This window comes from Zingiber officinale, chromosome 8B (genome assembly GCF_018446385.1).
Source record: "Zingiber officinale cultivar Zhangliang chromosome 8B, Zo_v1.1, whole genome shotgun sequence".
In the NCBI taxonomy this organism is placed as follows: domain Eukaryota; kingdom Viridiplantae; phylum Streptophyta; class Magnoliopsida; order Zingiberales; family Zingiberaceae; genus Zingiber; species Zingiber officinale.
Genome location: NC_056001.1, coordinates 3016271 through 3086548, shown reverse-complemented (window position 1 = coordinate 3086548; position 70278 = coordinate 3016271). Strand labels below are relative to the sequence as shown.

The 70278-nt window shown below is 37.2% G+C and overlaps 8 protein-coding genes across 15 annotated transcripts in view; 4 read left to right on the top strand and 4 right to left on the bottom strand.

Annotated features, from left to right (window-relative positions):
• The window catches only part of LOC122017169, a 35236-nt gene extending 25817 nt beyond the window's left edge, over positions 1 to 9419 (top strand). Inside the window, exons 11-18 of the mRNA XM_042574706.1 lie at positions 59 to 170; positions 311 to 767; positions 849 to 1196; positions 6138 to 6921; positions 7005 to 7063; positions 7849 to 8322; positions 8490 to 8528; positions 8958 to 9419. Of these exons, the coding sequence (XP_042430640.1) occupies positions 59 to 170; positions 311 to 767; positions 849 to 1196; positions 6138 to 6921; positions 7005 to 7063; positions 7849 to 8322; positions 8490 to 8528; positions 8958 to 9143 (2459 nt within the window). The 3' untranslated portion in view covers positions 9144 to 9419. The remainder of the gene's footprint in view (positions 1 to 58; positions 171 to 310; positions 768 to 848; positions 1197 to 6137; positions 6922 to 7004; positions 7064 to 7848; positions 8323 to 8489; positions 8529 to 8957) is intronic.
• A 2379-nt stretch (positions 9420 to 11798) lies between these two features.
• On the top strand, positions 11799 to 12773 carry LOC122015650. Its single transcript, XM_042572648.1, has 2 exons — positions 11799 to 12115; positions 12371 to 12773. The coding sequence occupies exons 1-2, from the start codon at positions 12045 to 12047 to the stop codon at positions 12771 to 12773; spliced, it is 474 nt and encodes a 157-aa protein (XP_042428582.1). The 5' UTR covers positions 11799 to 12044.
• On the top strand, positions 12717 to 15896 carry LOC122015192. Its single transcript, XM_042571951.1, has 8 exons — positions 12717 to 12789; positions 13146 to 13248; positions 13997 to 14047; positions 14377 to 14494; positions 14829 to 14917; positions 15143 to 15204; positions 15305 to 15401; positions 15555 to 15896. The coding sequence occupies exons 2-8, from the start codon at positions 13171 to 13173 to the stop codon at positions 15561 to 15563; spliced, it is 504 nt and encodes a 167-aa protein (XP_042427885.1). The 5' UTR covers positions 12717 to 12789; positions 13146 to 13170; the 3' UTR covers positions 15564 to 15896.
• Positions 15897 to 15936: 40 nt separating this feature from the next.
• On the bottom strand, positions 15937 to 17472 carry LOC122015193 (photosynthetic NDH subunit of lumenal location 3, chloroplastic-like). Of its 4 annotated transcripts, none has more exons than XM_042571955.1 (3): positions 17344 to 17472; positions 16298 to 16564; positions 15937 to 16199 (listed from the first exon to the last, which is right to left on the bottom strand). In XM_042571955.1, the coding sequence occupies exons 2-3, from the start codon at positions 16544 to 16546 to the stop codon at positions 16098 to 16100; spliced, it is 351 nt and encodes a 116-aa protein (XP_042427889.1). In that variant the 5' UTR covers positions 16547 to 16564; positions 17344 to 17472; the 3' UTR covers positions 15937 to 16097. The 4 variants fall into 4 exon arrangements, with proteins under 4 accessions (XP_042427889.1, XP_042427887.1, XP_042427886.1 ...); XM_042571953.1 differs by lacking the exon at positions 17344 to 17472 and adding an exon at positions 17070 to 17286; XM_042571952.1 differs by lacking the exon at positions 17344 to 17472 and adding an exon at positions 17127 to 17284.
• A 1275-nt stretch (positions 17473 to 18747) lies between these two features.
• LOC122015191 (calcium-dependent protein kinase 26-like) lies at positions 18748 to 24671 on the bottom strand. Its single transcript, XM_042571950.1, has 7 exons — positions 23747 to 24671; positions 22360 to 22503; positions 22132 to 22284; positions 21162 to 21277; positions 20753 to 20920; positions 19588 to 19812; positions 18748 to 19121 (listed from the first exon to the last, which is right to left on the bottom strand). Exons 1-7 carry the CDS (start codon positions 24462 to 24464, stop codon positions 19005 to 19007), a joined length of 1641 nt encoding a protein of 546 aa, XP_042427884.1. The 5' UTR covers positions 24465 to 24671; the 3' UTR covers positions 18748 to 19004.
• Positions 24672 to 38481: 13810 nt separating this feature from the next.
• Positions 38482 to 40594, top strand: LOC122014229. The gene has a single exon (XM_042570403.1). It carries the CDS (start codon positions 38752 to 38754, stop codon positions 39829 to 39831), a length of 1080 nt encoding a protein of 359 aa, XP_042426337.1. The 5' UTR covers positions 38482 to 38751; the 3' UTR covers positions 39832 to 40594.
• Positions 40595 to 41756: 1162 nt separating this feature from the next.
• On the bottom strand, positions 41757 to 60081 carry LOC122015055 (polycomb group protein EMBRYONIC FLOWER 2-like). Of its 5 annotated transcripts, XM_042571703.1 has the most exons (23): positions 59909 to 60079; positions 59332 to 59532; positions 56493 to 56700; positions 56157 to 56322; positions 55950 to 56005; positions 54214 to 54328; positions 53977 to 54136; positions 53775 to 53843; positions 52124 to 52260; positions 51452 to 51511; positions 51251 to 51369; positions 49678 to 49742; positions 46805 to 46857; positions 46677 to 46730; positions 46520 to 46579; positions 45894 to 45940; positions 45584 to 45786; positions 45238 to 45493; positions 45054 to 45102; positions 43697 to 43780; positions 43483 to 43562; positions 42742 to 42831; positions 41757 to 42173 (listed from the first exon to the last, which is right to left on the bottom strand). In XM_042571703.1, exons 3-23 carry the CDS (start codon positions 56525 to 56527, stop codon positions 42050 to 42052), a joined length of 2082 nt encoding a protein of 693 aa, XP_042427637.1. In that variant the 5' UTR covers positions 56528 to 56700; positions 59332 to 59532; positions 59909 to 60079; the 3' UTR covers positions 41757 to 42049. The 5 variants fall into 5 exon arrangements, with proteins under 5 accessions (XP_042427637.1, XP_042427636.1, XP_042427638.1 ...); XM_042571702.1 differs by lacking the exon at positions 59332 to 59532; XM_042571704.1 differs by lacking the exons at positions 46677 to 46730; positions 59332 to 59532 and having other exon boundaries at positions 59909 to 60080.
• A 1994-nt stretch (positions 60082 to 62075) lies between these two features.
• Positions 62076 to 63688, bottom strand: LOC122016206 (transcription factor BHLH3-like). The gene is made up of 4 exons (XM_042573436.1): positions 62971 to 63688; positions 62701 to 62892; positions 62448 to 62618; positions 62076 to 62315 (listed from the first exon to the last, which is right to left on the bottom strand). Exons 1-4 carry the CDS (start codon positions 63667 to 63669, stop codon positions 62232 to 62234), a joined length of 1146 nt encoding a protein of 381 aa, XP_042429370.1. The 5' UTR covers positions 63670 to 63688; the 3' UTR covers positions 62076 to 62231.
• Between the last annotated feature and the right edge of the window lie 6590 nt (positions 63689 to 70278).

The following is a 70278-nucleotide window of genomic DNA, read 5'->3' as shown; positions in this document are numbered from 1 at the left end:
AAGTACATATTACCCCTGGGATTGGCAGCCAAAACATTTTTTTTTTTTGATTTTCCAGATGCAAATGAAAATCACCTTTCAGATTCTAGAGATCATGAAAATGGTAGAAATCTTGCTGTTCTCAGTATTGTTCATGCTAAAAGATTCTTCTGGAATGATAGATTGGACAGGTATGAACATGGAATAACAGAGGTTGCTAAAGTATAATTTTCTGATCCCATTCATTTCTATATAATTCTCCTAAATCCTTGACAAGGTTGCTTTATTTTAATGTTTTATGTTTTCTTTTATGGGGCTGTGATTCTTCTAGTCAGCTAGTGATACAATATGCAAGACAGAGGGCAATCCTTGGAACTAGATTTTATCGAGTTGAGTGGAGGTCTCTTTCTGACCTTCCAGCTCTCCCTCTCACCTGTGGTAGAAGAATGGCGTTGTTGAATAGTAATAGCAATGTCAGAAGAGCAGTAATGAGATTATGCAACCTCCTAGGCGAACGCTATGTTAGGTATCTGGAGAAAGCACGCATGGAGAAGGAACCTCTCTCTCAAAACTTTTCACGTAATCATGACAGTGGTTCACAACAGAGTTTACCTCAATACTTCTGGGATAACTCTGAAGATCCTGATGTGAGGACTGCTGTTGATGAAGTTCTTCAATACAAAAGGTTAGCAAAGTTTCAGAATGTTAAGAGACTTGAACACAAGCATCGAAAAGAATGGCCAGACATTTCTCCAACTGATGCCACAAGTTCATGCATCCAAAAATTGGTATGCAGTGTGTTGTTTCTCTGTTTCATTGTGATTTTTAATCAAAGCTCTAAACTGGTTGTTCAACTTATTCTGTCTCAGCCTGCATCCACTGAACACGAAACTGTTTCCGAATGTGATGGAAATAAATCTCTGAATCATATCTCTAGGCACCAAAAAGTAAATGTTGTATCTACTAGTCCAAACAGGTCAAGCTCCCGACATTCTCATGGAAACATTGCAAAGATTCTGAATAGCAGGTATATCATGATGAAGAGGAAAGTATGTGAGTCATTGGCAGTTTCAAATGCTGTTGAACTTCTTAAGCTTGTCTTCCTTAATACGTCGGCATCACCTGAAGCACAAAGCTCTTTAAGAGTAACTCTACAGCTTTACTCCGAGCATGAAATATTTGCTGCATTTAACTTTCTGAAAGAAAAGAACTTCCTTGTAAGTATTAGATCCTTCCCAGGAATTATGCTGATTTCTAATATTTGCCTGATTTACTACATGAAATAGTGCCATGAATAGTTCCTTGCTTGAATCAAACTTTCTAACTTTGTCACTTCAAATTTGAAACCTTTACCTACTTTTTTTTTATATAAACTCAGCATTAAAAAGATGAACACCTGTGTGGTAGTTATTTATTCTCATCTTATTCAATAGTCTTGAGAGGGCTGTCTGTGGAATGGAATTGGAGTGAAAGTGATTAATTTCATGTTACTTTTTAGTCACAGATGCAATATTGATACATTCATTGTACATATTTCCCAACTAATGCAATCAGATTTATGGTCATATATGACAAATAATGTTTTCATGTCTTGAAGTCATATGGACCAGTTAAACATGGAAATGCTCAGATAGGATCCCTGTTCCATTACTGAATAAAGCCGATATAAGAATTCTAACTTGATTGTAGCTAGAAGCCTTGAATTATTACGTATGAAAACTATAATTGCAAGAGACTTCTAATTGCATGGATCCACACTGTCACTGAGATACAAAAAACCTAAAGTATCTGTTATATCAGATCATTATGATTGATGACATTGGAATCAGTAAAAAGTTTTAAAAAGAATGGAGAAAATAAAATGGCGTCTTTACTTTTAACATATGATGTTCAAAAATTTAAGAAAGATGTATAAAATGCTCATGAAATACTAGTTATTAGGAATATATAGATCTCGTGGATTTATTAAAACGAAAGAACATATTGATGTAGATATCTTTGGTAGGATAAAGAGATAATGGTTTATATGAAAAATAAGCTTCTACAGTCTTGTGGTTCTTCGGTTCAAATCTAGGAAAAAAAGTTTTAAGATGCTTGTTCAAGTAACCAAATTTCATGGATCTTAATGTTGGGCCACAAGAAAGCAATGCCTATGAAATGCTATTGTAGCAGATATGAGAATGATGTTAAAATAGATGTGAGGTTATTACAAAGTAGAATCTAAAATACCAACATAAATGCAAATTGGTTAAGGATTAAGATGATATCAACATATTCAAAGATACAAGAGATCTAATAGGGAGACAAACTGAATCAATTAGAATCAAAAGTGATAGGGATAGAGAGAAAAAATGTTATTTAATGGAATTAAAAAGTGATTTTAAAAAGCTAAATATTACTAGCAGAATAGTCTTAAATATCTGTAGGGACTGAAGAAGCTCTATGTAGCTGACCTCAAATGACTATGAGTCAGAATGTTTCTATACTTATGCTTTCATTTTTGTCTTTAGGATGGCATTCTCTCTTTTGACCTGTTATTTAGCCTATCCTTGATAAGATTTGAGTGATTCTGGAGCTCAGAATGACTGAAACTGAATATGTGCGTAATGTATTTGTTAATTGAGATAAAAAAGAATACACCAACTTTATTGAAGAGTGAGGCATATTTATATACAAACTAGGAATTTAACTTAGGAAACTATAATTAGGCTAATTGACAATTTACTTAATTGGTTGATATAGTAAGTAATATATACAAATAATATGATAACTGTTAAAGCATAGATATTCAGCATACCCAACTTGTTACAAAGATAATCAACCTGAGCCTCATTTAAAGCTTTTGTGAAGATGTTCCCGAGTTATTATTCAATCTTCATATATCCGGTAAAAATCAAGCTTTGTTGAATTTTTCTCACGAATAAAATGACAATCAATTTCAATATGCTTAGTTTGCTCGTGAAACATATGATTCGATGCAATATGAAGAGCAACTTGGTTATCACACCACAATTTTGCTGGTATTGAAATTTTAAGTTATACTTCAGTCAAGAGTTGATATATTCACATTATCTCACACACATAGAGTGTCGACTCTGGATCGTGACACAACATTTTACTTCTTACTCTTCCATGAAATTAAGTTTCCTCCAACAAAGATATAATAATCTGAAGTAGATCTTCTATCCATTTTAGAACCTACCCAATCTGTAATATGAAAAACATTCAATATGAGTGTGTCTATGATTTTCATATACGATATCCCATTCGGGTTCTCCCTTTAAATAATACAAAATTTACCCTAACATTGTCCAATGACGAACGATTGGAGATGACATAAAATGACTGACAACACTAATCGAATATGCAATATCTAGACGAGTTATGGTAAGGTAATTCAACTTCTCAACTGACCTTCAATATCTCTCAGGATGTTCAAATAGTTCTCCATCTCCTGTGAGGTGTATGTTTTGAGTCATTGAAACACTACAAGGCTTTGCCCCCAGTTAATAAGTCTATGACATATTTTCTCTAAGATAGAAATATACCTTTTTTACTCTTCGTAACCTCAACACCAAAATAAAACTTTAACACCCCCAAGTCTTTCGTATGAAATTGAATATGAATGAAAGATTTAACAGATGAGATCCCCATAGTATCACTTCAGTGATAATAATATCATCTACATATACAACTAATAGAATGATACCAGCTATTGACTCCTTGTAGAACACAGAATGGTCAAACTTGCTTTTCATCATACCAAATTTGTCAACTTGAATAAATTTTCCAAACCAAGCACGAGAACTTTGTATCAAACTATACAAAGCTTTTCGAAGGCGACAAACTCACCCTGACTCCCTCGAGCAACAAAACTAGGAGATAGGCCAGCGAGGAAGCTCATGATAGCCATCTGCTCTCGTTGACATTGTTAAACCTTCACATCAAGGATAAAGGGTGACAACATATTAAACTCCTCATGTATCTTCTTGAATGCCATCAAATAATTGATCAGAGGCTCATCTTATTTTTCAACACGGTAAAATATTTTGCAAACCTCATGCATGCGAGATAGATTCCCATTTCCATAGTACAGAAATTCCAAGTAATCCATTAGTTCTTTAACAAATTCATAGTAATTAATTAAACTAATTACCTCACTATCAATATAATTCTGAATTGATCAAGAGAGCATCCTCTCTAAGCCATGTCTACTTCAAATCATCTTGAGGAGGGTCATTACTTCGTAGATAAAAACAGATAGTCTTACTCCAATCCAAATAGTTCGAACAATTTAGTTCATAGTTTGTGATTTTAGGCATCGCAATCATCACATTTGTTACAATAGAAGGCTTATTTTCAACCATAAGATTTTATCCCAAGGTACGTCAAATAAGAGACGAAGCAAGGAAGACTTCTCTATGTTTTTGCCAAAGGAAGAACAAGATGCAGCGGCTGCTCAGAGAGGAGAGTAGTGACGACGGATGCTTGGCGCACGCAGTGACAAAGGAAGGAAGACTTCTTTGTTTTCTGCCGAAGGAAGAACAAGATGCTGTGGCTGCTAGGATAGGAGAGCAGTGACGGCGGATGCTCGACGCACGGGGTGACGAAGGAAGGAAGACTAATTTGTTTTATGCCGTAGGAAGAACAAGATGTTGTAGGTGCTAGGAGAGGAGAGCAGTGACAACGGATGCTTGGCGCATTAGGTGATGTGACTTGCAGTCACACATAGGTGCTACTCACGTTGAGGTAATGATCACAATCCCAAGGAAGGAAGGGCAGCAACTGGCGAGAGGCGACAAGACGAGCGCGGGGCCGTGAGCTTGTTGGGTCAGTGCGCAGGCATCTAGGGCGAACGTGAGGGGTTCATGGAATGTGCCGACGAACAAGGAGCGGTGGTGGCTGGCTTTGTCGCGATTAAGGCTGGCAGTGGCGGCGGAGAGGAACCCTAATTTCGACAGTGGCGGAGATGAACTCTAATTTTGGCGGCAAAGATGAAATAAAAAAAAATGAGAGGGTAGCAATGATGGATATGAACCCTAATTGTAAATCTCTAAGGCTCTGATACCATGTTAATTGAGATAAAAAAGAATACACCAATTTTATTGAAGAGTGAGACATATTTATATTCAAATTAGGAATTTATCTTTGGAAATTATAATTAGGCTAATTGATAGTTTGCCTAATTGACCGATATATATATATATATATATATATATATATATAGTAGAAAGTTAGGATACTCACCCACGGTGAGTGACACCGTGGGCGACCATGCATTTCACATTTTTTTATTATTATAATTTTGGCTTATGGGTTAAGATTTTGTGAGTTTAGGAGTTGGGTTATATATATAATAGTATTCTAGCTTCTGCTTGAACAATTGATCAAAGAGCAGTGCCCCTGTTCCTTTTGTCCCTACTTCATACTGTGCACTAATTCATCACATGTCAGGAAATAACATCTATACTCTTGATGGCAACTTAGATTTACTCAACTTCTCCGTCTTGAGAATTTCCATGATAAATTTCCCAAAAAGCTTTTCCAGGTTTGGATTTTCCCCAAACCAAGCCACATTTTGTTTTGCCTAAATCATGCACCTTCTCACCCCACACCCCAAAACCCCCTAGCTTAATGAACAAACAAGCTTCCTCTTTTTCTAATTATTTGGCCATCAAGGAGTGTTTAAGCAATACTCCTTGAAGGAGCGTTTCAATTAAAAAACACTTGGAACACTCCATTAAAAGCTTCCCATGAAATCTCTGGTATAATTTTCTAGCATTTGAGCCATCAAGGAGTTTGTATAAGACATGGTTTTGGAAAAAAACAAACTAGACATGCCCTTTTGGGAAATTGCCAATTTCCATCTTGCATAATTTTTAAAAGTTTTGACTGATGCAATGCTATCCTGGCCAGAGTTGTATTCACCAGGCCTCTTATTCTGAGTCACTTTTTTCTCAATGCACTAATGTTAGGTTTGCGACAACTTTTTTTTTGCGTATCCTATGAATTTAAGCTAAGTGGTTGCAATTAAAACTAGTGTTTGTAGAAAACAATGCTAGATTTTAAATTGACTTATCTAAGTGAATTCCTTCATCGTAACTTTGAATATTGCATTATTTCCTTTTCAAACACAATCTATTTTATTCCATCAACAGGTTGTTGGTCACGGAACACAACCGTTTGTCCTTTCCAAGAAGTTCTGGCATCATGCTTCTTCTTCTCCTTTCCCTGTCGATTCAGGTAAGAGGTCTGATGAATTTTCCGGTTGGCTTGACAAGCACGATAAAGATTTAATGGAGGATGGAGTTAGTCTGGGTAGGGATTTACAATGTGGGGAATTTTATCATCTATTTGCTCTTGTTTCATCTGGAGAATTTTCTGTTTCACCTTGCTTGCCAAAAAAAGGGATTGGAGAAGTTGATGAAACAGTGGAACAAGAAATACTTGATGATTTAGGTAACCTAAAACGAAAAAATGATGAAGTTGATTTAAGTGATTTCAAAATAGTTAAAAAGCCCAGGTTAGAAATGATGATTGATAATGATTATAACTCTCGTCGAGAAAAAGGTTTTCCAGGAATTAAGGTTGTTATCACACGTAAAATTATTTCTCAAGCTGGTACATTTATGGTCCCTGAAGAACACAAAAACCATGAATACTCTGTATCATATGACATGAACAATCAGGGATTGCCATGTGGAACCAGTGACATTGCCTTGTCAAACAGTTGTCAGAGCTTAGAAAGTAAAGAAACAGTCCCGGACAAATTACCATGGGATGCCCTAATCAGTTATGCTGAATGTTTATCTGGACCTTATGTAACCAATGACTTGACTAAGTTCTCAGCTGAGATATTTGAAGCTGTGCATTCTGCTGTTTGCAAAGCTGGTGAAGAGGGATTGAACATGGAGGAAATTTCTGAAGCCATGAATGTAGAAGGTACCTTTTCCTACTTTGAACATTCACCTAAATGTGATCAGATTGTATGGCGTATAGTAATGCAATCTTGTGTATTCTTCCAGTCAGACAATATACAGAAATCATTGTGGATACACTTGAAGCGTTTCAACTGGTCATCAAGGTATATTTGTTTTTGCCTTTCAAAATTATCTCACATCAACTAGTAGAATACTGAAGTATCTGTTTTGCAATGTTTTAGTTTTCAACATGTTTTAGAATTTAGATACTACGACAAGGAGTTTATATTTAAAACCTTTTTGAACTTTACAAATTTGACTTTTAATCTCTCTGGTTTTCCAACATAGATAATTAGTTATTACATTGTGAACCACAGATATGATGTCATAATTCAAACAGCACTAAATTTTTGTCACCTACATAGATTGACATTTAAAGTTTGAACAGCCATCCCTTAGCTAGGTATGACATATCAGGTGCCTTTATGAAGGTTCATGGGTTCTTGTCTTTTATAGTTTCAGCAGTTTCTTCTTGAACTTAATTCTCATATTGCTTATCTCCTAGTTTGATGGGTCTGCTCGTGTCACCATAAAGATAACATACTATGCAAGGGTATATCATTAGGGAACTTCAAATTAATTAAATAATTTTTATTGCATTAACTAAATTTTTGGAGTTATTTGTGAACATTGTGATTCCATCTCAACTTTCTTTTTTTCATTCTTCTGTTCGAACTATACCGAATTGTTCTCAAATATTAGTATTTCTTTGTTATGCAGTACCTAAATAACTTGGATATCAAGGTTTACATTTACTCAAAACTACTAATATTATATGTAGTTTGTGCATGTTGGCAGCTTTTCACTGTTGCAATCAATTTGATGGGCATCATTTCACTTGGTAATGTCTCATACTATCCAAAGTTCTTATCGTCGAAATCTTGTTCAGGTTAATTCATATGACAATGTTCGAGTTCTTGATTCTTCATACAAATGCAAGTACTTTCTACAGTCTCCTGGAGTCCAGCATGCATATAAAAAAATTCCATGTTGCAAGGATCCTGTAGAAACACATGAAGCATCTAGGGACAATTTTCCACGGAGACCAGATATTAATAATCACGAGCCAAGTGAATATCTATCTGATGGGCATGAAGTGTCTTTTGTTGATTTGCCTAGTGAGACCATTGTGCTGGATGTGGAAAAGGAGTATGTTAAATCTGGCCTCACTCTTCCTGAAGAAAATACACAGGTCTCTGATTCTAAGCCAAAGAAAGATATTGAGGATGGGAATTGTTCTACTGCTTCCTGTCGTCCGATATTACCATGGATAAATGGTGATGGAAGTATAAATACCATAGTTCTCAAGGGTCTTACACGTCGTCTTCTGGGAACCATAATGCAAAATCCCGGCATCTTGGAGGTATTGCTTTCACAATTTGCATTTTATCCATCATATAAATTCAAATTCCAGTTTGTGATTTTTCCAAATGGAATTTTGGTCTTCATCCATATCTGTTTTTTCATAAATTTATGAGCAAAACTATCAGCTAAAATTTGGCTGATTAAAGCTTGTTGGTTTGATGGCAGGAGGAGATCATTCAGCGAATGGATGTATTAAACCCTCAGGTATCACTGTGATCTGAGTTATAATAATCTTGTACAAAGTATAGTCCAACCTAGATGATGATATTTGAAACTTTAGAAAATAAAACTGAGTATACTGTAAATCATGGCTGACTTTCATGACTTGATCAAATCTTTTAGTTCTATTTGAACTTTAATTATCTTATTGGATAAAATTAACTTCTTATCAGACTAATCTGGTTTGGTGCTTAACTAGTTTACATGTGTGCATGAATCAGAGTAGGTTGTGGGAGGTTTCCCATAGAAAACAGAACGTTAGGTGCATTGATAATTTCCAATCCTACATTGACCTTGTGTTTTTATTTAAGTCTGATGATATTATAGATAACTTGGATTTGTTGTTTATGACCTTGTTTGTATCTCTACACAACTGGAACTTTTATCTGATGACTTGTTTTGGATACTATACAGAGTTGCAGAAAACTTCTGGAATTGATGATTCTAGATAATCATCTTACTATGCGGAGGTTGCCACAGACATCATCCTCAACGCCGCCCACTCTATTGCGAAAGTTATTGGGACCCAATTTAACCAAAGTGCAGCCAGTTTTTAGAAAACATTTCTTTGCAAATCCTTTGAGTTCCTCCCTCTTTTAAGTTGGCAACATTTTATCCTTGCCGTGAAGTTGTGACATGTCAGGTTAGTTTTACGCATCCTGCGAAATGTAAATATATTTTGCTCCCCTGCAACAGTGGAGAAAGATTAATCTATTCGTCGGGCAAATTACTTATGTTTTCTTAGTAGCTACTTTGTGATAGTTTTTTTTTTTTTTTGGTCTTATTCCTGCCCGAATGTGATTGTATATGTATTCAAATACTCTGGAATCTTATGTTAATGTTTTCTTCCAGAAGAATCAGCTTCGAAATTAAATTAGTCGAGTTTGTACTTCATGTTGGCTCAAATAATGGCCACCTCTTGTTTTGACTCTTCTAATAAATAGTGAGCCCTCTGTGTTATGGTATAGTGGTAAGATATTCAGGTTATCACTCAGATATCCGTGATTCGAGCTTTAACTATGACGTGTTTGTAGGAATTTTTTTCTAAATAAGACACGTAATTAAAGGGTGTTGGGTTCTTGGGTTGTTTACTGTGAGCGTTTTTCGATTTATTCCGATGATCATAAAAAAATTTTATGAGGTCGGATCGGTCATTCAATGATTCAATGTTATCTGATTAATTATTATTTTTTTCTTCTAATAAATAATGCTTCGAAATTCGCTAATGTCATTCTATTGGTCATTTGGTGTCATGCCCATGAAATAATCGTCCCAACTACCCTTTAAATTCTAATTTCTTCATTATATATAGTTCGTTGAATGCCGATTTCAACTATTAAAAATTCTACTTTTTCGCTATATGTTTTTGCTGAAATATTAAATTGTCCCTCAATCATAAGATATGAACCAGCCACTGATTAAATTGTGGATTAACATGAAGACTTTGGAGGTGGACAACCACATGGCGAGCTCCAGCAGTATCATGCATTTGCTTTTCAATTATTGCCAAAATGTAGTGCGCGAGCGACTAAAGCACCTGCGACTTTGTAAAAGCATGCCTTGTTTCATAATTATTGTTGGCTCCTTTTTTTTTCTGTTTTTTTTTTGTGGTGACTCATCACCAGTTTCAGAATTGCTTTCGGACTTGCACAGAACCATCACGTAGCTTGAATTAATTCTTCCATGCATGGTTGTCGATAATATAGTGATCACTGTTCTTTTAATTGTGATATAAGATAATATAATTTTTTATCACGTGCGTCTCGGGGAAGAAGAGTTTCTTATAAACTAGCTAGGGTTCTGTTGTCGCAGCAAGATCATCATAAACACTGTACAAAATCTTCTATTAATAAAACAATATTGCAACACTTAAATTAACGTAAAAGTTGCAGTTAGGCAAAGATACATATATTCATCAACTAAAGCAGGCTGTTTAATCTAGCATCAATAAATTAAGGCAGCAGCTAGTCATCAGCCCAATGCATGATCATGCATTCAGTGAAAGTGAAAGCAAAGCTTGATATTTAACACACTGGTAGTCAAGAAGCATGATTATCGAACACACACACAGAGTGGAGCACTGATTGAATTGTAGTGGCGACGATTCTTTCTTTCTTTCTTTGTTTCTTGAAGTGGTGGTCCTCAGGAATCCATGGTCGATAGTGAGTGTAGAGCCCTATATTTTTAGCTCCACATCATGGTCACTTGCGACTATACATCGGCATACATAATTCTTATTGTTTATTGAGTTAATTATTCAGCAAGTATATATATTAGATGGAACCTCATCAGGCTAGCTAAATGCAATTGATCAAAATATCCCCTCGACAATATTCTCCAAGGTCAGTGACACAGCCGCTGCAAAACAAAATTAACCCACGTGTTCTTCTGCACTAGCCGCCGCCATCCACCAATTCCCAGCAGAATTGTGGTTTGCGCCAACGCCTGCTGGGCCTCCCCGCCGGATCCATCTCCGCCCCTACGTCGTTTACCTTTAAATTTTTTAGTGATGATTCTTCAAGATTAGTATTTGCGTGATGTAACTCTACAAAAATCAGAATCTACTGTGGAGTGAGTCAGGGAGTGAGTGAGTGGCCTTAGCTCGTGAGATAACGCCAACCTTTTTAAATCAATGAGCTGCTTTAATTTTGTGTTTAGCGCAGAGAGTAGCTCCATTAATTCCGCCGTCGCTATCTGTGATGGACTAATCATCGAGCGTTGACAAGTTGACGACAGCCGTCATATATAGAGAGGTTGGATAGAGTTGTACGAATCTTCAATGCAATATAATCTCTGAGTTGTGTACTAGATTGCAATTTTTAATATATATTTTTCTTCTTCTTTTCTTTTACTTGTATATATATATGATTAGTGTGCATGATTTGTCGAGAAATTAAGTGTGACTTCTCGAAATGATCTTGATAGGACATTAATTTGTAGATTGATTAGTTGGAAAAAGAAAGTCACTTTCTTTTGTCGATGAAAGCAGTTCAATAAGTGCAGTATTATTGAAACATGTCAAATCGGCATCGCGTTAATGCCTACTTTCTTTCATTCATAGTTTTAATCTCTCAGGAGCTTTGCAATCACAGCACATGGAATGCAGAGGCGAAATCATTTGGACAAGACGTTTGCCTTCTTTTCAACAGATTATGGGATTAGGATGCAGAGTTATGGAGAACTAGATAATTGATGATTCTTAGGAGTTGATATTCTTTTCCCGTAACACAATTATGGTGGGGAATTCCTCCTACACTAAACTAATCATGCCAAACAGAATGTCAGAACAGGAAGGGAGTAAAGAAATCGGTTTGGGAAGGAGCACCAAAGTAACCATGTCGTTGTGGCAGTAAGACCTGAAGCCAAAAAAGGAAACCAAAAGTAGAGAGGCAGGCGTATTAAAATCGAAGAGTGGTATGGACGGAAAGGAGCGAGGGAGGAGTCGGGAGAGCGGTGCGGTTGAGAGGGCGACCAAAGGCTTCGCGCGAAGTGGCAATTTATATGCCTCCACTACTCGAATGGCTGCGTCGCTTTGCTGATTACTCCTTGTCCCCAATTTCAACCTTCGCGAGGTTTATTAATTTCTCCAAAAATTGAAACCTTTTTGGCTTCCAGTTCTTTTGTCGTATGACGCGCCGCGCCCAAGTTTTCTGCTCGAAAAGTAAACGTGTTTTGGCGAAGAATTAGGTCAGTCTTTGTGGTTTCGCTGCTCCGTTTCTTCCGCCCGTTTATTCTCTTTCTCGTCAAAAATCGAACTTTTATTCCGCAGATGCCATTGTTAGGGCATGAAACTTGAATTGATGGTTGCTTTTTCTTGTCATTAATAGGGAGAAGAAGCGTTCTTCGCAGGAGATAGTTTGTTCTTGGTCTCTGATTTCCTTTGGGAAAAAAGTTACTTTTGGGATGAGAACGTCGGCTGATCATAATTGGAATTTTAGTTATGGTGGAGTTTTTCCTCCATCTTTTAGCAATCAAATCGTAGTTCCTCTTCAGCCAGCAACGTTGAGCAATGTGACAGACTTGATATCCGAGGGAATGCGTGATTCAGTTGACGTTCGTAGCATGGCAGGATTGATCTTGCCTGGCAACCTTGTCACTCAGAGTAATTCTTCACCTATAATGCCACTGCCTGGTAATCTTTCAGGAAACATCGTTCTTGACCCAGTGCCCCTCTCAAGCTCAGTCCAGCAGCAGCTGCTAGTTGGTCTTTGGAGGAATTGTATGTGCTGAGGCAAGGCCTTGTAGAGTAAGTTTATTTTGCTTAGTTTTGATATTGTTTCTTTGCTCCTCTAGTACATGTCGATCAATTATGACAGTCTACAATTAAATAGAGCTCAATGGTGGTATAAGATCAAGAGCAATGTAGAAAAGACCAAATAGTTGAGAAGCACAGATTATTGTGCGAAAAAACTCAATTGAACTACATTGTGGGGAAGACTCGAAGTTTTGAAGATGTTTCACTCAGATTTTTTATTCCGACATCTCTGTTCTCTAACATGAAGTAGTTGATGTTTTAACAAAATGTTTTTCTCTGGCATGTTAGAGAATTTACATCCTTTGACATGTGAATTTTATTCATATTGGTGCATGTCATATACTCAGATATGCTACTGAACCAACTAGTATAATGAAGTATATCAAGATAGCAGCTAAGCTTCCTGAGAAGACAGTGAGGGATGTCGCCATGAGGTGCCAGTGGATAGCTGTGAGTAGATACTTTTACACTTTTAGTATTTCACATTTTTACAAACATGTTTAAAAAGAAATTCAAAGTATGCCCCTCACATGCTTCATACTGCTTACCAACCAGTTGGAAATATTATTGGTAGGCAAATGCTTAATATCTATTTGAAGTACTGAAAGTTCTATTTTCTCTATTTCTTTGGTGATTTCATTATCAAATTTAAATATCCATTTGTTTCCTTATATTTTCCTAATGCTGTTTAAGGTGACAGAAAAATGAGGAGGATCCTCCAAGAAAGTATTTCATAAGAGATGAAATGAACAGGGTGCCCCCCGTGCTGTTCATCCAATAACAAAACACACAACTGGATTTAGACAAAGTAATGAATATATATATATATATATATATATATATATATATAGAATGCAAATCAGCTTCTCGAGAAAGTAGTATTGCCTCACATGAAAGACTCTCAGGAAAATCATTAGCAACAACATATGTTGGTCCTCATCCTCCATATGCACCTTGGCTGACTTATGTCACAACAGAAGTATTTGTAACTAGATATTCTCCTGAATTTCCTGTCATACTGATTACTAATACTAGTAGGTCTACCATTATCATGTTTTAATATTCATTCTACTTTATTCTGTGTTATTTGAGAATAATCATACTTGTGTCCGTCCTGGTCTGAAGCAGTAGAAAAAGTAAGATTTTTATGAATATTCCCTTCAGATATTTTTGACTGATATTTTGGTTTTCCTTGTAGAAGGAGAGTGGGAAAAGACGCAAGTTAGGAAGTTACTATGCTGAAAAGAAGGTAAAAGATGGCAACTCTCAACGTAATACAATTTTCAGTATTGCTGATTGCGGATCACCTTCTTTTCTGCTTGTATAACGTCTTGATAGATTCTAGAGTTTGTACTTCTTTGTCTCTTCAACTAGCTTTTTCCTGTTATTCGATCACTTATTGCTCATTAGATTTATCTATTTCCCTTATTTGTATCATTCATAGTTTGACAGTCCTTAGCAGAAAGAAACAAGTTGTGTATTTGGCGCTCTCTTGTTGTATGGAAACACAATGAGTTTGGGAGTTTCTATGATTTTTGCACACAAGTAGCTAAGATGCTGATGTTGAATTTTATTCAGGAAAAGGTGGTGTATTCTTCCTCACTGAGTACTGTAACTTCTGTTCAACCAAAGGGCACCACCTACTCTTCTTTGAGGATATATGATGTGCCCAGCAATAAACAGCCCAGTCAAGGAGGTTAGGCTATTGAAATAGTTATCTTTACCATAATGTAAATATGCTGCTTATCGCATCTCTTCATAATTTATATTGTAACAGCACTATAATTGAATCATTAAGGCAAGGGTCTACTTTCACTTTTACTATTGTAGTAACCAATATGTAAAGTTCTGATTACAAGATTTTTAGGCAGGCAATCACATAGTTTATTGTAGACCTTTAGTTCTTTTTGTGAATTCTCACAGATGACGAGTAATTTGTCCCAATTTCTTTTTCTTTTTTAACTTTCTTATTTGTTTTTCTCCTTTTCTGAATTATCTCATTGCAATAACAACTTTTTGTTTCTCAACAGCTTCTCCAGTGAACACTGAGACACAATGCCTTCTAATGGAGAATTGTAACCTTCTCAATCAGATTGGGTCAAACCTCGAATTGAGTAAGGTTGATAGCATATGTCCTCTACCTTCTATTTTCTTCCTTTTGTTGCCTTCAAGTCTTACATTATCGTCGCTACTTGATACAAAGCCAATCAAGCTCGTCTTTCTTGCCAAAATAGTTGGACTAACATGACTTGCTGATGATGAAGAGTCTTTGAATTATACTTTATCAACCTTTTGCAATGAATTATTTGTTACTGTCGCTTCAATTCTCTATGATATATTCCAGCTAGAAGATAATATCAACCTATTCTACCGAACAAGAGTGAACATAGCAACCGTTTTAAATAGGTAACTCAAATTTCAACTATTTCAATTATAGCAGTCTTTTAGGGTGATAAATGCTCCAACTTCTTTTATAAGAGAGTTTTCCTTTTTTTTCTTCGATCAGGATGAGTGACAAACTAGGAATGATGAGTCAGATGCCTCCATTGCCGGTGCTAATTGATGATAACCTTTTCCAGCCCATTCTTCCCCTAGCTAGACAGGTAAGCTTCCAGTGTTTTATTTTTCCTTCAACTATGTGTGATCGTCATTGGACATCAAATCTTCATTTTTGGTTTCAAGTTTCCTATTACTCTTTCTTGTCTATTCATGGTCACTTTAAATTGATATTAATATTGGTTTTGCTTTTCTCCAAGGTTCTGTAAGAGGAAGATCATTTGCCTGCTTCATGAATGCTGCTGAAATTTCTGTCGAAGCTTGTTTGTAGGTATACTATGCTCTTCCCGGGTGATCCAATCAGGTTTAGGAGCACATCAACCTGAAGATCAACTAGGTTCCAATCGATGCCACGACATTCAGTATAATCTAGCAATGAAAATTCAACTTCTCCTGCAATTGCCCATGTCTGTCCATCTGATAGCAAGTATTCCGGTCACACTAGCGTAAGCACTTTGGTCGAACAAAGTTATTCAGTGCTCAATCTTCGAACTGTATCAGGTTGAACGAACTATAATGGAAGAGACAGGACACTTTTATCATTTCTGGATGAGAAGCTTGTAAACCATCAAACGCAACACATGATCAGAAACAAGAACTCTTAATTTTTCAGCCAATCCATAATCTTTTTTTTTTTCAAGCCATTTTTCTTATGCGTGACCTGATCAAACAGAGCACGCATCTATAGATTCTGCTCCCTCGAATTAAACTCCACACACTTATTTACATCGATTCTGCATCTCTCAAAGCGCAAGAACAGCCGCGACTTCTTGCAGAACCAGAGCTGCATCAGTGTACCTGCTCTGTGTCACAGACATGCTTCTGCTCTTCACAGCACCGTCCAGCTGAAACCAATGAGAATTTCAAGCGAATAGCTTTGAAAAAGGGATAAATATTAGATCGATTAATGGACAAAAAGCATTGAAATTATGCTCGGCATTGCCTGCTCCAAGTTGTAGAAGAGCTTGTTGGCGAGGTCAGTGAGGAGGGCCTTCTGGCGCTCATCTCTGGCACTGGAGATCACTTGATTGAAGTCGCAGAACAGGAAGGTGGACTTGAGTCGAAGGGTGGTGCTCATCAGCTCCCATGTCTCTTCGTCTTCTTCCTCCTCCAGATCCTCCTCCATGGACAGGAGATCCAACACACAGCTCCTCATCCTACAAACGCACCCCTTCCAGTCCATGCCTTCCATGGCTGTTCTCGCAACGATCTAAAAAAGGAAAACAGGTCAAATGCACATGATCCAGAGAGCTCCAAAGAGTCTTGAAAAAAGTCAGCTTTGTTGCTACAAAGGGAAGCTTCCTGATCTTTTAAATGTAAACCGAGAAAAGGAGCAGCGTTTATGCTTTTGATGCTCAGAAATTGATCGCGCTCGGAGAAAAAAGAAGGGAGAAGATTTCTCTTTGATTGTTATCCAAGAAAGAAGAATCCATGAGTTCTGTGTCGTCATTGTCTTGTTTGACCGCACTATGCTACGCTGTCTTTTTTTTTCTTGAACTATTACCGAATAATAGCAAGAAAATGAAGGAGTAATTAAAGTCAACGAATGAGAATTACATCAAAAGCCAGTCATCACTTCAAAATCCATCTCTCATGGAAAAAAGAAAGGTCAATTTTTATTTTTTTTTACCAGAACAAGAACATTCGCTTGGGAAATCTTTCACCGAAACCATTAACAAATACTTAATTTACAAACAAAAAGGAAGAACCCGAACATGAATCAGAAGCAAACAGTCTGCATCCCTAGCACAGAATTCACAAGGAAACAAAACCTGCAGAGTTCGCTCTCCAAGCTCCAACTAGTTAGGGCCAAAGAGGAGAGAAGAAATCAGGGTTGAAAAATAACACTGACGAGAAAAAAAAACATTGCCAGAGTTGTCCTTAAAGCTGCTCCAAAGGAAGAAAACAAAAAACACAACTGGATCTTCTCTGGGTCTCTTTAAAAAAACATAGAATAGAAAGGAAAAAAAAAAAAAAAAAGTCGCCCACCTGATTGGCTGATTCGTTCTTCTCTTGCTCGTGGTATTATTATTATTATTATAGATTTTTTTTTAATTATCTGTATTGTGGCATCTTTATATCTAATGAAATGGCTCTGCAGACAATTGGAAAAAGGACGGTACCAATGATCGGTAACGTCAAATCTAAGAACAGAGAGGTTTCTGTGCGTGCCTTATTACTTTTAATTACTGAAAATTGTTAAAATACGACAATTAACGCATGGTCCAAAGCTCTCTTTATTTCGATTTTACTTTTATGCGTTGGCTGATAGTAAGTTTTTTTCTCTTCGTCGTTTCTTTTAAATTAAATTAAATTTTTCTCTATCCATGATATACTGATTTTTAAAAATTAATACTATTGATTTTTAAATATCAAAATTATAATGATATTGATATAATTAAATTGTGGTTTAAGACGTGCTTAGAGTTGCTTCAAATTATATAAAGAGAGTCCAAATTATATAAAGGAAGGTAAATTATGATATCAATTTATCTACCATCTAAGTGACTTAGACATTATATGTCCATTAAAAATTGATCCATATTCTATTATAATAAATTTATCATCTTCTAACCAACTAGATATTATATGAGGACTAACTATGATTATTGTATGTATGCTAAAAATCATTAGAGCAGATCTCCTGACTCCAAAAAAAAAAAAAGTAGACCAGAGAATAGTTCACTCCCAATTATGATCGGATCATAATTGGTTGTAATTCTTTCATAAGTTCATTTTTCTATCAAATTATAATTTAGATTAGAATGAACGATCGGAGAATAAACCATCTATTTTTTGGACCAAGAGATCTGGTCTCTCCAAGGGGATTAAAATATAAATAAGATGAGTCTTTTTTGGACAATTTCAAAATTCTCGGACAATGTTAAATTTTGAGTTGCCCTAGTAAATTGCCTCTTAAAAATCTAGAGGGAGAGGAGGAGGAGGAGGAGGAGGAGGAGGAGGAGGAGGAGTTTTCTTTTTGATAAATTTCAAAGTTTTGTGCGTCGTCGAATAAATGTTAAATCTTAACTGCTCGCAAATTCAACGTGTCATTGTCCTTGTCCTTGGAGTGAAGGCATGCACAGAGGCAGAGCGTAAAAGGAGGTACCTGGAAGAGACAAGACGCCACCGACTTAGTTGCAGCTCAAAATGAAGAGGGCAGAGGCTCACGTGAATGTCTTTTGTTTTTGTCAAGCCACGTGAAATTGAAAAAGGCATTTGGCGCCGTTGGGACTTGGGAGTGACATGGCCCTTGTTGTTTATAATTTTGAATTACGCAAAGCTAATAAATTGGACATGTCAAAGAAACTCATTGTACTGAACGAGCCAAAGCATATTTGAGGGATGCCAACTGGTTTTGGTTTATGAAAACATTTAAAAAGCACAATTAACTATATAAACAAACATATCTTAGTTATTATGAGTTTGAGTGCATGGCTAATCTAATCAATTAGCTTGCAAGACAGATCCCAATTTGAACATCAGATTTCTCAACCTACCGTCAACAATCTATTAAACTAGATTCTAAGAAACATATTTTTCCACATTATCTCTCACAACTCAACACAGAAAACAAAACAAAAAAAAATAAAAAAGACAAGGAAGCTGTCTTTTATAATAACAGATTAGAACGTTTACGAGTTAAATACTCAAAAAGTGGCATCCCTCATGCTTACTGTCAGAGTATTTCTCATTGTTCGCCTTCCCAATCCCATACTGCCCCTTTGCATCATAGCAACAAACTCCCCATAGTCGATACTCCCATCCTGAAACATTGCAGTGCCAAAATTTTGTTAGGATAGGGGAAGAAGATAGAGACCAATCTTAAGAACTAGTAATATTGCAAAGACTTGGACATCTAAGGACCTTCAATGGTTGGCAAAACATGGAAACAGTTCAAACTGAAAACTTGATCCATGTATTTGATATGTCTAGAAATGTCTCTGGTATAAATCTTCCTAAAATACATGTTGAATGCACTCTGGATATTGGATCTCCACACAATGACTATAGAGATTGGATACTTGTTCAATACTCATTTGATACTGTGCGTCTATTAAACTATATTTACGGTAGACAATATGGCTGTTGGGCATGTATCAATATGTGAAATTTACTTGCCTTAATGAAAGAAAAGCTACAATATTTCATGCAAGATGACTTCCATGTACTCCCCTTGCTTGGTTTATGAAAGAAAAGCTACAGAATTTTCAAGCAAGGTATATCACTTACGTTATCTTGGTCGACTTCTTTAATTATATCTTCAAGAATAACGTCCGTCATGTTATGCTCTTTACAAGCCTGTTGGAGCTCATCAACAGTAATATAGCCACTTCCATCCTTGTCAAAGTATGAAAACGCTGCCATTAAATGTTCTTCACGTTCCAGCTTGTTCAGATGAATTGTTGCAGCAATAAATTCACCATAATCAATGGTACCACTGTTGTCAATATCGGCCTACTCAATTATAAAATGTAAATCAGTAAAAACTAATGAAGGACGCAGTCAACATTTTTTATAAACTCAGTTTCTCAGGGGTGAAAAGAAACCAAAAACTCAGCTTTGGGGGAAAAATACCATAAAAAGCAAATTTTGATAGTCACATCACTATTTTGCATATTGGAGCTAAAGCAAACACTTTTATAGAAAAAATATCTTTCGAGTCATATTATGAATTGTACTACATTGACGTTAAAAAAAGGATAGTTTGGACATAGGAAAAAAATACTATGGTAGCAAAAGATGGAATCTACCACCCCAGCGGCCCCACACGGTCGGCCCCACCACCATTTGTGAGGGGGTAAATTGGGAAGTTGTAGTTGGCCGGTGCGGGGAGGGCTTTTGCCCTCGACTTTGCCGAGATTCGAACCCTTACCCTATGATAGCATGATAGCAACTCTGCCCCACACTAGCCAACTCAACCCCGAGATTCGAAAAAGACACTAGTGCAAATGTGTGAGAGCCATGAATAATCTCCATCGACAGCAAAATTTTCTCATTGTTTCTCCTTTTTATTTGGTCAATCATTTATCTTTTCTGGTTGAAGTGAAAGAAAACTGAAAGTAACAAATAAATAAAAAATCTAACAAGGCTAGTTTTCACATTAGTTCTTGCATCTTCCTAACAGAAAAGATTTTGGGAGAAGAAAAATCAAACCAATGTGAGAGGAGTTCTAGGAAATTCAATGTATGGCATATTCTCCGGTAAAAGCCAAATTCGGTTTCATCTATCAGGAGTTTAATGGGCACTGGGAAGAAGAAAATTAGCATTACATGATGCAGAAGGTCTATTGCTATTACACCAATACACTAGCAGAATATTCAAAGTAATATGTGGGACATGGAACAAAAATATTCTTCAAAACATTGTTGTCTTTAATCAAGCTAGATCAACTTACCGCATCCATGAGATCGCGGATCTCAGTATCCTTCATTGTAGAACCGTATTTTCTCAACCCTGCTTTTAGCTCATCAAAAGTAATTGCACCACTGTTGTCTGTATCCATAGCTGTGAACATTTCTCTAAGTCCAGCAATCTCCTCCTCTGAGAGGCTTTCAGCTATAACCTAAAAAGACAGAAAAGCTTGTTATGAGAATACACAAGTATTAAAGGAATAAGAGATTCTAGCATAATACAACTTTATAGGAGTTCCTAAATGATCCAGACACTTGTCAATGCATTTTTCAAGTGCAAACTGAAGGAAGCATATGGAATTCCTCAGATAAAATAATGTATTTCTTTGGAATGAGGATAAGTTGTTGCCCAAACTTATTATAGTAGCTAAGGTTCATTAAATCTTCACTCACCCTCAAGGCCATCTTCTTTAGCTTGTTCATTGCAGAAAATTGTTTGAGACGGGAGAGAACTGCTGGATCTAGAGCTCGGTCAGAAGCAACTCCCTGCTCAATAATCCAGGGATGAGCTGAGCACAACATGAACAACAAAAGATGTCAGACAGCAAAGTAAATCTTAAAACAGCCATGGACTTATGATTTAATGATATAGATATAATCATCTAGAAGTTACTCATTCTCAACATTTTGCACTGGATTTTGCTCGGTAGTTTTGAAATAGCTGGAATAGTACTGTTTATTTTAATAATGTCAGGTGTCCAACCATGCAAACAACCTACTTAGTAGGATAAGGTTTGGTTGTTGTTGTTATATCTAACCATGCAAATACCAAAACTTACACAAAAGATAAAATATACTATTTTAGCATACTAAATTTGCTCTTAAAGATGACCCAGGTTTCAACTTCAGGTTGTCCTTACTGAGATGGCAAAAATTGATTAGCAAAGTAACTTGGAAACTGTCCTACAAGCAAATTCTAGCAAAACCAAAAGTTTAAGACACTAAAGAGGACTTTACATTAAATAATCAATTCATAATTCAGTATGTTATAAAAATTATATTAATCACTTATTCACTTATAATTGATCTTTCCATGTTATTGGGTATTCCAGTTTTTAGGACTCTAGTCAATTACTGTCTATGATACTTCTGGTGTGTATAAATATTATGTATCATTAGATTTGCTAAGGGGGAAGACAAGGTAGACAATGGCTATTCTTATCTGTGGTCAGGAATTAGTAGAGTTATTTGTATCAAAGAAAACTAACCTAAATTTAAACAATGAAGTTGAGTGAAGATAGCATTTGTATGCCATCTTATCAAAGGGTTAAAAAAGAGTGTTTAACTTTCCTCATGAAACAACATCAGACCATTAATCAGGAAGTCAGCTAATAAAAACAAAAGATGATTCTCAGTCACCTACATAGAACTTGATGTGCTGTCAATCGTTCCGAAGGAGGAGAGTGGAGCATTTTCCTTATAAGATCTTTGGCACTTTCAGAGATCAAAGGCCATGGATCTGAGTCAAAATCAATGGCTCCCTTTATAACAGCCTCAAAGATTCCTTGCTGAGTTTCTGGAAAAAGAAGGATCTAACTGAGTGATTCTACAATCATGAGGCCACATAAGCTTGAGAAGAGTTGCATCATACCAGCCCAAAAAGGTGGCACACCACTTAACAGTATGTAAAGTATAACACCTGCTGTCCAGACATCAGCTTCTGGCCCATAACACTTGCACAGTACTTCGGGAGCAACATAATATGGGCTTCCAACCACATCTGTAAATATCTGACCTGATTATGCACAAAAACAGAGTCAGAGAATTAGGGACCTGCGTTTCAGCTTTCATTTGCAGTGCAAGGGCCTTGTAAAAAGCAGCTAGTAGTTCTAATCAGGAGAGCTAATCAGCATTATGAAACCCACTAATAACAGAAAAAGGAAAATGATTACTCCGATTTGCAAGTGCAAGCTTGACAAAGAAACTTCTAGTAAAGCCACATAATAGGGCCCTCCTTGTATCTTGCATTTGCACTGTAAGGGAAGTACTTGTATATGTGCAACTGACAGTTCTAATCAGGAGAACTAATTGACCTTATGAGACCCACTAATGACAGAAAAAGGAGAATGATAAGTAGGATTTGATGTAATTATATCTAATTTAAAATAGAAATGGTTACTCTGATTTTTCTTCTCTCCTCATGGTGTTACACTTTAGAAACAAATATCATAAAGAGATGACAATTGAGGTCTCTAATATATCACCTGACTATCATCCTACGGCAAACTCATAGCACAGTCTACATTTTGAAGAACACATTTCATGTCAGTCTTCTGCATGCGTTTCTTCAAGTCATGGAAATTCCAAAGTTAATATCCTATTACAAATTGCAAGACTCATTATTTGGTTGTTTAGGATTTGTCTTTTCTCCATTTCTTTGAGCCAAGTTGGCGCTGCCAAGACAAGGTATATAGCTCAAGAAAATAAGAAGACTGCTAATAACCATGTTCAACTTCAATCCTTACTACTTCAAAAGAAAGACGAAAGCATTAAAAACTATAGTTTGCCCACACACACACACATACAATTTGAAGGGTAATTGTATAGTTGTTCAATGCACCGGCAAGCAATGTAATTGTCAGTTCTAAATTTGTAAAAAGGAAAGAAGAAAGTGGCAATTTCCATTAAAGGGCTAAACATCAAGGACTAATCCAATAATATTGATAACTGAAATTCTTAATCTTCTTCGGGTTTGTTTTATAACATATATGATCAGCAAGATATTAGATCCTTAGTTGTTTGGGCTGCTACTCGCTCTAATATTTGAGGACTGCCAATTATGCAATGAAGCATAATTTGACAACAATGCAACTCAGAGAATACGCCAAATCTGTAGTGGTTCATTCAGCAATCAAAATGAATTTTGAATCAAGAAAGGAAAGTTAAGAAAAAGCCAAATGGAGTGAACTTTACAACAAAAGGATCGTGGTAAGTCAAATAAAGTGAATCTAAACTGCTTGAAGCTATCCATTCTAAACCTGGCTTAAAGAATACTGAGAGCCCGAAATCAATGAGCTTGAGTGATGAATCATCGTCCCTGTTGACCAATAAGAAATTTTCCGGCTTTAGATCCCTATGCATGACCCCCAAGGAATGACAAGCCTCAATAACCCCGACAATGATCCTGATGAGCTCGGCGGCCTTGCGCTCGCTGTAGTGCCCGCGCTCAATGATCCGATCAAAGAGCTCACCTCCGGCGCACAGCTCCATGACTATGTGCACAAATTGGGCGTCCTCAAAGGCGCCTTTGATGGTAACAACATTCTTGTGGCCGGAGAGGTGATGTAGGATCTGGATCTCCCTCCGCACGTCCTCCACGTCCTCCCTGGAAATGAGCTTCCGCTTGGAGATGGACTTGCATGCATATTCCATCCCGGTGGCGAGGTCGGTGCAGAGGTAGGTCGTTCCGAACTGCCCCTGCCCGAGCTTGTGCCCGAGGGCGTAGAGGTTTAGGATGTTAGGGGTTGGATGCCCGAGGACGTAGAACCCTCCAGATGCGACGACGGTGGAAACGGCGGGAGAATCGTTGCCCAATCTCATGACGACGACGGCGGCGGCAGCGGCGGCTTTAGGGGTGTCCGAGGAGGAGGTGGAGCCGGAGGAGTTGGAGCAGGAGTGGGAAATAGATTGTCTATTGGATGAGGGCTTGGGAAGGTGGACTCTGCTACTAGAAGAACCACGGCATGTGTTGCCCATCAAAGGAGACGTTGACCTCGCATCGATGCGTACCTCGTTCTTCCCCGATTACCAGTTCCAGAGTCGATCCCACAGGAATCAGACGAATCTTGAAGGAGATCCGGAAGCTGGAGTTTCATGTGATCTCAATCAAAATGGAAGAAGAAAAAAGATTGAACGGAGGAAGAAGGTGCTGACCGACTCTCGTCTTTATTTTGTTAACACAAAGAAATTCGTAAATTATAAAGAATGTTATCCGCACTGGTCTTCTTCACTCGTCTCATCTAACCTGCCAAAGGAAAAGACAGCATGCGTGCAGGACCCACCGGTTGTCTAATAGTCACTCGCCACGTATCAAATGGCTATTCTTCACGTGAAAAACGGCGTGCGTGTAGGAAATTTCGACGCGGTTCGCGGGGTGGAAAAAAAACTCAAGTTGCGCTCTGCCGACCGCCGTGAAACAAAGATTTAGAACTCGCACCCCAGGGGTGAAACCACGTCCGACGTGGATGCATCCAGATGATGACGTAGGAATTTTGACGGTTGGATCTTTCAGGTTGTATTGTGGGTGTTTCAGCGGTGGGCAACGAAATGAGTTGTGTAATTGGTTAATGAGAAGTTGGTCTTGAGGGGGCGGCGGAGTGCCGTCCTTGCGTGTGCCGCCTGGCTGCTTCCCAGCGGGCTCGGACACTGAACAACTCCAAGTCGCCTTGTTCGATGAATGTGACCGTTTGACGTGCGAAGACGTCTAGAAAACTCAACACTTTTTATGAATTCTTATTTTAAATTGAGAATAAATCATATTGTCGAATAAAATAAATTCTATAAACTAGGGCTAAATTTGATGATGATGATAGAGAAATTCATGGAAAGTAGTAGTGGCACGCTGTCATGGCTATGTCTGACTACCGGGAAGGTTCTGAAATCATTGGTGAACCGCAAATTTATATTAAAAAAACTTTTTTATATAATAAATAGACGGGTTTTCTTTTTATAGTTTTAAAATTTGTTCATAATATTTAATTTATTTAGGGTCCTAAAGATAGATTAAATAAAAAAATATTTTAAGCGCTCTACCTTTGATGATTTTATAAGTTAAGAATATCCCTTTAATTTTATTTTTTTATAAATTACACACAGTAGCAAATTAATAATTTATCAACCGACTAAAAATCAATTTGCATAAATGCATTTCATAATTTTGAAGAGACCAGCCGAAATACTCTCTGCATAAATTTCAACTGGGGCACTTAAGCTATGTTTCTTTGGAGGTGCGGATCGAGTTGAGAAGGAATCCTACGGAAATAACATTTTTCGAATGAAGAGAAGAAAAACGGAAACAAAAGAAAGGAGAGAAATAAAATCCGGTGCAAGGAGGAGGGAGACACCTTCCTCCGCTCCTGTCACTGTCATGCCAAGATGATATGCCCATCTTAATTAAAACCCCTCCCCTATTAGTGCTCAGGCTTTTGATTTTGGGATCCTAAATTTGACATATATATATATATATATAATATATTATATATAATTAAATTATTTTAATAAAAGCTCCAAAAATACATATAGTTTGATTGTTTTAATAAAAGCCAATAAATATATATATATATTAAAACAATCAAACTATATGTATTTTTGGAGCTTTTATTAAAATAATTTAATTATATATAATATATTATATATATATATATATATATATATATATATATATATATATATATCATTAAAATTTAAAACAAAAATCTAAAAAATAAAAGAAAGAAAAAAAAGGAATGATCATTTTTCCTTTCTAAGACTTTATTCCTTATACAAACTCTTTATTCATTAATTCATATACAAAAGTAAGTAATTCTAAAAAGTGAAGTCAAATCATGAATGTCAATTTGCTTCCTCTTTTTCGTCTAAATCTCTTCTAATTAAATTAAAAAAACCTATTCTTTAATTAAAATTTTAACTTTATCAATATATAAACCTACAACATAAATTATCTACTTATATATATTTTTTTATTCTCAATATTCAATATTGATTTTTAATATTGTATTGAAGTACAATATTTATAAATTTTCTTATAGATTTGAAATAGTTCAAATAAATCATCCTAATTTCAATTATCATAAAATAGATTATATCAATTGCTTCAAGCACAAACAAGTTTTATTGTTCTTTCACTATTATTTTCACTGCTTGTGTTTGTTTCGTTGCTAGCTCTATTGTTAGTTTTGTGTATTTTATTTTTACGTTTAAAATTTATAGTACAAACATGTTTCTAAAGAAATATCAATCTAGGAGTCAGAAAAGAAATAAAAGAAAAAAGAATTAACAAATTATTAAAACTCAAAAAGGCGCTCTTCATAAGTTTTTTAAAGCTAGCTTTTCAATTGAAGATTCAGTTGATAAATTACAAAAAGAAAATCAAGAACTAAATAATCATGCAACAAATGATCAACAACCAAGAAATCAAGAAAAATTAAATGATCATGCAATCAATGAACATAAAGAATTGAGAAAAAAATGATGATAATAAACATACAACGAATGAGCAAGAACAATTGAGAGAAAATATTGATAATGATTTGAATGTAGAAGTTGGTAATATAATTGAGAATGAAAATAAGTTAGAGCAAACTAGTCATGTTTTGGATATATGTGATCTAAGATCTTGGGATAACATTGATAATAAAACAAGAGATCTTTTAATAGAGAAATGCCCTATAAGAGAAGGTAATCATAAGTTCCCTATAGATGAGCTTTCGAGACATTTTTCATATTCTTATTACATAAGAAAATTACCAAATGGAGAGGATCAAGATAGAAAATGACTTGTGTACTCGAAAGATGCGATCAAAGTATATTGTTTTTATTGCAATTTGTTTAAATCAATGAACAATAAAAGTTTGCTAGGTCTTAATGATTGGAAACATTTAAGTGATATACTTAGACAACATGAGAATGGCATTAAGCATATTACCAAAACTTGGATTGACTTGCAAATTAGATAGAAAAAGAATAAAATAATTGACAATGAAATTAAGAAAGAGAAAGAACATTAGAAACTTATTTTAGTAAGGATTATTTATGTTATGTGGTATAGTGATGAAAATGGGTCCCACCAAAGATCGGTCAAAGTAGGGAAGAGCAGCTGATGTGGAGGTCGAAGTTAAAAAAAATAGGGTCTGTAGATCAACCAATGTCGGCCGAACGAGGCGGCAAGGTCCGACAAACGGTATGCCCGATCCGAGCGAACAAGAATAGAGCCGAACAGATGAGCATGACCGAACAACCAATCTCTGAAAGCTTGCGACGAAATGATAAAGACAATAGTAAAATCCCCGGACCATCATCTCGGTCGACCGGGCGTCACGACCGAGCGACTACCGGTCAGCCCACAACGAGACCCCTTGCATATCCCATCGTACCTTTTTGGAGATTTGTACCACTGACAACAGAGCATGTTCAGTAAGCAAATCATACTTTAGAAGCTTCTAGCCTATCACATCAAAAATTTGCAAGCTCTTTTAGAGAAAGGTGTCAGGGACACTTTTTAACTTGTCTTTTTCGTAAGACGTTTTAGAAAACGTGCACACATTTTGAGATGCATGCACGGACGCTATAGTGACACTATAAAAGGGAGTTTCTATCCATAGGTAGAGGTATGCAATGCTTCACTATTGAACATGCTTTTGCTACAACATACTTACTATTTTCTTCTATGTTTGTGTGGATTACTGACTTGAGTGTCAAGGGTTAATGCCAAAAACCCCTTTCTGGTCAAGCACTAACATCGTTCTTGTTGCAAGTCTGCGTGGAGTCTTCACATCATCAACCTTCGAGTCACATCCCCAGTTTATCATATTCTCCACTTTCTGACAGGATCATTGTGAAATGTCTTGCTAAGCGTAATTTGTCTTTTCATGGGGATAATGAAAATTTTTTACCAAGATAGTTGATCTTGTCTGAAAGTGGAGGAGATGGGGCGCTGGCTAGGGGGGCGTCAAGGTGGCTTGTATGTTGACTGGGAGAAGATTCTGAGATGGAAGAAAATGGCGCTAAGCGATCCTGGAGCTAAGAGTTGCGAACCTCCACGCACAACAAACAAAACCAACGGGAATGTTAGAGTGACAACCAAGGAATTGAAAAGGTTCCTAGCGCAAACATTCTGACACTCAAATCAGAATAGTAGTGGGGCGAAATGGAGAACACGATGATCAGTAGAAAACAACAGTGTAAATGCATGAGTGTCCGAATGTGTATGCATTCATGCATGTACCTAGCCAACGAAGAGGACCCTCATTTTTATATCGTCTCTCATAACCTTCACATTAATGGGGCAGCAGAGAATGTCTGGTGTCAGATTATGTTGAATGGTAGAGTATGTACAACAACCTTCCTATAGGCGGAGGAAGGCTCTATTGCATGCATATGTCAGAATAATGACATATTCCCTGACAGCTTGTTACAATTCTCTAATAATGTTGTCTCCTAGAGAGAGTCTGACCTGCCCTAAGCTAACTGACTGTAGACTAGGAGCCATACTCATGTGGAGAACTGGGTCCTGAATCTCCAAACAACGCTAGGGCTAGGTAGATGTAAACTGAGAGTTATTCTCATAAGAAGTGGGGAGCTGAGCTCCTAAGGTTCGATCGACCTTTAAGCTGACCGAGTTTATGTTGGGGATTCGGCATCCGCTCAGATAATATGTGTTGGATCGAGAAATTCGCTAGAGGGGGGTGAATAGCAATTTAAAAAACTATCGTATCGAGAGTAAGTAGCGGAAAAGAAAAAAAAACAACGCTAGCACAAACCAGTTTACTTGGTTCGGAGCCTTGGTCGACTCCTACTCTAAGGCCCGCACTCGTCGATGCTTTCGTTGGGCAATCACTAATAGTTTATAAAATCGGATTACAATTTTGAGTACAGGAACTATTAAGAACATTATCGACAACAAAATAAAGGAAAGAAAAACTCTTTACCAATACGTTGTTGGAGTAGCGTCACAGCGTCGTCGGAGCACAGCGCAGTAGAGCAAATATCGTTGTTGTTGTGAAGCTCTGGAGAAGACCTCCTTATATAGGAAGCTCCGGGCGCTCGGATCCCTTCCGGGTGCTTAGATCCCTTCCGGGTGTCTGGATTGTGATGTAGCCCAGCCAACCAGAGCGCTCCACGTTGCGACGTCGCTTGGGGATAACTTTTACATTCCAGGCGCCCAGATCCCTCCCGGGTGCTCGGACCTCTATTTTCTAGCTACCTGTAAGAAAATGTTAATCCGAGACAAAATGCAAATTATACTACCCCGAAAGACAAATTGTTAGCACAGTTATATAAGAAACGAGTAATAATTACATTCCGTTTCACCTAGATCGGAATCTAATCAAGATCTCAACTTATAGTTCCGAAATGGTTCTAAGTTGGATCGGCGCCTAACCATCCTTCCCGGGAACGCGTCCTCAAAGTCACTCCCCTCCGGTGACTTACCTGTCAAACGTCCGGTCAGCCCTTCGACCCATCTGGACTTCGTGCCAGACATTCAGTCAGCCCTTCGACCCGTCTGGACTTCGTGCCAACTATCGATCCGGTCGTTCCGTCGACCTAGCTAGGCTTCGTGCTAGACATCCGGTTAGTCCGTCGATCTGTCTGGTCCTCGTCCTTCTGAGTGACTCCTCCCCGAGCGATATGGCTAACCTCGTCTGGCCGATCGACAGAATTTCATTGCCAGTAAATCTGTACAGCGGGGTTGTCATTGGCAACAACTCGCCCCGGTCGATTTGGAGCTGGTCAAACACCTTCTTAAAAATTATATTCACCGAGCTGCCGGTGTCAACGAAGATTCGGTGAATACATAGTTAGCGATTACCGTTTGGATGATGAGGCCGTCGTCGTAAGGAACTTCAACTCTCTCTAGATCTTTGGGCCCAAAGTTTATCTTGAGCCCATTCGCCTGCTCTCGGCTGCAGCCTACTGCGTGGATCTCCAATCGGGGGGCGTATAATTTTTTGGCTCAGTTGGGGTCTCCGCTGGTTGGACCGCCGGCGATGATGTTAATTTCGCCTCGTGCAACATCACTTCTATTCTCCTCCTCCCATGCGGACGATCTGCTTCGCTCGCGTGCGGCTCGGGCTGTAACGCCCCGCCCCTCCTGCTAAGGAGACGGGGGTTACTTACACATACATATACATACATACTTACTACAGCGGAAGTCTTATTTATAAAAGTTAGAAACATTTCTTTTTTTTTCCCTATATGAATCAACATGACTAATCACCTGGACATATAGAAATCACATAGCATACTTAACATGATTTGTAAGTCATAATGCCCAAACACAAAATTAAATGTCATGGAATCATAAAGCAGTAACATAACTAGGCATGGTTCTTATTAAACAAAAAGCAGGTCTTTCTCCTTTAGCCAGGACACTAACACACACATCCTTCCAGCCCCTCCTGCTGCTCCCCTAGTTCATCCATTCCTTGTCTTTATCTATGGTACAAGAAAGTAAGCTGTGAGCACTCATGGCTCAGTAAGTTCCTTTCCTACTCACAAAAACCGTATGACATATATCAAAATCACAAGACATAACACATGAAGGCAATTCATTATATCATGCAGCATATCATAGCATATCATAACATAAGCGTAAGGTATCATGGCATAACATAACTTAATCATCAATTTCACCCTGACATATCATAACATCATCATAAATATCATGGCATAATCATAAGGTATATGCAAGGTAAATTCCTAACCATGCATCATGAAAACATATGCAATATGTCCTTTGAAAACTTATAATATACATACTTAAACATAATCTTAACATGATTAGGGCTCTGGCTTGTACCACATACATAAATGTGCGCGTCCTATGTAGGTCCAAGGTAGCAAGTCTTGAACCCTACAAAGCATACATACTAGGCCCGTTTCTTAGTCCATCGACCTAGGGGCACTTAGGAGCTCATCCCTAACGAGGTCCGTTTCTTAGTCCATCGACCCCGGGGCGCTTATGGAGCCCACCCTTGGTACAAGCCATACATAAAGTAAAATAGCATGTTCTTACATATCATAGTTCTTATCTCTTCTTGTACATCGTGTCACTTATCATATCATACCATATAGACTTTTGGGCACACAGCTCATCTTAATGGTATGTAAAGATTTGGGCACACAGCACATCATATATTTTATGCATAAATTAGGCACACAGCACATCATATATTTCATGCATAAATTGGGCACACAGCACATCATATATTTCATGCATAAATTTTGCACATAGCTTCATCATAAATAATACACACCATAGCATAAGGGTTTCCATCATGTATAGATCATAAGTGTGCTTAATTAAACATAAAAGCATGGAAAACTTAAAATCATGGCATATAAGATACATGGAAAACATAATTCGATCTCTAACCCTAATGTCTCTTTGTAGCCGAACCATATAAGTTGGGTTTATGGTGAAAACTTCATCCCAACATGTGAACCCTAAGCAAGCATCACTTCTTATACCATAAAAACTATCATGAGCAAGTTTAGGTAGAGTTCTAGGTTACTTAGACTTACAACTTATCATGGCCGAACCTTATCAAGCATGCATTGGGTTAAAGACTATCATTCAAGCTTGTGAACCATAAACAACTTCCATAGCAAACATTTCAAGGAATAATATGAGCATGGTTGAGTTAGGTTCTAAGTTTCCTAAGTCCTTCATCATGTATTGGCCGAAACTTGTAGAGTTTGAAATTAGGGTTCAAGTGCCCTAAAAATATGAGAACCTTAAACAACTTTCATAGCATATATATCAAAGAATAACATGAGCATAGTTGGGTTAGGTTCTAAGTTCCCTAAGCCCTAGATCTTGATGTGGCCGAAACATGTAGGGTTTAAAATTAGGGTTCAAGTGCCCTAAAAACATGAGAATCTTAAATAACTTTCATAGGAAAAATATCAAGAAATAACATGAGCATAGTTGAGTTAGGTTCTAGGTTCCCTAAGTCCTTCATCATGACATGGCCGAATACTATAGGATTAAAAATTTAGGTTCAAGTGTCCTAAAAGCATGGAAACCTTAAACAACTTTCATAGCATATATAACAAGGAATAACATGAGCATAGTTGGGTTAGGTTCTAAGTTCCCTAAGCCCTAGATCTTGATGTGGCCGAAACATGTAGGGTTTAAAATTAGTGTTCAAGTGCCCTAAAAACATGAGAACCCTAAACAACTTTCATAGAAAAAATATTAAGGAATAACATGATCATAATTGAGTTAGGTTCTAGGTTTCCTAAGTTATACATCATGTAATGGCCGAATACTATAGGACTAAAAATTTGGGTTCAAGTGTCCTAAAAGCATGGAAATCTTAAACAACTTTCATAGCATATATATCAAGGAGTAACATGAGCATAGTTAAGTTAGGTTCTAAGTTCCCTAAGTCCTAAATCATGAAGTGGCCGAATGATATAGAGCATGAATTTAATTTCCATACAACAATAAACATGAGCCCACTAGATTAGCTACATAACATTTCATCAAGGAGATCATGAGCATCTTAGATTTTACTTTAAATTCTCCTAGGCTTTTAAAAAAAAATCCAAACATAACCGAACCTTCATGGACATAAATAGAGTTTAACTAAACATATAATCATGGCATATCATAATAGTTTCATGACTTATCTTAAGGAGATCTTGGCATACTTAGTTTTAACTTAAAGTTCTCCTAGGCCCTTAGTTTTTTTTACCATGGCCGAATACTCATGGATCTAGGTTTTACCAAACATTTTTAACATAGATAAGTCCTTACCATAAAATACATGCTACAAGAGAATTATTCAAACATATTAATCTAGATCCTTTCATTCTTTATATCCTTCCTTTGATATTATCTTGGTTAGAATTCCTTCATGATGTTTCCTTAGCTTTCTCTTTCTTTTTATATGCAACCGAATCTTCATAGCAAAATAAGAGCTATTGTACCACATGTGAGGGGAACTTACTTCCTTTCGCTTGTGGTTTTCCTTAGAGAAAAAAGTGTTCTAGTGATAAGGAAGGTGGAAGCTTCTTCTTCTTGTATCTTCTCTTGTTTCCTTTGCTTGTAAGGGCTAGAACTTGAAGTTTCCTTCTCGGTAGTTAGCTTTCTTGGAGAAGAACTTAACTTAGAAATTGGTATGAGGAGAGGAAAGGAGTTTCTTGGTTCGGTGAGAATGGAGAAGGAAGAAGGAGGAAGAAGAAAATGAATTAAATCCCTTTGTTTTCTTCTCTAATCCTATTTATCCCTTGCCAATGAGACATGTCCCCATTCTTCCCCCCAACTCCTCTTTTCCCTCACTCCATTAATTCCCACGAAAATAGAGAGGAGAAGGGAAGTAGTCAATCCTTCTTTTGCTTGCTCTCTTTTCTTAACCAAGAGGGAAAAAGGAGGTAAGCAACTTGGTTTTCTCTTGCTCTTTTGCTTAGTTTTCTTTTCTCCTTTAACTAAATTTTTCATTCCTTTCATTCCGATTATTTCTTCTTATCCTAATGGTTATCATTCATAAATCTATCTCCATCATTTGTGGGAGGTTCAAGGTTCAATCCTTGACCTCACCTCTTCTTATTCTATATTTATTCTTTTTGTTTTTATTTTCCTTTTTCTCTTATTCTTTTCATTTCTATGCTCTAAGGAAAAAAAATAATATTCATACACCTATCTTATAATTTCGTGGGTGTTACACGGGCAGGGTCGGCGCTTCTCCTATGGGGCAGCTGGGGTGATCCCCTTGCATCCTCTCGCCGCCCGGTGTTCTGATGCCCGGGTCGCTGGTCAGGGGAGGGAGACCGTCGGCGATAATTTCTGGTCGTCGGTTGTGCGACCGAATTAAATCCGCGACAATCGCGGCTATTGTGAGTTATTGACTGGTGGAAGGAACAGAACATAGGGGTCCATACCTTTCCTTTTGATTTTGGACACCCGGAGGCCACGTGTTGAACGGTGTGTGGCCTTGCTTCTTGGTGTGGTCGTGTTCCTTCGGCTCGTTGTCCCCGTGACGGCTGATGGCTGATCGGCGGCTTTCGTTCGGTCGGCGGCGCTGGTTCGGATAGCGTTTCCTTTCTTCTCACCGCTTGGGCCTCTTCCACATTTATATATTCGTTGGCCTTCTTCAGCATGTGGTCGTAATCCCGAGATGGCTTTCAGATGAGCGACCGGAAGAAGTCTCCGTCAACGAGCCCTTGGGTGAATGCATTTATCATGGTCTCTGACGAGACCGATGGGATATCCATAGCTACCTGATTGAAGCGTTGGATGTATGCTCGGAGGAACTCTCTGGAACCTTGCTTCATGGAGAATAAGTTGACACTCCTCTTCTGGTAGCGTCTGCTGCTCACGAAATAGTGTAAGAAAGCCGCTCAGAACTCTTTGAAGCTCCTTATTAATCCATCCAGCAACCTTCTGAACCACCGCTGATCCGAACCAGAGAGCGTTGTAAGGAAGACTCGACACTTAACTCCATCTGTATATTGGTGGAGGGTGGTGGCATTGTCGAACTTTCCCAAGTGGTCGTCCAGGTCAGTCGACCCGTTGTATTCCCCGATCACCAAGGGAGTGTAGTGCCTTGGTAGTGGATCATGCAGTATCACCTCGGAGAACTGGCGATCGATCCGCTCGGGAGACAAATCAGCTTGGGGCACTTTTCCTTTTCTCGCATTCTGAACGGGCGCTTCATCTGAAGAAGAGCCCCTCTCCTGATTGGCCTGAGAAATCTCTGAGGGCGTTTGAAACAATGCCCGATGGAATGAAATAGGCGCAGGTGTAGCCTCTCTATGAGTGTCGGTCGACATTTTATTTTGCCCTCATATGGAGTACTGCTCCGGTCGATCTTCGTGCGCCGCTCGGCCTCCCGAAGCTGAGGTCGCTTGTTGTGCTTGCCGATCGGCAAGCGCCTTCTGCTACTGTTGTTGCTCGATTATCTTCGCAGCTCGTGCATGTACGAGCTCCTCCTGGGTGAGCGTCACAGCGTGCAATCGTCCAGCTTCTTCTATCTCCTCGCTCCGAATGCAGTTGTGTTCTCACATATGGCGCCAAATTTGATCCTATCCGAGAGTCGAGGCGGTGGACGCTGGGGGTGTGATGCTCACGCTGACTGGGTGTAGACTTCGAACGACTGAGACCTGCAACCATAAAACGTCAGTGCCGAGCCAGGGAGGGATTCCCCGACGTTGGCCCTCCGACGCTCAAGTCAGATCTCCGACGGAAGCAATAAGGAAGTGAAGGGAAACGAAAGTGGCAGAGTAACAATAGCTACAGTAGAATCGAACATACCTCCGTCGAAGCTTGAGGTCCCTTATATAGGGCTCCCGGGAACGTGCGTGCATGCTTCTTGAGGCATGCACGTATCTCAAAGATTTCCCTAATAAGACGTGTCAGAAAAATGTCCCTAACACCATACCTCAATAGCCCGAGCATATCCTGACATGACAGTTGAAGCTTCTATTGTACGATTCTTTGCCTGACCATGCCGCCCACCATGCTGTCTGTCGGTGGCATGAGTCTTTAAGAGGATAGCAGTCGATCCTTGTTTTGTCGGTTACTGGGCCGAGCAGGATGGCCGCTAGGCCAGCCTTCATCAGGCTACATGCCCTCATACCATCATCCACTATTCACGTCGGGCGGGTTGTCCGCTTGGCCTATGCTCTGTTGGTACATAGGTTTTCTGAGCGTCGGAAGCTCGGTTCGGTGGCCGAACTGTGATACTATCAGGTCAGGTCTTCCGATCGAGCAAGTGAGTTGCCCCCCGAGCGGATGATGGTATGAGGGCATTGACTGCCTTGACTTTAACCTTCCACATGGCCATGACCCTTGTGGGACGAGGGCCCCACCTTACCACCGGATCAGAAAATGTATTTTGTATAGTGTATACTTTTTTAGAAAATATTGAGAAATATATTTGTATAGAGTTTATCATATTTTTAAATGAAATATATTAATTTTTAAGTTTTTCTGTCAAATTATATTCAAATGGCATGTTAGTAAAAAAAATTTCCTATAGGTCCCTTTTTCTCTTTTCGCTAAGGCTCCAAAAATCATGGTCGGCCCTATCAACACTCAATTAGAATGACGAAAATGAAAATTAACTACAATCAAGTAGAACACGCACACATTACTTAAGATGCCGACGAGTGCTCCCCCTCTATTGCCACCTCTTTCGACATCTCGTTTCTTCTTCGATTCTATGCTCTCGTCGGTGATAGCAAAGGTTCTCCAAGCGAGGTCCAACCGCTGAGTGCGCATAGACCTTCTTCCAGCCCTCGCAGCGTCGCCGACTCAAGGCTATCGCCCTAGGTCAGTCATGTTGCATTTACGCAGGGATAGTGAGGGTGGGAATCGTGGAAGGGAGCTAGTTGATTCACTAACATCAACGGTGGTGGAGCGGAGACTCTCCACTCGCTGCCATGAAGCCAAGTCTTTGTCGAAGCATTCGTGCAACCGCGCATTGGAATATAAGAATAGGGTTATAAATAAACTAAACATTCGTGAACAAACTTAGTGTTCGACTTAGTAAAAGTTTGTTTATGTTCGTTCTATATACATAAAATTAATTAAATAAACAAACTTGAACAACTCGTTAAATTAAACAAACAAGCTTGAACTCATATGTGTTCAACTCGTTAACGTTCATGAACAACGTTCGTGAACAATGTTTACGAACTATATTCATTAATAAATCTTTTTTCAATATGCTAAATAAATAATAAAATAAATAATTTTAAATCATCAAGTTCAATAACCAATCAAACAACTAAAAATTTTAAACAATCAAATAAGCTTGAATTGAGAGCTCGATAACATCTAAACGAACCAAGTTCAAACCAAGCTTAAGTCAAGCTTGAATTGAGAGCTTGATAACATCTAAACGAATCAAACTCAAGACAAGTTTCAAACAAGCTCAAACTTATAAAAAAAATAAATCAAGCCAAATTTGAACAATCATTTCAAAAGTTTGGTTCATTTTAAGCACGGCTTGTCTTAGATCGGTTACCTTATCAAATAAACTTAAACACTTCAAAACTGGACTTGACTTAACTCATTTACTGCCCTATAAACACTTCAAAGCTTGACTTGACTCACTCATTTACTACCCTACAGAGGAGCCCGAATTCTCTAGACTACTTTTTGTGGTCTAGAGGATGGTCCTTAGACATGTATTAGTGGAGATGAATGGTCCCCACCTATTTTATAAATGGGAGTCATGTATTCCACCAATGCATGCTTAGGGACCATCTTCTGGACCGTAAAAAACGGTCTAGAGGATCTGTCCTCCTACAGAAGAAGCATGCAAGTTGAGTTTGGCGCATTCTCCAGCGCTTCAGTGGCCGCAGAGGGACAAGGATCCTCTGGTCCAAGATCCCTGGATCAATCCTAGACCCTTGCATGTTCATTGGATGGGTGGACTGTGAGAACAGATCCTCTAGTCCACAAATTTGCGGACTAGGGGATGATCTATTACATGAGGACCCTTGATTTGGATAGATACTATTTTTAAATAGGTGGGGTCCATCCAAATCAAGAGTCCACATCAGTGGATCATCCCCTGATCCATAATTTACGGATCAAATGATCCCTATTAGGTGGACTGTGCCCTATCTATTAAATAGGTGGAGTCTAATTTATCCCACCAATAAATATAAGGGGCTTTCTCAGTTCTAGAAGATGATCTGACCTCGCCGCAGAGGGCGAGGAGAGAATGAAGAGGAGGAGGAGGAGCAATAGCAGAAGGGGTGGTAGGAGAGGCGGTGGACGCAGGTGAACTAGCGGCGCTGCCCGTGTCATGGCGCCAACGGAGAGGTGGCCGTGTGTGCCGCGGCAGAGGAATAGAAATGCTTTCCATCCTATTTGGGCGGACGAAAAAAAAAATCCATAAGCGATCTGCCTATGGATTTACAAATCCATCCCTCCGTTATTTATTAACGATAAGAAAGCGACGGAATGGATGAGTAATTCATCCTCCTTCACAAGGAAAAGTAAGCGGGGAAATTTTCCTTAATTTTTTCAGTCCGTCTTCTCAAGTAAACAGTGCCGGCTCGCGTTAGTTTCGGGCGGCGTAGCAGGGTTAACCTGCGCCAATTCGGGGCTCACCTGCTTCCGCTGTCTTTGTGCCATGCCATCTCGGGGATGCCTCCCGCTCACCTGATCTTCCCCATTCTACTTCCTCCCGAACCACCTTCACCGGCGTTCTATCGCCGCTGATCTTTGTCGCCTCTCATCCGAGATCAGAAGGACGGGAGCGGCGCGATCGTCGAGGAGGCGACATCCTTGGACCCGTCGTCGATGATGGGCCTCGCGTTGACGGCGCAGCTCGGCGCCCTAGCGGCGTGCATCGTCCTCTTTCTGCCACTCGGCATGGCCGGATGGAACCTCAGCCGCAACAAGGTCCTCTTCTTCAGCGGCGCCCTTTTCATCTCCCTCGCCGTTGTTATCCACCTAGCTCCCCACCTCTCCTCGCTCTCCCTCTTACTCCTATCCTCTCTCTCGCCATCAATCGGAACCGACGGCACCTCTTCCTCTTCCTCCGATGCGATTCCCGCTGCTTCTTTCTCCTCTTGCATTCCTTTCCTCCACGACATCACTTGGCGTCAAGAATCTCCTTCGTCCTCGGCGGCATGGCAATGGACCCCGGCCACCCATGCTGCGGGTTGCGACTTCCAGAGGGTCTCCCCCGCCGACGCCTCCGACCTCCTCAACGGTTCTTGGATCCTGGTCGCCGGCGATTCCCAGGCCAGGCTTCTCACCCTAGCCTTCCTCCGCCTGCTCCTCGACCCCGTCGCCCTCCCGCCCATCGAAGCCGACCTCTTCCGTCGCCACTCTGATTACCACGCCTCTCTCGCCGACCGCGGGATCACCCTCGACTTCGTCTGGGCGCCCTTCGAAACCAACCTCACGACTCTCCTCCGCGGCCTCCGCAGCCGCAGTCCCGCCGGCCGCCCTGACGTCATCGCCCTGGGCTCTGGTCTCTGGCACATGTTGCATTTCACCAACTCGTCCCTCTTTGGTGAGTCTCTCATCTGGCTTAAGCGGGCCGCCGTGGCGTTGCTTTCGACTGCGCCGCTTCACCCGCCCCACATGTTCTGGCTGGGGTTGCCGATGCTGGTGAACTCGATGCTTAACACCGAGGAGAAGAGGGTGAGAATGAATGAAACAGTGTGGGATGAGTATGACCAGGAGCTAGCGGAAAGCACCATCCTGAGAAGCGACGGCGGGCCTTGTTTACATGTAGACATTGGATCATTGAGCCAGGGCTGCGGTCGAAGATGCACGACTGATGGGATGCACTACGATAATGTGGTGTATGAAGCGGCGCTTCACATTATGCTTAATGCTCTTTTGATTGAATCTCAACAGCGAATTTGAAACTTGCCGAGCTTGATTACTTGGAGGATTTTTTGAGATTTCTGCTGAAAAGGTGTGCCTTCTGCTTACTGATACTCTCTTGTGTGCTGTTGAAGATTCACCTATGTTTTTCACTTCACTTTTGATCGTAGTTTTGAAAATTGGGAGCATACTTTGTGGAATACAACATTCTTTTTTGCCTAACTGGATAAGATCTATGATGTAACTTCATCACGATAATACACAAGGGGAAAAAAAAATATAGAGAAATCTTACTTGTCCTGTGATGTAAGAACAAATATTCCATCTTTTTTCTTTGCAATGAAAAGTTTTTTGTTCTTCTTTTCTAGAATTATATTATATTTCTATGTGTGGTCATGACTTACCCAGCATGTGTTATTTTCTTCTGAAAGCATTCTTTTTTTTCCACTTAGTTTGAACGTAATTATGATTTACTGCAGGACAACATTGAAAGTAACTTATTTATTTTTCTTTGCAAGAGATCAGCATCCTCTCTATCAAAAGAAAGATATAAATCGTATTCCTGTTCACTCATGTTTTAGTATACCATTAGAACCAAATCATCCTGAAAAATTTCGTATTAATGCTGTATCTGTAAATACAAGATGATCTCAAGGACTCGAGCACCTTACAATCTTGTCTTTAGAAGTTGCTGATCTCTCCTTATAGTGCTTCAAGAGAACGATTTTAAGAGTGCTTCACTTATTATATTCAGAGGACTTGTGATTGGCATTACCATCAGACAAAAGATCAATAAGTGGGATTAAGTTTTTATGCCAAGTGCATGAGCAATTTTAGTGCCTCAACCCTAGTTATAATGTCTTAATTCAGTTGAAGAAATGGTCTTAAATGTTATTTCCAAAGATTAACACATCCTCTCTATCAAAAGAAGATAACCAATCACCTACCTTGTTTCCTAGATTAGCTAAAGAATGCTGATTGACTTAACAAGCATTCTTTGGGGCTTTTGACAATGAACCAATGATTGAATGTTGTTCCTTTGATGTTGTAACAAACAACTAAACTACAAGCAAATGATTAAAAGTACAGTGACTTTACATATTTACCTAGGTGGCGCTGTATACATGATATAATATTTAGTCCATTTTATGCTTTAATATGGTATCATATTCTGTTAAAGTAAGATATTCTGCTAGTCTTACATCTCCAAGTGTCCTAAGTATGCTTAAATATAAAGTTGTTTTGTATTTTCTGGTAAATTGCTTGAAAGTGCACATGTTTAATATAAGCCACGCAAACTGGTATACTATACCCTTCTATTCACAATGTCCATTAGACTTTTAGTATTTATCTTCCAAGTTCTTGTAGATTCATTTTGGTGCTGGAAGTGCAAATGTTCTCACCTGGAAAATTGTGGACTTACAAAACAAGTTCAGACTTAAAATTATTGAAATACTATTTATTTATGCTTAAATATTTTTGCTCAATGGCTGTTGCCTAACAAAATCAACACTCAGAGCTACTTGAGATCTAAAATGTGAATTCTATTCTTTCATTGTGTTTATATGGACGGTTGCTGTCAATTACGAGTTGATTTAATTCAACAAAAAAAGTTGAAGTTGATCTCGTAGTTTATAGCCAGTTCTTTAGGAGTCACGATAGCTCATGCAAAACATGCACAAACTAGACGATGAATAACTCCCGTCCTTTTACTTAAAGCTACATTATATTCATTGATTCGAGCCGTCTTTTGAGGTAATTTCTTGAATTTAAATTGCTGATTTAGTTAGCCTATCAAGAAGCAATCAATAATTAATTATACATCTAAAACTGTAAAAGAAAAAAAAAAAAAATAGTCTACTGTACACGTAATTCTGAAAACCCAAAAAAGATGCACAAGTATAGCTCAGCCAAAGTTCCAGGCTTTTAAACACCAGCAATTGTGAACTATAATTGATAAAAGATTGAGAGAATAAAAAGGCATCCACGCATTCATGAATCGAATTTGACCATCTCAGAATATATGAACCAACTTGACAATGCGGCCTTAAACAGGCATTTTACTCCTCAACTCACAATCTACAGTTGAAGACAATGATACCCCCAATAAATTACCCAAAACTAAAAAAATGATACATAGGAAACCTACTCAAAAAAAATGGTGTAGTTGCAATGGCGAGGGTAGTGTGCTTGTTCCAAGTTGTTCTGGTTCCTTTACCAGCCGCCCAACCTAACGCGGCCTGAGGGTTCATGCATATCAGCTTTGTTTGGGGCCTGAGCTCTCGTTTTGAAATCGCTCGAGTATTAGGCTACAATTGTTCATAGTTCGAGCATCCAAAAGACTATGATTCCAGAGTTTGACCATAAACAACTTCCAGCACCTGCATGCCACAAATGAAAATGTCATAGTTAAGATAACATCACAACCAGGATTGTTGAAAATTTGCGACGGAGACTTAGGGTGCGTTTGGTACGCGCGTTTTTCATTTTCATTTTCATTTTCATTTTCTGAAAAATGCGCATTTTCTGAAAAATGGTGTTTGATTTGCGTTTTTCGTGCCTGTTTTCTAAAAAAAATAGATAGCGTTTTCCAGAAAAGAGAAAATGACAAAAAGTTATTTTCTGTTTTCTAGAAAATGCGCGTTTTTCAGAAAATGAAAATGAAAAACGCGCGTACCAAACACACCCTTAGCATTTGCAAAATGAAACGATGGTTATGAAAACCCTTCCATTAGAAATCTTTATTAAATAACTGGTAAGATGCAATTCAAAATGTCTTGAAAACTCAGAGTAACGGCATTTATAACTTCAAAATGAAGTCTGAAGAAAATGACAATGTGGTTTGAGTTGAACCAATGTTTATAGCATGCAACAAACAGAAAGAACAGAAGCAAGTTCGTGTAGTCATGTCGACTAAATATTTAGCACTATCAATTTTAAGAACAATACCGCATTAAAGCAGGGGACTGCATAAGATCTTGCCCATGAAGCTGGGAGAATGCTTCACATGCCCATGGAACGTGACCGTCAGCAAGAACACTGCAAAGACACCATATAATAGTTATCTTAGAAATCAAGTCTACGCAATGCAAAATTAAGAGATTTAGAAAAGTCTGTTTCTACAGACTGCCAAACGAGTTTTGTGACAAGTGGTAGCAAAGATTAGAGTTCTTCAACAATTACAGTTGTATTACCCCTAGGCCTCCCAACCTGCAATAGCCTATCTTTTTATACCATCCAACAACTACACACCACCATGGAATTCTTGCTTGCAAATAACTGGAGACATGACTCCATATTCAAAGTGAAATAAGTTTCACTGTCTCTTTGCCTTGACTAATTAATTCTCGTCTGAATCAGCTCAAACCCCCCCATCTTCAATCATTAGTGTGATCTCCAATCAAATCACATTTTAAAGTTCAGATTTGTTTTCCAGGTAATGCACATTCGCTTTGTAACCCAAATGTTCAGAAGTGGTAACCATGAAACTTAAAAATATTCATTAAATGCAAAGGTAAAACACATTCGATTATCTACTTACAGGATACAAAATGACTTTTCCATGTGAGAACTATACACTTAATTAAGCATACTAATAATGACAAAAACAAATATCTTTTTTCAATTAAAAAAAAATAAGGAAGGCAATATCTCAAACGAACATTAGTTGGTCAAAGAAAACAGAATTACCGTTGCTTCCGGACAAAAGAATTCCATAAATGCATTATTTGTTTTTCATCCCTAGTAACATCCACAAAATCATCAAGCATCTGCATCATGAAAATGTTAGATTTGGAGTACAATAAATAAATGCACAAGAAAATAAAAAACATTTATTCAGCATCTAGTACTACGTCACAAACTATTTGTGAGGAAGAGCAGCTATTCAGTTGAGACAATATACCCTTCTATCTTCAAAATCTGCGATGTCATCATCAACTTCATCTTCGCTATCCCAATCTAAAAATACTTGCTCCGATGCCATTGGCTTCAATATAATAACAATTACAACACAATTTTACAAACTCAAATAAACTAAGAAATGGAATGAACTGAACGTTATAGAAAGAAAGTGAAAATCCTTCATGAAAGTTACTAAAATCTAATTCGATTCTATATTACAAAATCTTCTACATGTTTGTTACTTTGTTAGTTCCCATAAAATTAGTCCTCAAACAAATGGTTAAATGGACAACGGAGGTTCATCACAATGACTAGCACACATATCAAGTAAAAATTAACACTTTAAATAATCAAGCATTATCCAGTGGACCAAGTGAAGTGCTAGAACGCCTTAGAAATACAAGTTAGTGTACAAAAACAACAAGCATATATCACAACTATTTCAGGTAAGTATCATACATTCTATCCCTCCATTTACCACTATGTGCATCTCTAGAAAGTAATACTCAATAAATTTTTTCCTTTATATCGATATAAGTTTCTTCAGGTCACTCTTTGCCATTCACATCATATCTAATTTACTAAACTTGCCTATGGAATCTCTCAAGTCCATACTATATTTGATTTTGTTTTACCTCATATTATTACAGAATGCTTACATAATTCCTCATGAATAATAGCATTGTTGTTTTATCTCATGGTAAAGTCCAATAATTTATCTCAAATTTCTTATTTCTATCTGCCAATGTTAGTAATTTTACTGCCCAGTAATTTGATGCATAGCATAGTTGGCCAGACCACTATCATACAAAAAATTTTAGGCATGAACTAGCTTGGCCAATTCATTAAACTGAATAAAGAATTTGTTAATGTCCGTGAATAAAAATTGTGAACTATTCGAAAACAATGTTCATAAACAAAGCTTGTGAATCATCAACAAAAATTTTATCGAACTTGCAAATAAACAAAAAGCTCTTCAAATAAATTACTTACTAACTAACTAAACAATCTTAAAAATATAAAAAATTTCAAATACTCATCAAAGCTCAAATTAAGAGCTTGATAACATCTAAAAAAAACAAGCTCAAGTCAAGCTTGAACTAACCTTGCGCTTAAAAATAAAATAAAAAATAAAAAACAAGTCCAGCTTGAACAGCTTCAGCAGCTTAGTTCATTTTAGGCTCAGGTTAGCTTGGCTCACTTACCTATCAAACAAGCTCAAACAACACAAAGTTTAATTTGACTTGGCTCATTTACTGCCCTAATTCTCGTCAAAAACATGAGTAATATATCTCAGTAATCTCCTGAGTACACACATGCATGCAACAATTCAAGGAAAGAAAGATACAGTGAATCACCTGAGCTCTGTGGGAATGAAAGAACTGCCGCTTTTGGAGAAGTGCACGACTGTCAAATGAGGAAATTTGGTTGGTAAAATAAGTAAACATATTATAAAAACTGATGTAGCACACTCATAAAATTTGATGTCCCTCAAAAGACTGCTTTTCAACCAGTGCAAATTAGAATGAGATGGAAACTAACTTTCTTGGATCAGCCCGTTCATCAGATATCTTCCGTGTCTTTGCAAACTGCAGCATACTTTGTGAAGCTAAATTGGTTGCAGATGCTTGCTGGGTAAAATCATTACTGGTAGAAGCTTGATTTATGGATGCACATATGCCTATTGTGTCAGCATGTCGTGTGCACTCTTCAGCATTGCAATGTTGTGAACTGATTTCAGATTTATGCCTCATAAGGTGAGCCTCATGTAGTAGTGATTTACAGCTCTTTCCTTCATCTTTACAAGAGGTATCAATGGCTAATAACAGAAATGAAATTCTATGTATTTACTACTTAAATGTGTTAACAAAAACTGAACTCAGCATACCGTTAAGCCCATTTGTAAGCGAACCATCTCTCAAAGATACATAAGGTCTTTGAGAGTAACATATGCCATTGTCTTTGTTATCATATTCTTTGCGAGAACCTGCCAGTGATCCTTCAGGTGAACCTGCTTCCAGAACATGTGGATGCACATGACTTGCTGTCTGAACATTATTCTTTGATCGTCTACACCTCTTGAAGTTTGAGCTGCCATTTCATTTTTTTTTTTTTACTTTCAGTTCAAGGAATCCTAACACTTTAAAAAAAAAAAGTGCAAAGACAGACAAGAACTAGAGTATCATGAACAAGACTACCGGTAGAAAAATGTTTGCAGCCTTGGATCATTTCCATCTGATGCAATCTGGACATCACATAAATTACAAAAAAACAAGTTACATACAATTTCCTGATTTTAGACATAAAATCAACAATATGATGGACCTACCAAAAAATCAGGTAAAATTTCCCTAAATCAACAATAGCCACTTTTGCAAAGTGAAACTTTAGGATATTTCCTCTATTTATCTTGATAGACAAAATGATGCAGAAATCCAATTATGTGACGTAGATCTTCAACACCTTTGAACCAATATCAACAAAAAGGCCTTGCTCCTGACTATTTACATTTAAGAGTAATATCTAGATTTGAAACATATTTGAAGATAATTATTCCTGCTAATATTTATTACCATGTCAGTTTAAAACTAAATCAAACCAACATTTACTCAAGGGTGCACCATAAACCACCAATCCCAAGTTATTGTAACTTAGGCCCAACGTGCTATCTATGCTCAACGTAGCACTAGTCTAGAAATATAGTTGTTCATATATTGGATGAAGTGATTTAGGTGCAGCAAGGCCCTTGATCAAGACCAATGATGCTAACAGAAGAAGTATAACCACACAACTTCAAGGAAAGGTATGTATAATTGAATCTAACCTCAAAGCTCCATGTATCAGTTCGCACAGAAACATTCACAGCTTGATACTCCTCGGTTACCTGAAGAAAGGTCAACCAGTCAATATATGCTGCTTGACACAAACCAATAGAGAGAAAGAGAGAGAGAGAGGGAGAGAGATTCCAAAAGCTTACAGACCCAGAACTCAAAATTAAATAGGTCATGAGAAGAGTTTAAGTGATATCTCAGACCCTGTAGGAAAACACTATTGCACATGAAACCAAGTAGTCAAAACAATACAGAATCAATAAAAGCATGCACATTACCTTAAAGCTGGCACACTTCGCTAAACAAAAAGGACAAGAGAAATCTTCCGTGACTGTTATAGAGTAGAGAAGGTCAAAACTTGAAAGGAATTGAAAGAGAAGCAACTAACGGTAATTTATGAGGTTTGGAAGTTAGAAAAATTACATGAGCTAGAAATACACTATTCAGGACTATGCCCGTCACAAAATGAGACAGGATGCAAAGAAACAAAAACTACAAACATCTTGCAAGCCCTTCATAGAACCAAATTTCAGATACTGATAGGACTTTATGCATTAATTACTTAGTTAGCATGTATGATTCCATCATTCAAACAAGCACCAGTGACAGGCATGGCCAATATAGCATTGATTTACACTTTTCATTATTTATTAAATAAAACCAGAGAGCATAGTTATGTATATTGGCCCGATAAATCATCTAATAATTAAGCCACTATCTTGAAGCTCGGTGGGAACATTATCTCAACCAAAAAGGAGAATCTACCAAAAAAAAAACTTACAATTGTTATAAAGAATTCCTGAATAAAAACAAAATCTTAGGTGCAGCGGTTCCAAAGCATGTGGAGATACTATAGACAGCTAAAACATTAAAGGAAATAAAGAGGAAAGCATGAAAAACTTCTGTGGAAGCAAATTAAATATTCTAAAAGATTGATGTTCAATACAAGGACATTAAATGGGCCTAATCTAAATTTGAGAATTACTAACCTAACCCCATTAAATAACTAAAATAAAATCATAGGCATGAAGATCATAGAAGGAGGGGGAGATATCAAAGGGAAATTATATCTCAACAATTAGACTGAGAGACATTAAATGCATCAAATGTTTTCATATAAAAGTTAATGAAGAAACTAGTCAAAGAAAATCTAACTACTAAACCTTTATGATTAACTAAGTAACGCATCATTCCCTCTCCCAAATTCCACAAGCCAAACTTGATTCTAACCAGTTAAATTGCAGACAGTGCGGGCCCAGCCATTGAAATAAAAATATAGTTCTTCAACTGTGCCCAGTTGGATGGGGTGACGAATCTCTCACTTATGATGTTAAAGGACATGTCATTCTTTCTTTCCAACATACTTTTTCGTAAGTCATTATCTTTCTTTCCAACATCTTTATTCTTCTTTAGGAATAACTTCATATATACAAAACATACATATGGACGTACATGTGTATGTAATTTAAATAGAAAGACTGATCTTATTGCAAATAATATATAAATTTTAATATGCCTACTTTTTATATGAGTTAACATAAAATATACTTTTTAATTATTTGGTCGAACCTGAATCAAACCGGAAGTTTCAACATGATTGGGAAATCTTATAGTTTTTTATTTGGCTTGGTTTTGTTTTGATAAACTATAAAGCGAAATAATTTCAGTTTTGTTTGTAAACCATTTAACAAATCAAAAACTCAACTGTGCTCAACCCTATTCATGGGCCTCCGTTTTTAGTCAGAAGGTGCAATGTCATGAATGGAGGAGGATCGGAGTAAGTGCACAAAACCCAAAGCAAGGATCATAACTGGTGGCAAACTCAAGCATGCATGGCAGGGAGACGCAAGAGATGGTGGTACGACGCCCCATCTCCATGAAGGAGATCAGCGGCAATGGCTTAAAGTTTGTGGAGACTCAACCTGATGATGGTAGGCATCAAAGAAGATAATGGATTTAATGATTTTGAGAATGTGTAACTAACAAAGAAGATGATGGCAAAAGATGAGTTCTTCATCTAGTATAAAGAGATACAGGAAACACAAACTTAATAGAGATGTTGCAGTGGGTGGTGAGAAGGAATGCAGCACGAAACTTTTTTCATGTGCAGTGGTTATGGACAGGGAATAAGCACAGAGAGGAGTCTATGGACAGCCAGGAATTGGCAGTGACACCACAATGGGATTCTGGTGGTTCAACGGGGATTGAGTTGGTCTTATACACCAAGGTTTATTGGAGATGATGGGTAACTCATAAATGTCAAGGGTGGTTGAGAAGAGAAAAAATAGGGTATTGAGGAGAAAAACTTAGAGAGATCATGGGAGGAGAACAATAGAGGAGAGATCAAGGAACTGGGGAAAAAATGAGAATAACTAGGGAGGCGAGAAGAGAATTGGAGAAGCATAAGAATACCAAGGTAATCAAGTAAGATGATGGAAAGTGGAGGAAAAGAAGAGAGCTGAAGAAGACAAAAGGGGGGTCCCAAGGGAAGAGGAAGCGGAAGAAGAAGAGCATGAGTAAGATAACAGGAAGATTCTTGCAAAAAAAAAAAAACAGAATATTATTTTAGATTAACATTGTTTGCATCGACATATTTTACATTAGTTTATCTAACTGCAAAGCTATTGGTACATTATATTACAACTGGAGTTCAAGATGCCCATTTAACCTATGACAATCTGAAAGCAAATAGAATTGATGTGTGAATTTATGTAGTAACCCAAAAAGATTAGGAATCTAATAAATAAGAAAGAGAAAATGTAAGAGTTTATGATGCTTAACTCAGAGTCTAAGATGGCTATTAGTATGGTTGCATAATTGGTCAATTCAATAGCCACAAGATCGAATGACATTTTCCAACATAGTGCTTCAATCCACAAAGATAGAACTTTGTATTTCAACAAGGAACTGATACTATCAAGAAGAATTATAAACTTGTCATGACAGTAAAGCTAACATACAAAACAAGACTGAGTTAGATAGACAACATTTTAGAGAACATATGAACATCAACTAAAATAGATTAGAAATTCATCCTAGTTAATAATTCCTGTTATAATAAGCAGTAAAGAAACAAAAGGGAAATATGTTTACTATTTAGAACTGGACTTGTGGAGTATAACAACATAGAGCAAAAAGAGAAGCTGATCACCTTCGGTCTTTTGCAGCAAGTTGTTGTAGTATCTGTAGTTAAAAAGAACATTCCCTTTTCTCAATCTACAAAGTGAGGGGAAAAACTAATTAGGAAAGAAAAAGTAGCAGGAAACTAGAAATAAAACTTCCAGAAAAAAGAACCAAGAGAGGTGAGATATAATGATTGGCATGAGCCTATGAACTATGAGAAAAGTCAAACTGTGAGGCAAAGACAAATGCTAACGCTATTCAAAATTAGACGTTAATGTGTCAATATTTATATTCTGTTAAAATACAGAAAGATTTTTCTTATTACTAAAAAAGTTAGTTATCACTAAAAGATATTTCTTATTTATAATTTATGCAAATAAATTTTGAAATAAATCATGCATTATACGTATTATGCTTCATAACAAAATATAAAAATATATTAGATTGTCAAAACTGATATCAAAGCTTAAATAAAGGTTCAATAAATATATCTAAGATGCGCATGACATTAACAATATTACCCAATAATTTCAAGCATCAACATGAAATACTTCAATTAGCACAATCTAATATTGTACCTAACATTCAAATGAAAGTTCAGTAAATGATCAAAGGGATGGTCTTGGTTCAAAAAAAAGTCATGATAAGAAAGAGGAAGTGTTATTGTATGTAAAGTACAGTTGTGCACTATATTTGATGATTTTTCACAGTTATTCAATGTATGATAAAGGATTCTAGTTTAAAGAAAGGTCCCCACATTATTGAAGACTATGGCTTTGATCATGAATAATAGCAAGCAATTACCAAGAGTACGTTAAGGCCCAAACAGATGGCCAGACATTGAACCAAATAATGTGAGTTGCATGGTTCATGAAATTTTTGTGTTTCCTGTTTATGGTTCTCATTTTCCAGGAAAAAATTGGAAATTCAAAAGGAAAATAAAAAATATTTGTCACCAATGCTTTAACATTATCATGTAATAAATTTTTTTTTACACAGAAGATGCTTGATCTTCTCAAAAAAAACTAAGAAAAAAAATTACTATGAAAACAAATTTGAAAAAATATATACAAAAAAAGGAAATGTAAACAGAAAACAGTGAATTGCTTCCATACGTCTTGTCAGATGTGATTTTTTCCTGAATGAAATGCCAACTAAATAGCCTAGTAGGGCAAGGCTGTGCTTAATACTGATGCAAGAGGATGTATAAGGCCTAAAATTCAGGATCACTTCGCTTTTGTTGACACTTCACCTTCAAGCCGAGTAGGAGTAAGAAACATATAAATGACCAAAAAGAGATACTAACCATGTAGTTAAGATACGTCAAAAGGAAGAATTTAGAACATCAAATTAATACCATACAGTTCTTTCCCATAAATTACATTATAATAAACACACTCCAGATATTTATGTATGCATTGGTTAACAATAACACAAGAAAATTAAAACTGCCAATTAGCAGAACAAAGTTGTAAATGTTGCACCACACCAAAGCCAGCTTGAGAAACACTCAAGTGTTATGTAAAAAAACTAAGAAACAGATTAAGAGGTGTATAGGGCCAAAAAAAAATACTAATTGTGGTATAACAAGCCATAACAACCTGATGATGTGAGGTAAAGATGATGTTGGAATATCGTCATATGAGTAAAGATCATAAGGAGAAATTTCACTTGCTCCCACCTCTTGAGCAGATATGCTGACTTGGACTTGGCAAGTACTCTGAAATGAAAGAAATAAGCTATTAATGCAAGAGATTTACAGTTCAAACTAAACAAGAAATTATATAAGGGCATGAACTTACAGCAGAATCCATATTTTGAGTTTGAAAAAATATGCAGTGATGGCTTTCCAGGTATTTTGGCTGCTAATACCAAAGGTTTCAGTGTTTAAATGAAACTAATAACAAAAGAACATGATAGAAAATTTTTACAAGAAAAATAGCAAAGAGCTCAGTTCTTTTAACTAATGTACTACTAAATAGATATTAATGTCAATATATAGATATTAAATATTAATTCAAAAAATGAATAGTAAATAATCTAACTTGATCAAAACAATGCATAGAACAAAAGAAAATAACCTTAAAGATTTTTTCTTCTTGTTACTTAATAATAACAATTCATCTTTTGTTTATCATATATTTTAAAAACAATTTTCCTCTGTTATTATTTTCTTAATCCAAAATTATCATTTTTCCAATTTCAATCCTACTGGTCCAACAGATCCAATATGGCTGATATTTACATATTACGACCAACCACCATGGAATGATATTGATTCCACCAACCATGTTGCACGATACCATAAAAAATGTTCTTGGAAAAGTTGATTGTGTAAGTATCTATGAAAGAGATGGATTACTCATGCCCAAATCATATTGAGGCTTAGCTAAGCAATATCCATCATAAGAAATAGAACAATCAAGAACAAGTCAGAATGATATTTTTCAGGCACAATATCATGCTTTGCATACCTGCAGAATGCTTGGTTTCATAGAAACAGCTGAAAGCATATCCACTTGGTGTCCTAAGCTCAAAGTCACAGACTTCTCCATGGATAAACAAAGTGAATTAACTGCAATTTTTCCCCAGAGGCACTTTCCTTCACATTCTGATAGTAGGACAGGAAATAACATTTAATTGCTTTAGGTGATAAATAGTTCACATTACTTAAAAGACAATAACAGGAATTAATATATATGTAGTCAATATCATATTTTGTCCCATGGTTATCGTCTTTTGAAAAGTCCAACCACAAAAATTAACATAAAAAAACAGAGGAAAGGAGAATGTAAGAAAAATATGTAGGCGTGTATCAACTCCCAGAAAATTGGCAATTTACATTGAAAGATGAATGCTACCAGACTCTTTCTGGGAACAAATTCCCCTTTCTCATTCTACCTTTCCTTTTACTAGGAGAAGTTGCATCAGTTTAGATAATCTTCCAATGTAAACTGATCTCAATCTTGATAAAAAAGAGATTGCCGCATTTTCCACTATGCAATATTTGCAATCATCTTACCAGTTAATTGAAAATTGTAAGAGTGCATTCAGCAGCATACCATTTACTATGGCTAAACATAACCCCATGTAAGACTCATCCATGATATTCCACCTAAAGAGCTAACAAACAATAAGGGATTCTACAACAAGACCAAGAAAATTGCAACCATGGGGAACCCTTTAGTTGAATGCCTTATGATATTATATAAGATAACTGTTGGGTAGCTGAAAAGAGAGGATTGTTCAACAATATTTCATCAACTAATCACGTTGTAAATTTTCAATAACTATCTTCATGAGATGTTGCAAATATAAATGTAACAATGCTTGGAATTGGCTTTAATTGTAAGTCACTTTCAAGGTACAAAGGGAGTCAAAATCAATTTACAAATATGAAACGTTTGTAGTTCGTGTTGCTAAGCACCAAACTTCCAAAACCAAACTATTTCATTAAAATGACAACAGCCTAAGGCAAAAATTCAAAAGACCATTTTGACAGTCTAAAGTTACTTAGTATTGAAGAAATGATAGAGAAAAGATTATATGAACAAAGTCGAATTATTAGAAAAAATAATAATGAATAATACAAGCTGAAAGGAACTCATAAAATGATTAGTTGCTTCATGTTTCATAAAGCAATTAGAAAACAGAACCTAACAAAGTTTTAAAAAGCAATTATGCTAATCTAGAAAACACTCAACCCACTAATCCTTCAAACTTTTGGTTTTAGAAGACCAACAAACTGGACACATCAGAAAACCTAAATAGAGTAATTAAATTTCTTAGCTAAATACAGGATCATCAGCATGCTAACAAGGTTTTCTCTGTTCTTGAGATCAACAATGCCATTACACACTATCTTATGATTTGCAGGAAACTCCTGCTAGTTGCTGAGTACCCAAGGAAGCAACCTAAACTTTCACCCCTCATTCTTAGGAACTTTATTGCAGAATGTCGGTTCTGAGTAACATTCTTAAAACAGTAACTTTTTATTGGACATCTCAAATTACTTGTTCAGTTAAATTTGACAGGTCAACACAAGTGATCTGCATCAGAACAATGCCCACACATTATTCCTGACAACGCAAGAATCATAAGATCCTGCAAATAATTGTGCCTTACTGAGAAAAGAGGGCCACTCTTCACTATCTTTCGACAAATGATATTCACCACAGCCACCATTTGATTCCCCTGTAAGATAAAAAAAACATCATTTGAAGCAGCGCAAATCTTGATAAATTGAATGTATACCAGTCAATTAAACAAAAGGATAAATGCACAAAAACACATATGTATGCGTCTGCATGAAATAAGCAACACCAACCCTTGCTGATGATGATAATATCAAGATTGTTAACTCTTGCATCAGTTGTCAGTTTCTTAATCTCTGGAACCAAAAAGCTGGCTTCAGCTTCATCCTTGTTCCCAAACTTGGCAAAATTAGTTAGCACACAAGGACGACTCAATTGGTACATTGAAGAGTGCTGTACACCACGACATCAGGAATAGTTCAGCATTTAACAAAAACAGAAACTTAAAGCAGAGTACGAAGCTTATATACCTCTGCAACTAATGTATCAGCAATAGGTCTAGCTAATAGTACATAGAGTGGAAACACACGCTGTGGTTCTATCTCAGCATTCAGACTTCCAATCAGAGAAATGGTTATTTGTATTCTACATGATAGAAGAAATCTGTGTAAGTAAATGTTAAGAGTGAATTAAAATATGCTTCAACCATTTAATTAGCATGCCAAATCAAAAATACAATTAAAAAAACTCAATAGTGGTATTAAAAAATTGCAATTATGGTGGTCAGTTCCCAAAGGAGTTCAACATGTGCAATGTCGGTGCAAAAGAAAAAAAAAAGTTTCAATATAAATGATAAACACAATAAAAGTTAACATTCACGGGCATGGAAGCCCAATCTATAATCATAGGAAATGAAGATTTAGCATTATATACAAGAACAACAATATTAACAACCAAGTCATATCTCACTAGGTGAGGTTGGTTATATGGATCCTTTTACACCGTTGAACTCTATCTCCTATTATATCATCATCTATACTTAAATAAAATTTATCTTGTTTTATTATTGCTAACCAAGTCTTTTTTGGTCTTCCTCTTCCTCATTTAATATGTGTGTTTGTCATAGTTTCACATCATCAAATTAGAGTATTTATTGGTCGTCTAAGTACATACCCGTACCATCTTAAACGTGTCTCTCGGAATTTTTCCTCAATAGATGCAACTCCGGCTTTCTCTCTAATGCTCGCTCTCATTTCTTATTCTATCCATTCTCGTATGTCCACACATCCACCTTAACATCCTCATCTGTGCAACTCTCATCTTTTCTCATGTGTTTGAGTCATAGCCAAACATTCAGCTTTATATAACATAGTAAGTCTAACTGCGATTTTGTAGAATTTTCCTTTAAGTTTTAGAGGTACTTTACGGTCATAAAACACCCGAAGCTCTGCTCTATTTCAGTCATCCTACTTGTATTCTATGTAAGACATCTCTCTCAATCTCTCCATCATTTTGCAAAAATGATCTTAAATATCTAAAGCTTTAAGTTTCGGACGACTCGTCATCTCCTATATTAACAATTATCTCATTATGTCTAATATTACTAAACTTAAATTTCATACATTATGTCTTTATTCTACTAAGCCTAAAACCTTTCCTCTCTAATATTTCCGACAAGATTCTAGTTTAACATTTACTCTTGAATGTGTGCAGCGAATTCGTCTATAATTAGTGTAAAAAGATAGGGACTTAGAGTTGATCTTTAATGTAACTCTATCTTTATAGGAAATGCTTCAGTTACTCCGCTTAAAGTCTTTACTCTAGTCATTACATTCTCGTACATATCCTTAAGTAGTTCAATATATATTACGTTAACACCTTTCTTTTCTAAAATTCTCTATATAATTTCTCGACTCTATCATAAGCTTTTTCTAAGTCAATGAATACCATGTGTAGATCTTATTTTTGCTCTCGATATTTTTCAATTAATTGTCTAAGAAGATGTATAAGATTTAGCATTATATCAAAGTAGAAAATGGTAATGCTCATAATGATCAATCGAACAATTGAGCAAAATATGTTTTTCATTTGTTATAGAAACAATCTAGACAAGAGCCACATGATCAGTTTTTGTAGTTCAAACAGCTTCAGAACAACTAGTTTATCAATGATACGGAAGGCAACCACAACTATTGCATAGCGAGAATTATTACAAAAACACATGTCTACTCCTAAAAGGGAAATTACTATATCAGAGAACAAGAACCTCCTTTTGTGCTTAGCCTGTATCTTGTACAGCAACGATCTCTGCAGAAATGAAGGCTGGGAGATAATGGAAACAAAGCTGTTAGCATTTCAGAAATTTTTCATATAAACAGGTTTAAAAATACCTTGTTTATGATATACATCTACACTGAAGAGCTTATCCACAAAGTCCAACTTAATAAAAAGAAAACAAAGATCATGCACTTACATTTTGTATTGCCCTACGTTGAAGTATATTGTAAAGTTCAACTGGTTTACAGTATACAGAAAGACTTTCTTCAGCTGCTAGTTGCTCTTCGGTAGTCAATCGAACTCTAGATTGCTGACGGCACATTTGGTTAGTCCTTGAATGGCTACAACTGAAACCATGATTCCTACAAAAGTAATTGGCATGGAAAGGTTGCTCTTGTTCTTAGTTTGGAATTGGTAATATACATGCAGACATAAATTAGTTTTAAAAAATTGGTAAAAATTAAAAATCAAGATTAGAGCTTGCAAGATCAATCAAAATTATTATCAAAATCTTTCTTAGAGTTAGGCTTACATGGTATCTCGAACTGCCAAAGGTAATCCTGGCATTTCGACAGATAAGAGACCAACTACAAGTTTTCACCACCTTCCACAATCTCACAGAATAAGTGCAGTGACAACCTACTGTGAGCAACATTCATCTGTACTGAATAAACAGAATACACAGGATTTTTTGTAATTTTATCAATGTTCATGAGTCATTGAAATAGGCAGGTTCCTTCCTGAAATGAACAAACAACAAAAAGAATTTTGATAGAGGTAGTAAGTACAAATTAATGCAACAATACAGCAAAAAATATTGTTTTTCCGCAGAACATAATAAAGGAATCATCAGTTGTAAACATGTATAAGATTCATACATTATATGATGAGGAAAATATTGGCCTCAAAGTTTTGTATCAAATTGTCTGCATTTTGCTGCCAAGTATCAAAAACTTCAAAACCGACCCCACCTAGCGGGATAAGGCTTGATTGTTGTTGTATCAAAATCTTCAAAATTCCAAGCATATAATTACCTATGTCCTTCTCTCCATAAGATATGAAGAAAAGAATGTTAAATTGTGCACAAAATTTCATATGAAGAACAAGAGGAATAGATTCTACATATCTCAAGAACCTTATATCTGTTCCCTCAGTAGTTTTGGCTAATTCAAAATACCAAAATATAAGGATTATTTTTTCTCTTAACCTTAGATAGAATCACTCTTTTTATCTTGCTCCCTAGGACTGCTTTTCCCTTAATCTTGGATAGAATTAATCTTTATCCTGCTCCTTCTCCATATTTAGTCCTCTATATTTCCATATTTAGTCCTCAAAAGTAATCTCTATTAAATGACAGTGACATAAAAACTCACCTTCCTTTACATAAAACATATAATTAAGGACCCAATTAAACCTTTATAACATAAAATAACACACAAAATTGTGACATTATATATATATATATATATATATAACACATCAAACAGCAATAACCAAGCCTTATCTCACTAGATGGAGTCGGCTATATGGATCATTTTACGCCATTGAACTTTATCTCCTACTATATCATCATCTGTTCTTAAATAAATTTTATTTTATTTTATTGTTACTAACCAAGTCTTATGTGGTCTTCCTGTTTCTTGTTTGATATGTGTGTTTGTTATAGTTTCACATCACCTAACTGGAACATTTATTAGTCGGCTACGTACATGCTCGTACCATCTTAAACATCTCTCGGAGTTTTCCCTTAATAGATGCAACTCCGACTTTCTCTCTAATGCTCTCATTTCTGATTTTGTCCATCCTCGTACGTCCACACATCCACCTTAACATCCTCATCTTTGCAACTCTCATCTTCTAATCATGTACTCGAGTCATAATCCAACATTCAACTTCATATGATATAGCAGATCTAACTGCGATTTTGTAAAATTTTCTTTTAAATTTTAGAGATACTTTACGGTCACATAAAATACCCGACACTCTCCTCCATTTCAACCATTCTATTTGTATTCTATGTAAAACATCTCTCTCAATCCCTCTATCGTTTTGCAAAAATGATCCTAAATATTTAAAGTTTTCGGTTACGGGCAACTCATCATCTCCTATCTTAACAATTGCTTCATTACGTCTAATATTGCTAAACTTAAATTCCATATATTCTGTCTTTATTCTACTATGCCTAAAATTTTTCCCTGCTAGTGTTTCCCATAAAGATTCTAGTTTAGCATTTTTTCCTTCATGTGTTTCATCTACCAAATAATATCATCTGCAAATAACATATACTACAGTACAGTGTCTTAAATGTATATATATAAGTTCGTCCATAATTATTATAAAAAGATAAGGACTTAGAACTGATCCTTGATGTAATCCTATTTTTATTGGAAATGCTTCAATTACTCCGCCTAAAGTCTTTAGGCCTGTTGTTACATCCTCGTACATATCATTAATTAGTTCAATATATGTTATGCTAATATCTCTCTTTTCTAGAATTCTCCATATCATTTCTCTTAGGATTTTATCATAAACTTTTTCTAAGTCAATGAATAATATGCAGATCTTGTTTTTGCTTCCGATATTTTTCAATTAGTTGTCTAAGAAGATATATAGCTTCTATTGTCGATCTTCCAGGCATGAACCCAAATTGATTTTCGGTCACCGTGGCCTCATTCTTAATCTTTTTTCTATTACTTTTTCCTAAAGTTTCATAGTATGACTCATTAATTTAATGCCCCTATAGTTTGCACAATTTTATACGCCTCCCTTATTTTGTATATAAGGGAACTAGAATACTTACCCTCCATTGATCAAGCATCTTTTTCATTTTCAATATAATGTTAAATAATTTTGTAAACTATTCAATACCTTGTTTTTTATATCATCCTCGTACATATCCTTTTTCAATATATACATAACACAAAGTAATGATATGATCCTATCAAATGAAAATCAAATAATATAGTTTAATTATTTATACTATCTATTATTAATAATTTGGTATTTTCAGAAAACAATTTATTCATCTGTTTTAAAATTTTTGACCATTTTCGGTGTTCTTATATATAAATACGTTGATTAATGAGACAAATGATTTAAGCTTCATTCTGCTTATAGTTTCACTGCATAACACTGGATCATTTAAGAAATCCGAACTGTTGAAAACTGAAGTAACGCCAAATCATGCTTCAGAGGAAGAAACTTGGAGTTGTTTCATCATAACCAAAGACAACAGTCTGTATTTCAACAAAAATGATTAGGAAATAGGAAATGGCAGGTCATGGACATGAAATATGAATATAAGACTTGGCAAAGGAGAAGGAAGACGTGAGCCAGCAACCTACAAGCTAGCTTTGCATCAAAGCAAGTACCTTGGAGTTGTTTGTTCATAAACACAGAAAACATGTGGACGAACATTTGCTCGGCAGAGGAAGGGAGCCTCGAGCCCCCAGCTACCAGCTAGTTTGCATCAAGGCAAGTACCTTGAACTGCGTCTTGATACTGAGAATCACGCGTTCCGGGCATTGCATGACAAACATTTGCTCTACTCGAGAGCAGATATTGTACACTGACTGGGGAAATTTGGTATATACACAAACAAAAAACTAGCAAAACGTTAACCTAATTTAAGCGCAGATGCACAAGATATATCGCAAGGAAATTTAAAACCAATTCCGTGAAAAACTAATTTAATTTAACAACAAGGGTTTCAAAAGAACAGAAAAAACAACTACGAAAGAAGCGGCTCGAAGATTAAATACAATAAAGATGCATTAATTCAGCCAAGAGAACGAAGATAAGGACAGAAAGGTTCAATTTTTTTCAATAGGACGACAAAAAGTTTCAACTTTGTTCACATCTCCATTTAGGAGAACAAGCAAGAAAGAAATTATAAAGAAGAGTAGAGAAAGCGAATAGCAAAGACGGAGAACAAAAGGAAGCAATCACCGTGGCAGATCCGCGTGCCGTCCACCATCGCAGGTCGACGGACGTCGTCTGCGATTTCTGGGAGCGATCAATTGAGAAGAGAGGGAGGAAGATGAATTAGGGATTAGAGACGCGCTGGGGTCGGGGACGGTCGAGTGGGTGTTTGGTCGCATCTAATCACAGAAATAATTAAACAGCACACAGTAATACATTGATACACTGCACTTATAATCAGGCGGGGTAACGTGGATGTCCGACTCTGTATCATAGGAATTTTCCATGATTATTAGAGTAAATCGGTTCTATTAAGATTTTTCATCGGTCATTAGAATAAATCGAAAAAAAAAAAATATTCAGAAGTCCAACATCCTTTAGTTGCATATCCCATTTGAAGTAAAAATTTCTATAAATTTATCATAACTGGAACTCGAATCGTGAATATTTGGATGACAATTTAGATGCCCTACTGATGCACATAACTCCGGACATAGTTTGTAGAATCGCGATCCTACGCAGAATCGATTTAGGGTCAGGATCGGATCGTAGAATCGTACGATCCTACCAAAAACCCTTAAAATTTTATCATACATGATTAATAATTAGAAAAAAATACCTAAAAACTCATTTACATATAAATAAATAACTAATTTTGTATATATATGCAATTATTTACACTCAACACATCAAATTACATTACTACATGTACAAATTTAAATTAACTTGTAATTCAACTATCATTCTCGCATAGTAATAATATTTATATTTTCATATCATAAAATGAAAGAATATAAAATATCTATTAACACAATAATAATAACACATACAATGTCAAAAATATTTCTTGATTTATAAGATAATTCAATTTAAATGTCAACAAAGCATCTAACGTATATAACAGAAGCTATTGAATCATTTGATTCAAGTATGAATGTCGGAAATAATCTTCTAAAGACTGGTTGATGTCACACAATACTAGACAATAGACATCCAAAAACTTATTATTTTGAGAAAAATAAATGACAGAATATTATTGATAAAAAAACTAACTCAAAAATAATTAAATATATATTTAAATAATTTAAAACTCTAATAAGATGAAAAAAAGATAATGGTTAAGGATAAACTTTGAAATTTATTAAAGATTTCTGAACGAGCTTTAATTTGATATATTATAGGCCCCGTGGTTCAATCCGAGTCAAAAGTTATGACCTCTCAAAGCTTCCACCGATCCTGCTCTGATTCTACCGATTCTGTTTCGATCCTACCGATCCTGCTACGATCTTACTGTAAAAACGATTCTACACGATCCTGGATCGATTTTGGGTTTCCGGATCGTAGGATCGTACGACCCTACGATCCGGATCGCGATTTTACAAATTATGACTCTTGAGGCTAGACTGCACCTACAATAATACCTATTAAACATAGATGATATATTAAGACGCACCAAGTTTAATTTCAAATTTTCATATGGTAATTTTATATGTCTCAATTATTACACCATCTGAAAGATATAGAGGACGAACTAATGAATAAATGGATAGGACTTCATACATCCCATTCCAATTCCAATTCCAATTCCAATTCTAATAAATCAAAAAGTAATAAACTTATGTTCTTAATTTGAATTAAATAATTACCCGATCTAATTAGATGTTAAAAATGGATGAGTGCTTGATATAGAAAAAGAGGAGATCATTAATTCTTTTTCTTTTATGAATCTTAAATATTTATTATTAGACGAATGTATAAAAGAAATAGTATACTTATAATAAAGATAATAAATTTCAAAATTGAAAGAGCAATCAGTGCAAAAATAAAGGTCCTTATTCTCTTATAAGTATAATGAAGATAAATCATTTTTGTTAGAAAAAGGAGTAAAAAAACCTATTGTGGTGGAAAAGAGTACCATCTTTTAATTATCGTGACAAAAATTTAATATTTAAATCGGCTTAACAGAAAATCATGTTGTTTTTCACTGTAACATATTTGCTTAAAACGCCAACTTAAATCTAAAAGAATATTAATTAGATCAGGAATATCAATATAATTATAATAATAATTATAATAATAATTGGTTTCTCTTTGTTTATGAAAAAACCCCACAACCCTTTTGTGTGTAAATAATAATAATTCTAATTAATAAGTACCTTGGCTAGAGAGCACTTTTCAACAAGATGTAAAACCTCAATTACTTCTTTAGTTGTGGAAAATAACTTCATTGAATCAGCCAAGTCATGGACATATGTAGCTTCTGATGAACAAATCAAGGACACATCTTGGCTGAAGATACAGTCCTCTTCTTCCAACAATAATACAAATTTCTGTCTTGTCCTTGTCTCAATCAAAACTTTCTTCCACAGCCTGCTGCCCTGAAAAGCTCTTGCTTAATATCCTCAGAGCTGAATCTTTCCCTGTTCCCATTGTCCTAGCATTCACAAGCGACCCATGAATTGAATCATCCAAAAGCAAATCAAAATAAAAACAATATCATCTCAGATTTGTAATTTAATCTGCTACAAGATTGATTGTCAGTGGTAGGTAATTAGCTTCCTCATACATGATCAGAGCAAGAAGCACGCATGCCAAAGTCACTGAAGCAGCTCACAACACACTGCTCCACCTCCAACCCCAGTGCCTCCATTGTGCTCAGCGTGGACACCAACAGCCCCGGCTTCATGCCACAGCAAATCCCTATCCTGGTGTCTGCATCTCTCCTTTCGACCTCAAACTGCACGAAGGATACATCAATCAAAATGTAGTAGGAGTTATAATTAAGCTGGTCATTAATATTGCTTTAATTTGATGCCTGCCTTTGGGGAATTTGACGAAGGCACTTGGATGTTGGAGCTGTTGAACTGCAACATGCCCAAGCCCAACAAATCATTTGCTTGGTTCGGATCAACATCTGCATCTGCATCTGCCTCTGCCTGCAAGTCCTTGAGCTTCTCCAACAGCTCTTTCATGTAGTCGATGGTGTCCGCCAGAATGGCTGTCCTGTCCATCTACTAGGATGGATAATGGATTGAAACCGACAGACGAGCAGAAATCTAAATCAAAACTCAAAAATTATTGTGCTCTACCTTGCTGATCTTGGGGACAACAGATCTGAGCATGGAGAGCCTGTCATTGAGCCTCTTCCTTCTCCTCCTCTCAGCCATGAGGTTCTTGGACGGAACACCATCCACCTTCTTCGACTTGCCGTTCCTTCTCTCCAGGCGAGAGCCTAAAACAAGGGCTGAAGGAGCTTGTATTGCCTTTGTGTTGTCTGCAGCCATTTCTTCATGGCTTGGTCGTCTAAGCTTCTTCTGCTCTAAGAAACAGATGTTTGCATGCACCGTGCCCCCTGTTGCAGAGATCGATTGTGGCGGTGCCACTGCTACTGCTGCTGAGAGACCTCCACCTGATGCGGCCGGGAAGCAGACGGAGTCAGAGTTAAGCCCTTTGATCAGCTGCTGATTATCGCAGTCGTCAGGAGAAACACTCCAAGTCGAGATCTCTCGTGAGCAGCCTATGTTTCCTTCAGTGGGCAAAAGGAGCTCGCTCATTCCCACAGGGTAGCTGTCCCAGGCTTCTCTTCTGAGGGCAAGAAGCTCCTCCAAGAAGCTTTCCTCCTCAAACTCCATGACTCTGGCTGGATTGCTGGGTGTGAGCTTGCACTGACCGAATGAGTTCTGAGGGCTGCAATATTTAATTTTTTGAGCGACAATTATACCTTGTATTGGATGCGATTGCGAGCGAATAATAGAGAATAAAGAATGCACAGGGTATGGAAAAGGCATTCGGCACAAGACAGAAATGGAATCACTCTGCGATTTAATAATTTCTCTGCTTGGCAGAGATCTGTTGCATTGATCTGACATCCTTTTCACCGAAATATGTGATCATAAATGGCAGTGGGTTTGTTCTCGAGACAAGGACGAGAAAAAGTTTAGTTAATTATCATAAAAGCGTTAATCAATCACCGTACAAATCTGTAATTATATGATTACGTTCACACAATAATCTATAATTGTACTAATAAATAACAAATATGTAATAAATAATAATAACCCTCTATTTAGGAGGAGGTGAGTAAAGGGGAGGGAAAGGTAAATATGAGTAAAAAAAAATTTTACACTTGTTTGGGAGAGAGTGAGTCATGAAGGGGAAGGGGAGAGAAGGGTAAAGTTTCCCCTTGCATGCTCGGGAATCAGCGAAATTCCTTACACCCCAAATTGGGGTGTAAGGAAGGGTAAGGAAAAATTATCCCAATTTTATCCTTATTTATATTTTCACATGCAGATTTATTAAAAAAATAAGAGGATATTTTTGCAAATTTGTATATTTAACCTTCATTTCCATCCCTTTGAACTTTCCCTCCCTTCCAAACAAGGGCAAGATAAATATATTACTTTCCCTCCCTTCCCCTCCCTTCCCCTTCCATCCCCTTCCATTAATGAACCTTACCTCACCCCATCCAAACATAGGGTAAGAGTAAGGTTAAGAATTTATGTATCTCCGGTTGAAACGTCGGGCTAGTCGGTTGTCTTTAGAGAATTTGTTGCCACCCACGGTGCAGAGGCTCTCCGATAAAATCCTCCCAAGATCCGACAACCGCTCACGCCGTTCGTAGGTGCACTCCAAGACGAACGCCGCACTCGGACTCAACCTCAGATCGCAGAACCAAGCCTCAGAATTTGGAAAGAAGAAGAAGAAGGAGAAAGCAGAAAGCAGAGGAATGCTTTGCTTTAGGAGTGATTTGAGAAAGAGCAGATGAAGTGTATTTATACACTTGAAGCAGTGCAGAGGAAGCGACTCACGCTTTGCTTCTGTTTCGTGGGTGCGCTGCTTCGCATCCTCACGCGACGCGGACAGGACAGAACAGAACAGATGTCGTCGCGCTGCTTCGCTTCCTCGCGCGGATAGAACCGAACCACCAGGTGCGAGGGACAGAACCAAACCGGACCAACAAAAATAAACCAGGTCACCAAACTGGCAAAAACAGACCAGGCCGGCCGCAAGCGCGAGCCCCACGAGCTGAGGATTTGCACCCCCCCTACTCGCGATGATCGCGTGTGTCGCGCCCGGTTTATGGATTTCCGGCTCGAATCCCCCGAAACCACCTGATTTGGGCTCAGCCCGCGCATGCATGTAAGTCCCCTTAACATTGCTAAGCATGGATGGAAGGACTCCATATATAAGGTCTCACAACCTTCTTGGCTTAGCAATGTGGGACTAAAAGCAAAAGGGATAATATGAATTAAAACTCAACAATCCCCCACTAATTCAAATTATTTTAGTCGAAAACAAAGATAAGTTCTGAGACTTTGTTACAATGAGCTTTTAGTGAAAATACCTTCCGGTTTGAATTTTCACCTAAGTACACCAATCTTATTCACATAGGTTTGAAGAGAACTGAGTCTTGATCTTAAACCTTTTATATGTGAAGATCAATTGGTAATAACTCATCACTCGCGACGGTTGAATCCTTCTGGGTTGGTGCATTACGGCCATGCCACCGAATCTTGTTTCATAAGTGCTAAGGAGAGTTGCCTAGACCCCTCACACTGCGGCCCCACAGTTACACTTACATAGGTGAGTTCTCCAAGGATGTACTGCAAGCATCCTGTCATTAAGACCTTGAACTCATTAAGAGCTCCTAAGTTCATCCTTACTAGCAGTCAAGTATCTATCCAGGGAAGAGACTATGAGATTACATCTCAATCAATTTGATGCTTACGTTTCACCCTTATAACTTGTTTATACCACATTGAACCTACTTCTTGGGATCTCCAATCAGATAGGTTGGGTTGCCGTTATAGATGAAACCAGGACAGGCCTCAGTCTCATTCCCTTACTGGATCTCTTGATTTTCTCATAATCAAAGTGCTTTAGTGAGTGGATCAGCAATATTGTCTTTTGAACTTACAAAGTCCAATGACACCACTCCAAGAGACACTAGCTCATGAATAGACTTTAATCTTATTCGTACATGTCTCTTCTGTTTCTGGTTATACTTGGAGCTTCTAATCTGAGCTATTGTTGTTTGATTATCACAGTGTACTGAAATAGAAGGTATTGGGTTCACCATCAAGGGAATTTCATAAAGAAAACCCTTAAGTCAATCAGCTTCAGTTACTGTGGTATCCAAAGCACACAATTCTGCCTCAGATGTAGAACGGGTTATAATCGTCTGTTTAACAGACCTCCAAGCAACTGCACCGCCTCCAAGTGTAAAGACATAACCAGTAACGTCTTTACACTCAGCAGTGTCAGCTATCCAACTAGCATCACTATATCCTTCCAGGACTGCAGGGAATCTCCCATACCACAAGCCTAAGGATATAGTGTCTTTTAGGTATCTGAGTACTCTGTCTAATGCATCCCAATGCGATATGTCCGGACAGCTGGTAAACCTGCTCAATTTCGATATAGCAAAGAAATATTAGGTCTAGAACAATTTGCTAAATACATTAGACTACCTATTATTTGTGAGTATCTTAATTGAGACACTGTCATACCACTCTTATTCTTGTGGAGAGTTTTTGAAGGATCATACGGTGTGATTACAGATTTAACTTGGCTATAGCCATATTTCTCTAATACTCTCTAAATATAGAGTGATTGAGAAATTGTTATTCCATCAGTTGATCGAGTCAACTTCAGCCCTAAAATCATGTAAGCACAATCCATATCCTTCATATCAAACTTACCACTTAAGAGGGCCTTAGTCTCATTAATAATAGAAAGGTTAGAACAAAAAAGTAGAATATCATCTACATATAAACATAAGATAATACAACTATCACCTTTCATTTTAGCATTACACACATTTATCAGAGTCATTCATTTAAAAGACAAACGATAGCATAGCACTATCAAATTTTTCGTGCCACTGCTTTGGGGCTTGCTTAAAACCATAAAGAGATTTAACTAACTTACAGACTTTATTCTCATTTCCAGAAACTACATGTCCCTCAGGCTGATCCATATATATCTCTTCTTCAAGATCTCCATTAAGGAATATCGTTTTGACATCCATTTGATGAACCTCAAGATGGTATATGGATGTCAATGCTATCAACACTCGGATTGTAGTAATTCTAGTAACAGGAGAATAAGTGTCAAAATAGTCAATCCCTTCTTTCTGTTTAAATCCATTAGCAATTATGCGGACTTTGAATTTATCTACTGACCCATCAGGTTTTAGTTTTCTTTTAAACACCCATTTACATCCTATAGTGTTACACCCAGGAGGTAAATCTACTAACTCCCAAGTGGCATTAGAGATAATAGAGTCAATTTTATTTTTAATGGCCTCTTTCCAGTGCTTAGCTTCAGGAGAAGCCATAGCATCTCTATATGTCACTGGATCACCTTCTATATTATAGGTGATAAAGTCCTGGCATAAATCCGTAGACACACGTTGCCTCTTGCTTCTTCTCAGTTATGTACACTCACTAGATTCATCTAGTCTAGAGTGACTTGAGGAAGATATACCTTCTACGGATAATGGGGCCTCTTCGGAAGCAGGCTTATCTCTAGTAGGAATACTAGATATGAACTGAGGTGTTCTTGTCTTCATAAGAAATATATTCTCAAAAAATGTAACATCGCGAAGTTCGACAATAGTATTTACATCTATTCCAGAAATTTCTGATTTAATAATCAGAAATCTATATGCAATACTATTTTGAGCATAACCCAAGAAGATACCATCTACGGTCTTTGGACCAAGTTTTTTCCTTCTGTGTTCAGGTACTAGTACCTTTATAAGGCACCCCCACACTTTAAGGTATTTCAAACTTGTCCTCCGGCATTTCCAAAGCTCATATGAGCTTTTATCCCTAGACCTCATGGGGATTCTATTTAACACATGACATGCAGTGTATAAAACTTCCCCCCACATGAAGTTAGGTAACCCAGAACTGCCTAACATGGAATTAATCATATCTTCAAGGGTTCAATTTTTTCGTTTTGCTATACCGTTGGATTGAGGACTATACGGAGCAGTTACCTCATGAATTATACCTGTATCTTGACAAAATTTTTGAAACAGGTTTGAGGCAAACTCTCCACCCCTATCGGACCTTAACCTCTTAACAGATTTATTTGTTTGATTCTCAGCTTCAGATTTAAAAATCATAAATTTATCTAAAGCTTCATCCTTAGTTTTCAGCAAATAAACATAACAATAACGAGAGTGATCATCAATGAAGGTGATGAAATACCTTTTATGATCTCTCATTATTACACCGTTAAACTCACAACAGTCAGTATGAATCAATTCTAAAATATCAGAATTTCTCTCAACTAATTTGAAGGGTTTTCGTGTTTGTTTATATTGCACACAAACTTCACATTTTTTCTTATCATTTATAGCATGCTTAGGAATCATGTCTAGGTTTATCATCCTTTTCACGGTATTAAAATTGACATGTCCTAATCTGTCATATCATATATCATAAGACTAAATGTTATATGAACAACCAATATTAGTAGATTTATTTAAGGTAGCATTTTCTACATTGAGTTTAAATAAACCTTCATTAAGGTAACATTTTCCAATAAAGGTTCCTAAATGTAATATTACAACTTTATTACATTTAAAGTTCAACTCATAACCAGCACGGACTAACTTTGACCCGCTAATCAAATTCCGACGGACCGCTGAAACATGATGCACCTCATGCAGTGATAGGATTTTTCCAGAGGTGAACCTCAGGTCAACTTGTCCTATCCCAAACACTCTGGCTGCATAATGATTCCCCATGGTTACGGAAGTGCCTTCAATTACCTGATAAGTAAGGAAGGCAGAGCGATCAGCACAACAGTGCACATTTGCACCTGTATCAACTAACCATTCATTAGGTTGATAGATCAAGTTTAGTTCGGGTTTGAATGTAACAAACCTATTGTTGGTGTCGTCACTAGCAGTCATGACATTTGCTTGTGCTTTGATGTTGGACGTATTGCTTTGGTCTTTCTCCTTGTCTTTTCGCTTAGGGCATAATTTGGCATAATGTCCAATTTGTCCACATGCCCAACACGGCTTGATTACATTTTTCTTTTGAACCTTTGGTTTGGGTTTCATCTTGTTCTTCATTTTCTGATTTTTGAATTTCTTCTTGTCAAATGAGACTACTACATTTGCCTTTGGAATAAAATCCATAGGCATTCTTGTATCATCATTTTTATGTTACTTCCGATGTTCTTCTTCGATATTTAAGGCAATCATCAAATCTTCTGGAGAGATTTTACCTCTCCGATGTTTAAGAGTCATGCCAAAATCTTCCCAACTCGGAGGCAATTTTTCGATGATTGATAAGACCTGAAATTTTTCGGGTAATGGCATATCTCCTTCGGCAAGACCATAAATTTGAACTTGGAATTCATGTGTTTGCTCAATTACAGATTTGCCTTCAACCATTTTGAAGTTTAGGAATTTTGTCACAGTGTACTTTTCTAAACAAGAATCTTCGGAGTTGTATTTTTTATCCAAAGATTTCCACAGCCCTTTAGCTGAAGAGGTTGAACAGTACACATTAAATAGTGCGTCTGAGAGGGCAGACATGATCCTCCCATGGCAGAGATAATCCCTTTGCTTAAACCTCTGTAAGGCAGCACTATAGACAGGTTCCTCTTCATCAGGTGAAGGAGGATCTGTTTCTATAACGAAGAATAGCCCTAGCGTAGTAAGCCAAAATTTAATCAGTTGTTGCCAACGTCTGAAGTTTTGCCCGAAAAATCTTTCGGGTCGGGCGTTAGTCTCATCAGACCCCGTTACCCTATCATTCATCATGTCTATTGATGCTACAACAAATTCTCTAAAATTGTAGTGATATGATTACGCTAACACAGTAATCTATAATTGTACCAATAAATGACAAGCATGCAATAAACAACAATAATAGTAAGGTTAAGAATTTGTGTATCTCCGGTTGAAGCGTCGGGCTAGCTGACTGTGTTTAGAAAATTTGTTGCCGCCGACGGTGCAGAGGCTCTCCGGCAAAATCCTCCCGAGATCCAACAACCGCTCGCGTCGTTCGTAGGTGCACTCTAAGACGAACGCCGCACTCGGACTCAACCTCAGATCGCAGAACCAAGCCTCAGAACTTGGAAAGAAGAAGGAGAAAGCAGAGAGCAGAGGAATGCTTTGCTTTCGGAGTGATTTGAGAAGGAGCAGAGGAAGTGTATTTATACACTTGAAGCAGTTGCTTCTGCTTCGCGGGTGCGCTGCTTCGCATCCTCACGCGACGCGGACATAACAGAACAGATGCCGTCGCGCTGCTTCGCTTCCTCGCGCGGACAGAACCGAACCACCAGGTGCGAGGGACAGAACCAAACCGGACCAATAAAAATAAACCAGGTCATCAAACTGGCAAAAACAGACCAGGCCGCCCGCAAGC

Coding starts and splice junctions, on each gene's coding strand:
- LOC122015650 (XM_042572648.1), top strand. CDS start 12,045: ATGCCTCCACTACTCGAATGGCTGCGTCGCTTTGCTGATTACTCCTTG. Junction 12,116..12,370: donor CCAATTTCAACCTTCGCGAG/GTTTATTAATTT, acceptor TGTCATTAATAG/GGAGAAGAAGCGTTCTTCGC.
- LOC122014229 (XM_042570403.1), top strand. CDS start 38,752: ATGATGGGCCTCGCGTTGACGGCGCAGCTCGGCGCCCTAGCGGCGTGC.
- LOC122015055 (XM_042571703.1), bottom strand. CDS start 56,527: ATGCCAGGATTACCTTTGGCAGTTCGAGATACCAT. Junction 54,329..55,949: donor CAGGCTAAGCACAAAAGGAG/GTTCTTGTTCTC, acceptor TCTATCATGTAG/AATACAAATAACCATTTCTC. Junction 45,941..46,519: donor CTGATACATGGAGCTTTGAG/GTTAGATTCAAT, acceptor TGTGATGTCCAG/ATTGCATCAGATGGAAATGA.
- LOC122015191 (XM_042571950.1), bottom strand. CDS start 24,464: ATGGGCAACACATGCCGTGGTTCTTCTAGTAGCAGAGTCCACCTTCCC. Junction 22,285..22,359: donor TGTGCCACCTTTTTGGGCTG/GTATGATGCAAC, acceptor TTCTTTTTCCAG/AAACTCAGCAAGGAATCTTT. Junction 20,921..21,161: donor TAAAGAAGATGGCCTTGAGG/GTGAGTGAAGAT, acceptor CTGTCTTTTTAG/GTTATAGCTGAAAGCCTCTC.
- LOC122015193 (XM_042571955.1), bottom strand. CDS start 16,546: ATGGAAGGCATGGACTGGAAGGGGTGCGTTTGTAGGATGAGGAGCTGT. Junction 16,200..16,297: donor TCTTCTACAACTTGGAGCAG/GCAATGCCGAGC, acceptor CATTGGTTTCAG/CTGGACGGTGCTGTGAAGAG.
- LOC122016206 (XM_042573436.1), bottom strand. CDS start 63,669: ATGCCTTTTCCATACCCTGTGCATTCTTTATTCTCTATTATTCGCTCG. Junction 62,893..62,970: donor TTGTCCCCAAGATCAGCAAG/GTAGAGCACAAT, acceptor CCATCCTAGTAG/ATGGACAGGACAGCCATTCT. Junction 62,619..62,700: donor CTTCGTCAAATTCCCCAAAG/GCAGGCATCAAA, acceptor TCCTTCGTGCAG/TTTGAGGTCGAAAGGAGAGA.
- LOC122015192 (XM_042571951.1), top strand. CDS start 13,171: ATGAAGTATATCAAGATAGCAGCTAAGCTTCCTGAGAAGACAGTGAGG. Junction 14,048..14,376: donor GTTACTATGCTGAAAAGAAG/GTAAAAGATGGC, acceptor AATTTTATTCAG/GAAAAGGTGGTGTATTCTTC. Junction 14,495..14,828: donor TAAACAGCCCAGTCAAGGAG/GTTAGGCTATTG, acceptor GTTTCTCAACAG/CTTCTCCAGTGAACACTGAG.